The sequence below is a fragment of the Euphorbia lathyris genome, chromosome 6 (assembly GCF_963576675.1).
Source record: "Euphorbia lathyris chromosome 6, ddEupLath1.1, whole genome shotgun sequence".
Taxonomy (NCBI): Eukaryota; Viridiplantae; Streptophyta; class Magnoliopsida; order Malpighiales; family Euphorbiaceae; genus Euphorbia; species Euphorbia lathyris.
The window spans coordinates 90286807-90358895 of record NC_088915.1 but is presented as its reverse complement, the minus strand read 5'-3'; the positions used below and the strand labels follow the sequence as shown (position 1 = coordinate 90358895).

Sequence of the window (72089 nt, the reverse complement as noted above, 5' to 3'; positions counted from 1 at the left end):
TGACTTCGGAAATGACTAAATTACCTTTTACTATTTACCTTCAAACTTTAGAAGAGAAAATCCAATTTAAAAGAAGAAGCTATTTGTATGGAGAACAAGAAAAAAAAAGGGTAATTAATTTATTAGTCCCTATATTTTGACAAAACACACTGTTTAGTCCCTGTATTTTCAAAAACACATGATAAAATCCCTAACCTTTTTCACGATGAACTGTTTAGTCCCTAACGTTTTTCTTGGTGAACTGTTTAGTCCCTGTCGTTAGACTCTCATGAAGATTTTGTTAGTCAATTTAGATTTGCGTTCTTCTTTTCCTTTCCTTTAAACTCTAATGCATCTGAAATCAACTTTCAGTGTTCTTCTTTTTTATTTTCTTCTTAATCGTTCAAATTCGTAAGCATTGGGTCTTTTTTTTTTCTTGTTCTCCATACAAATAGCTTCTTCTTTTAAATTGGATTTTCTCTTCTAAAGTTTGAAGGTAAATAGTAAAAGGTAATTTAGTCATTTCCGAAGTCATAAACGGTAAAAAAAATCTAACAAATAGAAGGAAGGACTAAAGAGTTCATTGAAAAAAAGGTTAGGGACCTTACCATGTGTTTATGAAAATACAGGGACTAAACAATGTGTTTTGTCAAAATATAGGGACTAATAAATTAATTACCCTTAAAAAAATGAAGGTTGTACACCAAAGTGTGAAACATATTAAAAGTTGTACGCACTTATCTAATTTACTTATCAATTTAGTCAAAATCATGTTCATTTGCCCTCTGAACTTTCAAAGTGTATTGATAGCCCCCTGAACTTGCATAAAATGTCTAGTTAGTACCCTGAACTTGCGCAAAATATAATCAATTGATCCTTTGTTTGTAAAAACTATAAGTTAAATGCGGAAGATGTATTGCACGCATCTTAGAATGTTATTACATAATTCAAAAATAGAGTAAAAATGAAGTTATTACTTGTTCAACTATAAAACTTATCTTCGCTAATATTAAAGTCGTACACTCCTGATCTTGGTCGTTTTGCTTTTTTTAAGACGCGTGCAATACATTTTTCGTATTTAATTTACTATTTTGCAACCGATGGATCAATTGATTACATTTTGCGCAAGTTTAGGAGGCTAATTGAACGAAACGAACTCGGAAGGAATGCGTTAAATTTTTCAAAAAATGTTAAGGTATGTATATCGAGATTGTTAAGGTATGTATATTATTATTAAATGTTAAGGTATGTATATACATACCTTAACATTTAATAATAATATACATACCTTAACAATCTCGATATACATACCTTAACATTTTTTGAAAAATTTAACGCATTAAATTTAATATAAATGTTAAATTTGATAATAATATTTTATTTTCTCTCAAATGTATGTATATCGCAAAAGTGCAAGCTCCAAAACTCTCAATGCAAAATAAATAAGCAAACAATCATTGCTTATATACGTTTAAAATTATAATCATGTTCTTAGTAGAATTCATTTAAGACGAAGTTTTTAATTCATGTTCTAATTAGGAAAACCAAATTAAATAGAATTTTAGATATACCAAATTAAAGAATTCTAAATATTAAAAAATTACAACAAGTCAATTCGCTTGGTTCCATTCCTCCATAATCTGCTCCAGATCAGTCCTAACTGGTGGAGCCTGCTCAATCCTAACTAAAATTAACAAAATAAAAATTTAATTAAACTAAATTAAACAAAATAAAAATTTAACTAAAGTTAACTATAATTAAACAAATAAAATTTACAACATAAAAATTAACAAAAATAAAAAATAATAATCTTCATCCCCATCTTCATTTAGGTTTCAGGGAAAAAATATATCACGTTCCCATTCCCACTTATTTTAGATATTCCCCGTCCCCATCAGTTCGGATACCTGTGGTTTTCAGATAATCGTCTTCCTATTGCCACCCTACATAGACAATTTTATCTAATTAAATATAGTTTAGTTCTGCATCCAATCAACCGGGTTTTGACAAGCAAAATTAACTTTAGGCCCAATTCTGTCATGCTAAAAAGCTCATCTATATCTAGGATTAGAGATGATAATTATTTGGTTCGTATTGTGTCAATTTCGGAGTAATGTTAAAATAAGTCAATCCTAACCCAATTTATATATTTTAGAATCAAAATCGTGGTAATCTAATCATGATTAATAACGATTTCATATCGTGCTTTAATTATAATAAATGAATTTTTTAAAGATCAATTTGGGAGAAAAAAATTGAGTTTTGGTTGTAGGAGTTGATTGGGGTTGATTGGGAGTTGTTTGATATTTGGAATGAAGATTTGAGGTCCCAATTATAGCTAAAATCTTCAACTTTCATGCAAATATGACTAAATTAAATATGATTAAGCTTACCATAAAAATTGTATGGCTATATTAAATATATTTGGCCTAACATAAAGATTGAGTTGAAAATGACATATTGGGAGGGTAATATTCAAAATAAATTACTAATTACTATATTCAAAATTAACAACTTTCTATCTCTATATAAGGACTAGAGCTTTCTTGTTAGGTTTCATATCTTCTCCGTCTGCATTTCATAGACATCTCTTTTTTGCAATTCATTCAAGAAAACTATATAGTAGCTCCATAGATACTGAAATGATTGATGCATATATGATTGATGTGGATATGGTTGAAGCTGACATGGATGACACTGTTATGATTGACATCGCCATGGATGACACTGTTATGGATGACACTGTTATGATTGATAATCCATGGCGATATTAATCATAACAGTGTCATCCATGGCGATATCAATCATAACAGTGTCATCCATGGCGATGTCAATCATAACAGTGTCATCCATGTCAACTTCAACCATATCCACATCAATCATATATGCATCAATCATTTCAGTATCTATGGAGCTACTATATAGTTTGCTTGAACGAATTGCAAAAAAGAAATGTCTATAAAATGCAGATGGAGAAGATATGAAACCTAACAAGAAAGCTCGAGTCCTTATATAGAGATAGAAAGTTGTTAATTTTGAATATTAGTAATTAGTAATTTATTTTGAATATTAGCCTCCCAATATGTGATTTTCAACTCAATCTTTATGTTAGGTCAAATATATTTAATATAGCCATACAATTTTTATGGTAAGCTTAATCATATTAAATTTAGTCATATTTGCATGAAGGTTGAAGATTTTAGCTATAATTGGGACCTCAAATCTCCATTCCAAATGTCAATCAACTCTCAATCAACCCCAATCAACTCCTACAATCAAAACTCAAATTTTTCTCCAAAATTGATCTTTAAAAAATTCATTTGTTATAGTTAAAGCACGATATGAAATCGATATTAATCGTGATTAGATTACCACAATTTTGATTCTAAATTTTTTAAATTGGATTACAATTGACTTATTTTAACATTACTCCGAAATTGACACAATACGAACCAAATAATTATCATCTCTAATCCTAGATATAGATGAGCTTTTTAGCATGACAGAATTGAGCCTAAAGTTAATTTTGCTTGTCAAAACCCGATTGTGCCAGATATTCGACCTGGTTCCAGAATCTCCAACACCTTAATATTATGAATTTTAAAATCTCCATAATTGTATCTAATTAAGTCAATGGTACAATTTGGTTTGGGTCTAAACAAAAAAATCAACGATTCAATCCGATTTTGCATATTTTCTTCTAGATTTTCGGCTCGACTCTAGAATCTCCAACATATGTACTCAATAATATTAAGAATTTGAAAATGTTCATAATTGTACCTAATTAAGCCAATGGTACAATTCGGTTCAGTCATAGAGAAAAAGTCAACGGTTCAATCCAATTCTATATCTTTTTTCAGATATTCGATCTGGTTCAAAAATCTCCAAAATCCACACCCAATTCTAAATATTGATGTGAGAGGTCAGATAGCTTCTTCGTATCAACTCATACAGCGGATGAGCAGGTTGGAGCACAAAAGTTCATGCTGAAAACTCATTAGATTGAGATTACATTGGTGCAGTTTTGTAAAAGTTAAGCTTAAATTGGTGCTATTTTGTACGTGGAATCTAAATTAAGATTCTCATAAACCTTAGGGCTATTTTGGTACCTTATTGAACATGGCATGTTAAAATCAGGACGTGACGTTAAGTTGGCAGAACCTAACGGATGGCATGTCATGTTCCATTAGTGAGAATTAAATTGGTACTATTTTACAAACATTAAGTTTATAATGCTACTATTTTTTGACACTTCCTTAAATTTTTTAGGGTAATTAATTTATTAGTCCCTATATTTTGACAAAACATACTGTTTAGTCCCTATATTTTCAAAAACACATGATAAAGTCCCTAACCTTTTTCACGATGAACTGTTTAGTCCCTAACGTTTTTCTTGGTGAACTGTTTAGTCCCTGTCGTTAGACTCTCATGAAGATTTTGTTAGTCAATTTAGATTTGCGTTCTTCTTTTCCTTTCCTTTAAACTCTAATGCATCTGAAATCAACTTTCAGTGTTCTTCTTTTTTATTTTCTTCTTAATCGTTCAAATTCGTAAGCATTGGATCTTTTTTTTTTTCTTGTTCTCCATACAAATAGCTTCTTCTTTTAAATTGGATTTTTTCTTCTAAAGTTTGAAGGTAAATAGTAAAAGGTAATTTAGTCATTTCCGAAGTCATAAACGGTAAAAAAATCTAACAAATAGAAGGAAGGACTAAACAGTTCATTGAAAAAAAGGTTAGGGACCTTACCATGTGTTTATGAAAATACAGGGACTAAACAGTGTGTTTTGTCAAAATATAGGGACTAATAAATTAATTACCCAAAAAAAAGACTCAATGCTTACGAATTTGAACGATTAAGAAGAAAATAAAAAAGAAGAACACTGAAAGTTGATTTCAGATGCATTAGAGTTTAAAGGAAAGGAAAAGAAGAACGCAAATCTAAATTGACTAACAAAATCTTCATGAGAGTCTAACGACAGGGACTAAACAGTTCACCAAGAAAAACGTTAGAGACTAAACAGTTCATCGTGAAAAAGGTTAGGGACTTTATCATATGTTTTTGAAAATACAGGGACTAAACAGTGTGTTTTGTCAAAATATAGGGACTAATAAATTAATTACACTTTTTGTGTGACCGTACAATCGAAAATTATGACCTGTCAACACGAGACAATCTGTAACATGAGTAATTTTTAATTCATCCTTGAAAAAAGTGGGACACAATCCATTTTTTCAACCTTATATTTTCATCATTATTGTATGTTAAACATCTTTTCTCTATCTCAAATCATTTTATCAATTCATCAAATTCTTATTTCTTTTTTAATTCCTACAATCAGCATGCTCAATTCAATGTCACAAATCCTCCATTAATGTTAGTCAGTTTCCTTATTAAAAACAAATTAAAAAGTAGATAATTTGTTATGGTGTCTCTCCAAATCTCATCATAGAATAATTTGAGCGCTAAACTTTGATTTCGATTAAATTTAGAGAAGCTAAAATTACCCCGTAAAATATGGTGCTTTTAAAGATCACATGTCAAAGTCGCTCCCTTGTGCGGAAAATTTGGAATAGCGAAAGATTCTAATACAAGATTGTTATGTTTTTTTTGTAATCATTCAAATGGTTATGTCATCCACTAGTTTAATTGTGAAATCTGACCCTAAATTTAATCGAAATCTAAATTTACTCCTTAAATTATTCCATACTGAAATATGGAGAGAAAGGCAAAAACAAATTATCTCCTCTGTAATTTGTCTTAAATAAGAAAACTGATCAAAATTAATAGAGAATTAATGGTGTTGAACTGGGGTTGTTGATGGGAGGAATCAAAGAAGAATTTAGAATAAATGAGTTAATAAAATGATTTGAGAGAGGCGGAGATGATTGAAAAAAATAGAAAAGAGAGTAAATAATGATGAAAATAAAAGGTTGGTGTGCCTCACTTTTTATAAAAGGCTGAGTTAAAAGTTATTAATGTGACCTGTTAGATTCATGTTAATCGGTGATAATTCCTGAATGTAATTATAAAACAAAAATTATACACCAAAATATAAAACAACTAGAGATTGCACACGTATTTAATTCACTCCTAAATTGATCATGTGAGACAACTTCAATATTCAATGGCTAAATTAATTATTAATACGTTAAAACTTAAAATTTAGTTTTTCTAATTTCAAAACCAATCCCAATTGATCAAAAGTAAATCTGAAAACTTAATTCACTAAAGTATTTCCTTTAGATCATATTAATTCATAATTTTAACTCTTAATTCGTAAAAATTTACTTTTTTCACTAAATTGACAATCCAAACTGAACCACAACGAAACTGTAATTCAACTCAGTTATATTAAAAATCAACCAATTTATAGATTTTTAAATTTTTATATTAGCTTTGATGGATGGGTAAGACCCAAATCCTAAACCTAAAAACTAAATTCAACCCAGCAATTGTGGAGATAAAAGTTTTCCCATCTCACACACCATTAACACGTATCAAATAATTATAATCATATTATAAACATGCAATTTTGGACTAATTTGATTCTAAATAGCAAATTATTATCCCAACATGATTTTGACTAAATCGATCCGAAGTAAATTGATGATTATGATCATAATTCGTTAAAATGTAAAATTTGTAATTCGTTAAAACGTAAAATCTAGTCTTTCTAATAAAATCAGCAATCCAAAACATCTGTATACATATGTTCAGAATACATCTGATTTTGGATTTTGAAAAGTCTCAAAAGCTAAACTTGAAACCTTAATTCCCTAAAAAAATTCCCAAATCATGACCAAAAGTAAATCAGAAAACTTAATTGACTATAATGTTTCCCTATGATCACTGAATCAGGATAGTTTTCCATTGCATCAAAATAAACAAAGAAAATAAACTTAGCAATCTAAATAGGTTCTGAATATGATTTGATTTTGGATTTTGAAAAATCCCAAAACTAAATCGGAATCCACTAAAAAAAATTCCTAAATAATAATAAAAACTAAATCAGAAACTTTAATTCAATAAAATGTTTCCCTATGATCATCTACAAGCATGACTAATGCTTTTACTTTCCAAGTCATGATTGCGAATGATCCAAAGGAAACAGATCAGTGAATCAAGATCGCTTTCCACTGGAAATTGAAGAACAACAAAAATTCCCAAAACTAAATTGATTTCTCATGATTGAGAGTTATCTAAAGGGAAATAGATCAGTGAATCAACAACGGTTTCCATTGGATCAGTGAATAAACAACTTTAAAAAAATTGAAGAACAACAATATATAAATTGTAATCACCGATTAGATGCAGCAAATTGATGAGAGCAATAAACTGATCAATCGTATGCGGCTGCCGCGGAAACCTCAGCTCTTAATCGCTTTGATGGATGGCTCTTAAACTAAAAAAAAAAATGAGATAACACTCTCTATTTGGAGATCTCACCCATTTTTATAGAACTAACCCTTATGTGTTTCCTTGTTTGGTTATCTATCAATAGTTAATGAATTAAGGGGGTAAATTACTTTCTCACAAAAATAAAAATAATAATAATAATAAATTACCAAAATAGGTGTATAATTTTTTGGGAAGTATTAATTTAGGGATAAGGTGTAAAAATACCTCTAACGTTTTGTGTCGGAAGCAATTTTACCCATAACGTTAATAATTTGGTTCAGTTTAAGAAATAATTCATCAAACTACCTGCTCGGTCATGAATCTTGACCTCTACACTTCACATGTGCGTCATTTTATCAGTAACAAATCACAAACATATGTTGGGATGTGAAAGAAAATAAAAAATATATTGTCTTTCGTACGAATTAGATAAAAAAATTCAAAAAATTCACCGAATTTATAAATATTAATATCCAATTCTATTATTAAATTATAAAAAACATGAAATCCTTTTTTAGAACGAATTGATATGCACTTGGTGCAAAATAAGGAACAAAAATATCTGTATTTTATAATAGTGTCTGAAATTGATCCAAATTATCAACGTTAGGGATAAAATTGCTCTTGGCTACAAAGCTTAGGGGTAAAATTGTAACATTTTAGACGTTAGAGGTAAAATTGCTCTTGATCCAAAATGTTAAGGGTATTTTTGCACATTAACGCATTAATTTAGGCTTCACGTATAAAATAACACAATTATAGGCTCAACGTTTAAAAAAGGATACACATCTAGGCATTGATAACGGAATGTGACACATCATTCATATTAATCCGTTAAGTTATGTCAATTGTATGGAGAGAGAAATCAGAATTTAACGAATTAATATGAATGATGTGCCACGTTCCGTTACCAAAGCCTATTGATACCTTTTTAAACGTTAAACCTATATTGGTGCTATTTTGTACGTAAATCCTACTTCCCAAAAAGCATAGACCTATTTTGATATCTTATCCGAAAAAAATAAAAAAAATAAAGGGTAAATTACACCCATAGCCACTGAATTTTACAAATTTCATGTTATGGCTAGTAAACTTTAGAAGTTATGGCTATTAAACTTTAGAACGTAATATAAAAACAACTTAACTTTTACAATTTCTAATATTATGGACACTAAACTTCAATTAATGTTTTACAATTACCTTTGATGACCTCAAAATACAAAATTACAAGAATTGATGATATTTTAAGAAACTCTAATTCTTCAAAATTTTCATTTTTAGGTTATTTAGATATTGTTTGGTTAGGTGCGAAAAAGTGAATTTTTAGAGAGAGAAACTTGTGATTTTGGAAAATAAAATACGTAGGATTTTATGATAAATGGCATTCTAAACAATTTTAATTTTTAAACATTTTTATTTTGAAATCGTCAACAATCATTTTGAGGCGTTAAATAAAGTTTGATGACAATAATGTTAAAAAGCGTTAGATTGGGTAACTTTTATGTTATGTTTTAAAGTTTAATGATTGTACGATAAAAATTAGTAAAGTTCAGTTACCATGGGTGTAATTTACCCATGAGTCAAGGGTGAAAAAAAAAGGCAAAAAAGCATGTTGAGCTCCCTAATTTGATTGTTTTTTTTTTTTTTTTGTGAATTGAGTCATTGATTTTAAGCCCTTGACTATTTATTTTTTATATAGCTTGTCAAATCACTTCAGTTAAAAAGCGTTATTCATCCGTGTTTGAAATTACATCTTATACAGTTCGAAATAAGATTGTTACAGTTTTTCTATAACCACATTATACATATTAAAAATTGTTTCGAACTATTAAAAAAAAAAAAAATTGAACGCATGTGGATAATACTTTGTTAACCGAAGCTGGCTTTTAAGATCATCAGAGAGGCATGTGAATAACACTTTTTTAGTAAAATACTACTACTACTAAATAACTGGTTAAAATATAATTTTACTAAAATGTGTAAAAATTATTTAAACGCGAATTGAAAATATGAGTCCATTATACAGTACAACCTACAATTTTCCTATTATGTTAATATGGTTCGATGGGTAACTTGGAATTGAGCATATTATCGAAACTGCATTGAATTGTTAAAGAATACATGAAACAGTGAAATAAAAGAAGAAAAGAAGAATTCATTTGAGAGAAATAAACGTTTATTTATCCTTACATAAATAAAATAACCTAACAGCTCTGACAATGTTTAGTTATATAAGTGAGCAGGGCCGTTCCTGATCTATTAGAGGTCCGGGGCAAAATCATAAATTTGGGTCCTTCATATATATATTAATTTAATTTTTTTTATTACAAGTTAGAAGTTAGATGAAAAAGAAATAGCCGAATATTCCAACTAGGTTGGTACATCCTAACGAATCTTTCAATACATCTAATTTTGAATTTTATTTAAAACACAAAGAATAAGAACAAAAAGTTAAGAATACAATCCAAAGAGGGACTAACAAAACCGAAATTGCTCTAAACGGTTAAAGCTATACATTCTTAAATTTTAACCACTTAACCGTTAATTAGCTACCACAACGCTCAATTCTCTTCGAAAAATTAATCATACACTAACAAAATCACAACACAAACTAGAACATAAATGATATCATAACACTAACCAACCAAACTATATTAATAGAACATAAACTAACAAACCTTAAATTTTGACAATTAATTTTCTTATTAAACATGAAGCCGTATTAAAGAAACAAAATATGATTTTATACCTTAATTTAAAACATTTAGACCAAAATTTATAAATGGTCCCAATTTAAGATGAATTTCTGTGTAAATTTTCTTATATTTTAGTTATAATTTTATAAATAATTATGATTTTTTTTATACAAAAAGCCTTCATAATAAATGGTCCAATGGTTCAAATTAAAGCATAATGTCAAAATTGAAACAATTGCTCGAATATGGGTCGAAATTTGAGTTTTTAGCAATAAATATTGGGGATAATTACTAATCTAACCCAATCAAGAACCTCAATTTACATATCTAACCCACCTTACTTCCATTTTACCTAATTAGACATTTAAACCTATTTTGGATAAAACTACCCTTATTATCATATAACAACCATCTCCTCTTTCCCTTTCATTTACTTTCACATTCTCACAGCAAAATTCATCAACTCAACCCAAGATCTAAGCACATCCATACCCATTCAAGTTCATGTAAGTATCATTTCTTCATTTTTTCATACACATTACTAGAAATACACAATTGGTATTCGAATGCATTTGCTTGAATCTTGAAATTTTTTGATTCCGCCATTGTCGCTCGATGTGTCGTATTCTGGTGCTCAAATGCGACACAGAGAATCAAATGCGACAAGGTTTCACATATACCTTGTCGCATTCAGAGCCCTGTCGCATTTGCGGTCGCATTTGATGTAGCATGTCGCATTTTGGTGTAGCATGTCGCATTTGAGTCGCATTTTGGTGTAGCATGTCGCATTTGAGCCACATTTTGGTGTAACATGTCGCATTTGAGTCGCATTTACATATGAATTGGCTTTATTATGTTTTGATTACGTGTCAATTTTACTAAATGTAGAAGTATGTCAACCAAAGAGAGGTGTACGTGTTTTTTATCTTGGGACGGACTGTGGACCAAAGAGGGAACTGTGATGACATACGTCGGTGGTAAAGCGAAGTTGTTGGTTTTGCCAACACAGATTGACTTGTAAAAGTTGAAAGAGAAAGTTTATGGTGCACTTCGTGTTGATTCAACCTCGTATGATCTCCAAATGTCCATGCAGGCGACATATGGTCCAAATCAACTGCGCGGTGGGATAGCACATATTGATGACGATGGAGATGTCATGGGATTCATAGAGTATTGCCGAATGAATCCGACCGATTTGATTCCATTGTACGTTACTCTAAACATGCGAACAATACAAGCTTCATCATTGCGACCTAACAATAAGGATGGACATGTTGGTCAAAGCAAACCAACGGAAGCAGTAAGTAATGGTCCCACCGTCGAACTTGATGCTCCTATACATGGTAAGGATGACAACGATGGTGGAAATGGTATCGATTATCAGAACTACAATAATGATGATTATCTGAATAATGATAATCATGATCATTATGATGAGCATTATGATAATGATTATTGTTACGATAATGGTGACAATGTGGAGAATGAAGATATCACTCAGAATGAAATTCCTGTTAAAAGTGTTCATGAAACAGCTAAGCAATCTGAATGCATCCAACGTATCCCATATGAGGATGGTGATGAAGATAGAATGAAAAGGATGACTGATCCATTTCGATGGTGTCCAAAGCCATGTGATGCGCCAATGAATATGATTGCACCTAAGCAATCAAACGGAGGGACTACTTTGAGGGTCAATGATATATTTTCAAACAAAGTTGAATTGCAAGATTCACTTGGAAAATATGCAATTGAAAATTCGTTTGAATGGAAGGTTTACAAATAAAAAAAGTCTTTGTTTGAGGTGAAATGTAACGATGTGGACAAATGTAAATGGAGGGCTAGAGGGATCGTCATTCCAGGTTCCAATTTGTTCAGGATTTCAAGAATGGATGGTATGGACACGCACACTTGTGGGAGAGATCAGATATGTCTGCACCATAGGCAAGCGGGGAAACGTGTTGCAGGGATACTACTCCGAAATAGGTTTGATTTGGAAAATCGGGTGCATCGACCAAAGGATATTGTTTTCGACTTTGAACGAGATTTTTCTGTTAATCTCTCTTATATGCAAGCTTGGAGAGCAAGACACTGGGCATTGGAAGCGCAGAGTGGTTCGCCGGAGGAATCGTTCATGTTGTTACCGGACTACTGTGAGATGTTGAAGAGTACAAATCTGAGAACCGTGACACATATCGAGACAGATGATGATGATCAATTTAGATTTTTCTTTATGGCTATGGGTGCTTCATTGAGAGGTTTTAAACAATATATTCGACCTGTCATAGCCGTCGATGGAACTTTTCTAAAAGGTAAATATCCCGGCATATTATACATTGCAGTTGCCATTGATGGGAACAAAATGATCTTTCCTATTGCATTTGGAGTTGGCCCGAAAGAAAGTAATGAATCGTGGCTTTGGTTTATGAATAAATTGAAAGAGTGTCTGCACGATGTTGAAGATCTAGCCATTATATCAGATCGAAATCAGAGCATTATACATGCAGTTAATCTAGTTTTTCCTAATGTTGTACATGGGGCATGCGCTCGTCATCTGCAACAAAATGTGAAGGCCAAATTTCATGGAATTCGTAAGATAGATGAGGCATTTTGGAAATGTGCAAAATCCTATCGGGTATCTGATTTTGAGGAAAACTTTATGACACTTTGTTTACTACATTCCGGTGCTGCCGACTATTTACTGCAAGCTGGAAAAGAGAAATGGTCACGTGCATTCTTCTGTGGTCGTCGGTATAAAATTATCACCACGAATGTTGCAGAATCATTCAACACGTTAATGGTGGAGGCTAGACGTCTACCAATCACAATGTTGGTTGAGTTCATACGCATGACATTACAGAAATGGTTTTACGAGAGACGTACAGCAGCAGGTTATAAACGTGTCTTTTTTTATTTTATATATAATACATAACTATTTATGAGATTAATATGTTTCTGCAGAAGAACGTGTGGGGTATTTGGCCAAGTTACCGGAAAAAAAGATGATAAAGCGTGTAGACGCAACAATACGTTGTTCGTATTTCCCTGTGGATAATCACACCTATCAAATCGGTGATCGGGTAAAGGGGGGACTTGTTGATTTAAATGCAGGAACATGTACGTGTAGGAAATGGCAACTAGCCCAATTTCCATGTGAACACGTATGCAAAGTTGCTTCCAAACATAGGATGGATAACGCCTATAGGTGGGTGCATCGTTACTACACCAACGAGTCACTTAAGTTGGCATGGGGTGAGTCGATATATCCACTTGGTCACCAATCGGAATGGAAAGTGAACGAGAATCCTATGAAGGTGCTTCCTCCTAAGAAGGAGGGGGGGTCTGCTGGTCGACCAAAAGGTCAGAAAAGAAGGCCATCCGTGGGTGAAGATATAATTCACACAAGGTGTAGCAGATGCGGGAGCATCGGTCATAATCGTTTGAATTGTCCATCCATGCTTCCAAACACTACACGGCTTCCTAGTGTAATCTCAAGTTCAGCGAGTTGTTCTAACACTACTACCTCGAAGCATTTATGATCGAGTTGATTAATATCATTTGTCCTTAACATTGTGCTTGTTTTAAGACTTTATGAGTATATTTGGCAATCATTTGTCCTTAACATTGTGCAATCATTTAGGTAACAAATGCGCTCAAGTTTACATACAGTTAATATGAGCGCATTTGAGCGCATTTAGGTAACAAATGCGACCATATTTACATACAGTTAAAATATGATCGCATTCGAGCACATTCGAGCGCATTTAATCTTCATTAATGGCGGAAACAACAGGGAAGAAGATGATGCATGCTTACCTTATGTTTCGTCCGTCCTTCCTCTTCGTTTGCCGCCGCCGCCTTCCGTTTTCTCGCCATAACCTCCGCGTGCAGTAGATGAAAACGGGCCCGAGCCGAGGTAGGAGATGAAAATAAAAATGAAAATGCAGAGAAGAACGGACCAGATTATATATAGTGATGAATTTAAAACGTAAAATGCAGTTGAAACACACTGAAACTAAAGAAGATGAACCACAATGAAGTTGAATGGGAAATGTCAGGTGAGGAAGTCGAAGTGGAAGCAGCGGGAAGTAGGAAATGAACGTTCAAACGACAAATAAGGGTAATGCAGTCCAAAATGGGTTTAAATGTCTAATTAGGTAAAATGGAAGCAATGTGGGATAGATATGTAAATTGAGGTTCTTGATTGGGTTAGATTAGTAATTATCCCTAAATATTGGTGATTTATATTAATATTGGTTGAAATTTGGAATCTTTAGTGTCACCCTGCATTTTATATTAATATTGGTTGAAATTAGAAAAAAAAAAACTCATTTTTTAAAACAAATTTGGGCCCCTAAGATGATGGGCCCTGGGCCACTGCCGCAGAAATCAACTCCCAGGACCGGTCCTGTAAGTGAGAGAAAAACGTAAATTATGCTTACATAATTTAAATATCTTTATAATCTACTCCCTCTGTTTTATTATATAAATTGTTTTAAAAAGTGGAATTTTTTGTAAAATATAAATCGTTTTGGTTTTCTAAAAATCTGCATTCGAAATCCTCGAATTTTTAAAGTTTGGTCCTTACACCAAGTTTCCCAAACTTGGTGACCAAGATTTGGTTAATTAAGAGTTAACTAACGTTACCAAATTTCAATTTGAGTAGAACCTGGACTCGGAAATGAGCATGGATTTCAATTGTTAGAAATATTAATTAATGAATAAAAACTGGTTTATACTGTATTTCTTTTCCAAAAAAAACGATTTATATTTATTATTATTAATTACTATTACACATAATTTCGACATAATACTCTCATTCCATTCCCATTCTTCCAAAATCACTTCAATCATTTTCTCCCAAAATTGAGAATGAGGTTTAAAGGGATGGCTGCTGTCTTCAACGACGTCGTTCGTATGAGGCTTTGCGATAGCAATGGGAGTGTTCAAATTCATGATTATTGTCCATAAAATCAAATAATAATAATAAAAGTTTAATTTAAAAAAAATAAAAAAATAAAAAAAAATAAAATTGCATGTCAACCGTGTATGGGGTTGACATGATAATAAATGAGCAACCTTATCATTGTTTTGGTTGTAGACAAACATGATAAAGGTTCACAATATTCACATATATGAGTTGAATTTTGTGAAAGATTAAAACAAAAACATTTATTATAAAGGCCTAATACACAAATAATCCCTTGAACTTATCCAAATGTTGCAACTTCACCCCTCAACTTTCAATTGTAACAACTTACCCCTCAAACTTGTCCAATTGTAAAGTATAACCCCTCAAACTTGTCCAATTGTAAAACATAACCCCAAATTGAATTTTTTTTACCCAAGTACTTGAAGCAGCCGTAAAAACGTTTACCCGGATTCGTATCACGCCATGAAATCTTCAATAGAGCTATTTCTCCACATTTTCACCATTATAATATCTCAAAACTTTGAATCAAGAAATCACTAAAAAAACGAATAGGAATAACGAAAAGAAGAAGAAAAAGTTGAAGAATTGAGGATTTGGTTACTTAAATACTGATTTTTTTGGGTCCAAAGATCTGATTATCACATTCCACGAGCGTTTGCAGCTTTTGTATTTCACGTGTTTCTTCAATTACAGTCTGTGTCAACAATTTGGGGTTCTGTTTTATAATTGGACAAGTTTGAGGGGTTATGTTTTACAATTGGACAAGTTTAAGGGGTAAGTTGTTACAATTGAAAGTTGGAGGGGGCAGTTGCAAAATTTGGATAAGTTGAGGGGGTTATTTGTGTATTAGGCCTATTATAAAATAACAAATTTAGTTATATCATTGGTTAGGTAAGTTTTTGACTTTTATTGTATAAATGCATTTGTGTATGGGGGCAATTCATTAAATTGGCCGAAATTGGTATAGTAGTAGATGTTGAATTACTTAAAATGTACTTCTATAAATAGCTATAGCTTCACTTTGTAATCAATTTTAATTCTGAAAAAATAAGCTCAACAAGTATTGTTCTTTCTTTCATTATTCCTGAAAAAGTTTATTTATGTTCTACATGTTTAATTACTTGCTTCCGTTAAACTAGTCGCAATACCTCCAACAGGGAGCGAACACTATTCTTCTGAAGATTCCGATTATCTTTCCGATCTAGTCAACTCTTTTATTGAAGGAGTCAATAATCATGATCCAGAATACGAATCTAACCTTGAAGAATCACCAAATTACTTCTCTGATTCTGAAAGCAACAACAAATTGCAGAATCTTCTTAGTAATGAACATGAAGATGATCAACTCATGAGGAGGATAATTCAACTTGCTTGTGGATTGTAGATGAAAAATCCTCCCAACAAGGCTTTAATAAACGCACATTCATGTCTCATTTACGCCACCACGGCTTTGATGCTGGTTAGTGTAGAACGAGTCAATTCTAATCCAATCCAAAAAAATCATAATTATGTCAACCTAATCGGATTAATGACGATTTCGTGTTGTATTTTCAGTTACCTGTAATGTAATTTTACTATGTATCTGCATATGAATAGTTATATTTAAAAATATAGGGAGAAATGTCACTATTGGATTAACATGTTAACGCTGACCATCTAAATTATGATTTTTTTTTTCCGATCCAGTTACTCCACCACTGCGAACCCGAGTTTGAATCAGACATGTAACTCTTTTTAGTTATTAGGAGAACTGAGTACTCTCTTTCGGATACAGAGTGTAATGTTTTTACAAGTAATTAAAATTACATGTAAAAATATGAGAAGTTTGAATCGTATTTATAATAATTACTGTGATTTTATGAGCATTATTAATTAAGATTACATATTTAATATTTAAGAATATTATACTAATCTTAAATATTTCTGTCATTTTCATGTTAACATGTCAACTATAATTCATCCGAAAAATTTACATGTTAATTTCGCATCAAAACAAAAATAACTCATTATCTATTAAGCTAAACTCAAATATTATAATTATGTGCCGATCTCGTGTCGTAATTGAGTCATATGCAATTTCGCCCCTTTATTTTAAATCCTAACTTTGCCACTCCATGCGTTACAGGTCTTTGCAAATGTCGGTGGAGGAAATCTGAGAAGCATCCGCCAGGAGAATACGAGTTTATAGATGTGAATATTAATGGGAATCGATTTATTATTGAAGTTAATTTAGCAATGGAATTTGAAATTGCTCGTCCTACAACACCTTATACAACATTACTTAATCATTTTCCTAAAATATTCATCGGAAAGCCTGAGAAGCTGAAGGAAATAGTAAGATTAATATGCAGTGAAGTAAGATTGTCGATGAAAAAGATGAAATTGCATGTCCCGTCGTGGAGGAGAAACGGGTACATGGAAGCCAAGTGGTTTGGTCCTTATAAACGCACAATCAATGAAATATCAGCTAAAAACAAAGCGTTCTTTGATGCTGGAAAACGTACAATTGGGTTTGAGGATTTCCAAGTCGAGGGTTACAATTGCCAAGGAAATTATTTCGTTGGTAAAGTTGGCTCTGCACTCGATGGCGGCGAAATGGATCTGAAATCGTTGTTGAATATTTATTAAATTGGTAGAGATTTCTTTTGAATTTTGAAAGGCCAGTAGCTCCCCTTTGTAGGTGGAAATTGTCTAGTTGAACTCTGTAAGTAGTTGTGTTGTAGGAATTGAAAGCAATTAAATGGACATGATTTTTTTTTCCAACATTAGATATCATTTATATTTGTGTTAACATAAGTAGTGGTGTGCATTGGTTCGGTTTAAATTGCATACTGGATTGAACCGATGAAATTCATTTTTCTGTTTGGTTTTTTTGACACTTTGGTTCGGTATTGGTTTTAGTTTTAGATACATTTCGATATTCGGTTCTATTTGGTTTGACAAACAATGTAAGAAAAAAAAACTCAAATCACACCGAATTACACATATTCTACATTATCATATATATTTACATGTCTATTTGATTTTACAAGTTTAATATATATTTTTTTTTATTGTTGTTGAGATAACAAGCAAAATTATATTCTCAAAGTATTTGAATTTTTTTTCTTATTGAAGTAAATTGAATGGGGAAGTATAGTAATTTTGATTTGTTTGTTCTTTTCAACTAGGTTTAGTATGTTCTGGTTAAAATCAAACTGCACCAAATATTTTGGTTCGGTTTTATTTTGGGTTAATATATTATTTGATTCGGTGTTGGTGTCAATTATTTTGATAATTTCAGTATTTGATTTTTTATTCGGTTTCACACTGATGCACACCCCTAAACGTAAAGGTAAAAGGTTTTGATACATGTTTTGTATATTAGGTTTTACTAAAGTATGTTTTATTTTATTGATTAATATAATAAATTTGTGTCATAAAATTACTATGCTTTGTAACCATTAAATCATTGAATCAAATCAACCAAATTAAGTTAATACATAGTTAAAATCTAACCAAATTAAATCATTGAATCAAACTGCACATTTTACCATGCGTTAGAATTTAATCAGCAAATAAGATTGCCAGAATTTGAACCTTCATCAACTTAGCGAGACTCTGATATTATAGCCATGTTTGATAGAGAGTTTTTAGGATAAAATTAGAGGTTTGAGTTATTTTAGAGGTTTTGACTAGTCAAACCTCTAATAATGGTGTTTGATGAAAATAGGTTTGAAAGAGCTTATTGGATTCGAAAAACTAATTTTTGAAAGAACTGGTTTTATGAGTTTTTTCAATTAGATTATTATTTCATCTCTTTTCAAAGATATTTTTACCCCTAATTACTAACATTTAACCCCAAATAAATGTTTTACTATGTCATTATTTGTCATTTTACACAAATAGCTATTAGCAATCAGTTAAGTACTAAACAAGTTTAAACAATCAGCTAGTCAAATCAGCTATAACAATTAATATAATTAGCTGATAGTTAGCAACTATTTACCAAACAGAGCTCATATCATGGAACCAACTTAACGAAAAACTTAAATCAATAGTTAAGACCTAAGAAAATTTCCATTATTATCTCAAACACACACTGCAAGCAAATGTCCTTTGTCCAACTCCAACAAAAGAACATATATTTTTTATTTTATTTTTTAACAATTCGCTTCTAATCATTTGTTTGTGATATGTTAGTGATAAAATGACATACATATGAAGCGTAGATGACAAGATTCATGATCGATATGACAATTTGATGAATAATTTCTCAAATTGACCCAACTTGTGAATGTTAGAGGTAAAATTGCTTTTAGCTGCCAATGTTAGAGGTAAAATTGTATTATTTTAGGGGTAAAATTAATATGAAAATTAACTTCCTAATCCTACCATATAAAAGAAAAAAAATAAAGTATCAAAAAATATATTTAAAATGTTTAGAGAAGTATTAATTTAGGTTCCACATCCAAAATAACATCAATATAGACATAATGTTTATAAAATAATACCAATTTAGTTCGCAATCATGGAACGTGACATGTAGTCCGTTAAGTTCTACCAACTCAGTGTCACGTCAAGATTTTAACATGCCACAAAATGAAGGTTGGCTTATTTTCCGTTGGATATATGTGCATTTCTTCATCTCTTCTTTTGGCCGTAGATTCATTCCCTTTCCTATACACATTAGCTTAAGACATTCGTATGTACGACAATTAATATCAGATGGGATTATTACTGTTGTATATGTTAAGTCTTGTAATAATTTGGCAGATCCTTTCACAAAAGGACTTCCAAGGGACATAGTATATAAAATGTCCAAAAAGATTGGTTTAAGACCTATATGATTACATCAGCAACAACAGAAACCCAACCTATGTATAGTATTATCACTATGTAAAGGTTCAATGTGGTAAAAACAAGTTGTTGATAACTGATTGATATACTAAGTATAATAATAAATTAGATAGTATATGATTATTAGGGTGAGTCTTAGACTCTTAATGAAGCTTCATGTGTTGTATTTGAACTTCACCTATATGGACATAAGGAGTGGTGCCGCTCCTAATGAAAGTGAGGTCTACTTTTATAATTGTCCATGAAGTCTAGGATGAGCGCATGGCCATAATAGTGCTACCATTTCTATGAACGTACATTTATATAGAAGTTATATGTGTGATACTTCCGGTATAACAAAAGGGATTATAGCTCAAAAGCGGCAAGCCGCCATTAATTTCGTTTTTCCTTGAAGTGTTACACTAAGTGGAGGTCCAAATCGCAAGATACCGACATTTATGCATAACTCTAATGAGATTTGTTTAAACACCAATACATAAAGCCTAAGTGGGGGATTGTTAGATATTAGTCTTTAATATTGGTGTTGTGGAAATTTCACATGGAAAGAATAAGAATGAAATCTGTATTTTATATTGTCTAAGAGACATCTGTATTGTCTAGAGACATCTGTATGTCTAGAGACATATGTATGTCTGGAGAAATCTGTATTTTGGATAAAGATAAAACAGTTTTATAACTGTTTTGACAACCAGCTTTTTGGTTATAAATATCCTCAATCTTTCATACCTTTTTACTTACTGTTTTAATTATTCAAATACGTTCATAGGGAAATTAGTGAAATTGCTATCATTAATTTTATGTTAGGGAAATCCTAGAAGAAACTTAGTCAGAAACCCAATAGCAATTGATAGTGGGGGTTAATATTTCCTTAAGCACAGTGATTAATCACGTTCCTATTTTATGTTTGTGATTCCATATTTCTAACATTTAGTATCTAATTTTTTTATTATTTACCCTATATAATATCATTTAGTAACATTTCTTTCTTGGAGTATTTTTATAGATGACATTTAATTCATTAAGGATGGAAAACTAATTCATTATGGGTCAAATGTGGACATAATTTATTGTAATTTTTTTTATTTATAAATTTATCTCTTACAAATACAATAAATATCATGTAATTTTTTGTAATTTTTTTTATTTATAAACATTTGGTTTGGATCTTCAGTTCGATTCGAGAAAAGGATTCAATGAAGGAACGTAGACAGAGGAAATGTTGAATGAAGCTGGCCTCTCTTCGTCAATTTTCCACGTCCAGATATCAACTAAATTGGGTTTTCAATCATTAACAATCTTTACTACTAAATTTGGACCAAATATATTTCTGTAATATTAGCAGTACTCTCTTATTATATTTCTCAGTTCATTTAATTAACAGATGGAATATAAATGTGCACACCAAATGTTCTCATATTTTATCTATTTTATTACTAGTATTATAATGATAAGTACTTTCCACATAATATTGTTATCCTTATGTGGATATATATCTGCCTAATTACTAGTTTTGACTTCTCTTCTTTCTTTTTATATATAAATTATAATCACTACCAGAAATTCCAATCGTTTTCTCCTAAATTTCAGAGAATGAGGTTCAAAGGGGATGGCTGCTGTCTTCAAGGACGTTGTTCGGATGAGACTTTGTGGGAGCATGTACCAATGGTGGAGCCTGAAATTTAAACTTGAGGGACTAATTTTACTCGTGCGGTTGAGGGTAAATTTTCAACGGGTTGGACAAAAACTTTTTAGCCTCTAACGCGTTAAAATTGTAAAAATATTATCATTTTTTAGAAACTAGCTTTGAACTAATAGAAAATTAAATATGTTTACTTTTTTATTTTAAATGAAAAAGACATATAAAAATAAATTCAAAAATGTTATCAAAATAAAGAGTTTATGTAAATTAATTAATAATTAGTTGCGTAAGATCAAAAATAATTAGTTACGTTTTTCTTGACTTTCCTAAACTTTTCTCCTCCCCCTTCTTTTTGTTTGTTCTCCTTCCTATTCTTTTGTTCAACACTCATTTTTCGTTTTTTAATCTATTGCGGGTTTGTTAGTTCTTGGGCCACGGGTGCTCACCCCGCCCAAGTTCTGTCTCGTCCCAATTTCTATAAAAAAAAACATGTTTTTATAGTTATTTAAAAATAAAGTAAAAATAAATAAAAACTTTTTTAAAAAAATGAGTTTGGAGGGACTTGAACATAGAACCTCTTAAATAGGAATATGTATCCTTAACCATCTCATGTTCCTTTAAACATTAAAATAATACTACATAAAGTCAATATATACTAATTTTAGGGAGGGCTGAATGGGAAAAATCGATCCTTACTCAAGGGCGGAGACGGTGGCCGGGGGGCTCCGGCCCCCCGAGCCCTGGGCTGGCTCCACCCCTGGCGAGCACTATTCTTCTGAAGATTCCGACGATCTTTCCGACCTAGTCAACTCTTTTATCGAAGGAATCAATCAATATGATCCAGAAACCGAATCTAACCTTGAACAATCACTTACTGCTCTGATTCTGAAATCAACAACAAATTGCAGAACTTGCTCAGTAATGAAGACGAAGATGATAAAATCAAAAGGATAATTCAACTTGCTTGTCAGATCATTGATGAAAAATCATCCCAACAAGGCTTTAATAAACGCACACTTATGTCTCATTTACGCCATCATGGCTTTGATGCTGGTTAGTTTCTTTTTTCCTCATAATTCTCAGAATTCCATATACATATTCATAATTGCCTAAATTGTCAATTTCTGAGTGCGAACTTGAATATAAATTAGTATGTTTGGGGCTCATATTATACATATTCATGTGTTACAGGTCTTTACAAATCCTGATGGGGAAAATTCAGGAAGAATCCGCCAAGAGAATATGAGTATATAGATGTGAATGTTGATGGAAATCGCTATATTATTGAAGTTAATTTAGCAACTGAATTCAAAATTGCTTATCCTACGACAGCTTACACAACATTACTAAGTGGTTTGGTCCTTAGAAACGCACAATTAATGAAATATCATCTAAAAACAAAGCATTATTTGATGTTGGAAAACGTACAATTGGGTTCGAGGATTTCTCAATCGAAGGTTACAATTGTCGAGGAAATTATTTCGTTGCTAAAGTTGGCTTGAAAGTTGGGTATTTGACTGCTGCAGTCAATTGCGATGAAATAGATCTGAAATCGTAGTTAAATATTTTATTAAATTGGTAAAAAAAAATTTGGATTTTGAAAGGCCTATATCTCTCCTTTGTAGGTGGAAGGTGTCTAGTAGAGTTGTATTCTAGGAATTGAAAGCAATTAAATATATTGTTTTGCAATATTAGATATCATTTATATTTATATGTATGGTTCGGTTTAAACTGCATATCGAATAGAACCGTTTCAATTCATTTTTTGGTTTCATTTTTTTGATATTTCGGTTTTTTATTTGGTTCTAGTTTTAGATGCATTTCAGTATTCAGTTGTATTCAGTTTGATTTGACAAAAAAATATAAAAAAAAACCAAACCACACAGAACTACACATTTTATAATATATATTTGCACGTACATATGATTTTACAACTTTAATTTTTTTTATTGTTGTTAAGATCATAAGTAGTATTATATTATGAAAGTAATTTAATTTTTTTATTGTTGAAGTAAATTGAATGAGGAAATATAATAATTTTTATATTCCAAAGCCAGTTACTAATAATAGTAAAGAAAGTAGAATATCGTAATAAAAAAGAAAGAAAAAATAGATATTACTCAATTAAAGGTTGTGAGATATATGAAAGTGTTGTTTTGCTACTGGACTGGGTAATGGGGCAGTTCTTGCCATGCGAATCATGTGGGATTTTTTCTATCACTGGGCCTCTTTTCGTTGGATGAGCCTTCGAAAATGAATTAGACCTCTACTTAGTTATAGAGAAACTTTTCCCATTTATCAACAGTAAATCATAAAGGTTACATTTGATTGGCGTTTGAGTCCCAAAATAAAAAAACATTTTCCTCTTCACTATTTCAAATTTCTTTTTTTCCTTTTGATATTTTACTTATTTTCATTATATTTTTTTTAAGTTCACCTACCCAATCATCCCTATTTAGAGCCTTTAGACTTTGTTCCTCTTTTTTATGAGATGCCCAAACTTTTTTACTCTCTAGATATTTCTTGGACTTGTGATTTCAGAGAAGGATGAAAGAATCATTCTGATGACAAAAGAAATTATGAGAAATTATGGGTCACAGTCCCACGCTGAAAGTTATCCCTTCAAACCATAGTCAAGTATACAAAGAATGCTTTATTTCTTGAGTTTAGTTTGATTTGAGCAACCATCCAAAGAAGTCCAAAGGTAATTATGGTCTGAAACAAAGCCATAGGATATTCTTAGCGGTAGATTCGAGCACTTTAAAAATATTCTCCCTTATTAACAAAGTCGTTATCGTATTATGCTTTGATAATTATTATACCAAATTGGATAGGTTTATACATTTGAGGCTCCTGGGCTTGAGATTCGGGCGAATAGTGGTACACCCATCAATGCCTTCATTCTCCATGAGGCACACCTTACTTATAAATTTTGAGTTCCTTTGTTGTCATTGATCTAAGAATTTCTCTGATATCACTATATAGCTTCGAGCCAGTTAACACCAATCACATGGTCCCAACTTGTACAATTATAAAGTTGTAAGCAACATATATACAAGTTGAGATCAAGTGATTGGTGTTAATTGGCTTGAAGCTATACTGAGATATCTGAGAAATTCTTAGAAGAACGATAAAAGAGGAACTCGAAATTTACAAGTGAGGTGTGCCTAATAGAGAATAAAGGTGTTGATGGGTGTTCTAGTATTTGCTCAAATCTATGGTCTAAGAGCTTTCAATGTATAGGTCCATCCAACTCAATACAATTACTGTCAAGGCCACATCTTTAAGAATTAATATGTCAGTGACTTCATTAGAATTGAAAGATAAAGGCTTGTTGAGGATATTAACTTTTTATTTAGCTGATTTGACCAACTATTTGTATAAACATGTTTGGTAAAAAATTAGATGATTACTAATAGTTGCTTGTATAAAATGACAAATAAGAACATTGAGTTTTTTAGGGTAAATAATTATAAGGTCCCTGAGTTTTTACTTAATACACTAGTCAGTCCTTCTGTTTTTAAAAATAATTATATAGTCCCTCAGTTTTTATGTTCATCAACTCCTTAGTCCTTATGTTTGAGTCAATGGTCAAATTATACCAAATAAATTTCAAAATACAAAAATTGCCCTTTACTCTATGATTTAATAATAAAACATCTATTTTTCCTATTTTATGTTTTTTCTTCTTTTTTCCTACATAATCTCTACAATATTGAGTAATTAATTTATTGAATTTTATATAATTATAGAACTTTAATTTACTGGTCTAAAAAATTATTGACTAAAAAATGAATGGAAAATATTTCAAAAATTATTAAAATATGAGCAAAACTATATAAATTTTGTAAAAAATAATTTTTATTTATCTTTAATAAATTTTATAAATGAAGAAAAAAATATGATTTTAAATTTTTTATTAGTATTTAATGTTAGTTTAAAGACATTATATTAAAAAATAAAAATTTAAGAGAATAAAAATATATTTTTAATGATTAGTATATGTAATTATATAAATTTTGGTGCATACATACTTTATAAACTTTATTAAAACTATTTAGATTATGGTTGGCTGGGTTTACCCATAACTTAGGTACGGGCTCCTCCTTTACTGCAGAGCTCTGGGGGATCTTGTCTGGCATTAAACTCGTCATTCGCATGGGTGTTAAAAGACTTTCGGTGGAATCTGACAATTTGGAGGCTATCAACAGGATTTCGGATAGACAGGCTGTTTGTCTTAAGAGTCAGAATCTCATTAAAGCCATCTTGAGGCTTCGTCCTGCCTTCGATTCTCTTACCTTCTCCCATATTTATAGGGAGCAAAACCGCGTGGCGGATCGCTTGGCAGCTGCTGGGCATGGGGGGATGTTAGGTGTTTCTACCCTTTTCGTTCCTCCTTCTTTTCTGTTACCTTCTCTTCTTGAGGATAGGATTGGGGTCAGTCTTCCTAGACTGATCCCGGGTTAGGTTTTTGTTTGTTTGTTTTTTTTTCTTCCCTTCTTACCAAAAAAAAAAAAAACTATTTAGATTAAATTTTGGCATTAAAAGATAAGTTTTTTTTATGTAAATAACTAGGGGTAATTTGGACTTTCATCTACAAAAACAGATGGAAAGACTAAAGAGTTGATTAAAATAAAACTTAAGCACCTTATAATAATATGATGGACCTACTAGTATGTTAAGCAAAAACATAAGGACTTTATAATTATTTACCCATTTTTTTATAACTATTATTTTATTCGTTGATAAATCATTTCTATATAGTCAGGTGTTAATTCATAAAATATAATTTTATACAAATTATAAATTTTTATGTATCTCTCAAGTTCTGTACTTGTAGATTTATAATTTTGTGTATTGGTAAGATTAGCTATTGGTTAATAAATATGGTCATGACCAGGTCTGCTTATATAGTTGTAGGTTATATTCAGTGTGTACATGTTATTTATACAGAGATTGTGAAGTATTGAACTATAAAATGATAGAAACATTAGTAGAGAAGATAAATTAAATGAAAAGAAGAGAAATAGAGAAGGAATCAAAGAGTGAAATGAACTGGGAAAAAGGTTGAAAAAGAGTTACCAAGTGAAATGGATAAGTTTGGAGATTCGGGCTTTATAATTACAGAAAAAATTGGAAAAAATCCAATTATAACAAAAAAATCAAACACAAAATATCATCTCTTTTGAGATTATATAGTCTAAATCTTCAAACATATCCACTTCATGTTGTATTTCATTTTCAACATATGATCTCAAGTTTACTTTACTCTTTGTTTTCCACCCAACCCATGAACCTCAGTTCACTTTACTCTTTGTTTCCCACCCTATTTCTTTTTTTTTCATCCCATTCACATTCATTACTAACATTTCTATCATTTTATGGTTTAATACTTCAAAATCCCTATATGTATAAAGAACATGTACAAACTAAACACAATCTACAACTACAAAATCAAACGTAAACATGTTTGTTAATCAATTACTAATTAGTACTCACTTTGACCCTGAATAAAAGAAATGAATTTAGTAATTCACCATTAGATTTAGGGTTATTAGAATTTTAGATTTAATAAAGCTAGATCTAACGGTAAATGACTAAATTTATTTGACCAATCAGGATCAAGATAAGCACTTCTGCCAATCACTTACAAGTGACAGAACTTCAGAGATGTAGGTTAACAACTTTAAATTTAAAAATATAATTAACCAATTACTAATCACTAGTTCACATGTTCAATTATTTAGCTAATTAATTGCATAAGAGAATTCTGAGTGTTTAACAAAAATTGCATTGATTTAAATCTTTTAGCTTTTAAAGATCTCAAATTATTTAGCGTTTTTAGCAGCATTTGTAAGTAGTGAGAAAAAAATTATTATGTAAAAATTTGAATAAAAGATCAAAATAACCCTTAAACTTGGCAAGATCAATTTAGGTCAAATCAAAATTTAAATATTAACGAAGTCCTCAAAATTGACAAATTGACCAAAACTCTATAAATGTTTTATTAAAACTCATTTGTCAACTTTCCAACTCAGCTCGATACATAATTTTCAAATTGAGTTAAATTGATCTCAACAATCAACTTTAAAGACAATTTTGACTCCTAATTCGTAAAAATTTACTCCTTTCACTAAATTGGCAATTTAAATTATAAATCGATTTAATTAAGTTAAAAATCAAACAACTTGTAGATTTTCCTTAAAAGACCAAATTAATATCTGAAGATGATTTTGACTAAATTGATGAGTATATTACATAACCATCCTTTTGTCTATTTCATAATTTAGTGTACAACATTCATTTTTTCACATAAAAGTACTTCAATTTTTGGATAACCTCTCACTAAAATGTAGAGCCGAAAATTATGACCGGTCAATACTAGTCAATCTCCAACATCAATAATTTTTAATTTATCCTTTAAAAAAATGGAACACAATCCATTTTTTTCAATCTTATATTTCCATCATTATTTTCTATTAAGTATTTTCTCTCTCTAATCATTTTGTCAACTCATCAATTCTAAATTCTCGTTAATTCCTACAATCAACAATCTCAATTCAACGCCACAAATCCTCCATTAATCTTAGTCTGTTTCCTTATTGAAAACAAATTAAAAAATAGATAATTTGTTCTGATCTCTCTCCAAATCTTAGCATAGAATAATTTGAACGCTAAACTTAGGTTTCAATTAAAAAAAGCTAAAACTACCCCATCAAATATTACGCTTTTACATATCACATGTCACAACTCACTCCCTTGCCCCTAAAAATTTGAAATCAATCATCCATCTGTTTACTTGTGACGTCAGGTCCTAAATTTAATCGAAATCTAAATTTAGCCCTCAAATTCTTCAATGCTGAAATGTGGAGAGCAAGGCAATAAGAAATTATCTACTCTATAATTTGTTTTGAATAAGAAAACCGACCAAGATTAATGGAAAATTTGTGAATTTGAATTGAGGTTGATGAAATGAATAAAGAAGAATTTAGAATAAATGAGTTAATAAAATGATTTGAGAGAAGGAGAAGATGATTGAAAAAAATATACAAAAGAGAGTAAATAATGATGAAAATATAAGGTTAGTGTGTCCAAGAGTTAAAAATTACTAATGTGACATGTTAGACTCGCGCTGATTGGTCATAATCCCCGATTGTACATTATAAAACAAAAATTGTACACTAAAATAGAAAACAACTAAAGATTGCACACGTATTTAATTCACTCCTAAATTGATAATATGAGACAAGTTCAATATTCAATCGTTAAAACTTAAAATTTAATCTTTCTAATCTCAAAACTAATTAATTCACTAAAATGTTTCCCTTAGATCATAAAAATTCGTAAAAACTTAATTCACAATTTTAACTCTTAATTCGTAAAAATTTGCTTTTTTCACTAAATTGGCAATTCAAACTGAACCGAATCAAACCAAACTGCAATTCGACTCAGTTATGTTACAAATCAACCATTTTATATATTTTTTAAATTTTTAAATTTTTATATTAGCTTTGATAGATGGGTAAGAACCAAATCCTAAACCTAAAAACTAAATTTAATTAACCAACCAATGATGGAGATAAAAGTTTTCCCCATTTAGAATATAGAATTCTGAAACAGAAATAGAATATCTCCGATTGGTCGGGAGCAAAGATGGAAAATGTAATTTCCGCCCCCATCTCACACACCATTAACACGTATCAAATAATTATTAATCATATAATACACATGTACAATTTTAAACTAATTTGATTCTAAATAGCAAATTATTATCCCAATATGATTTTGACTAAATTGATCCGGCACAACTTTAATTGAATAAATGGATCATTATGATCAATAATTCATTAAAACGTAAAATTTAGTCATTCTAATAAAATCGGCAATCCAAAACATTCTATACATATTGTTCTGAATTATATCATGTGTTCTGAATATAATATTCTGAATATATTCTGAAAATTCTCAAAACAAAATCTTAAGCCTTAAATCACTAGAAATATTCCCCAATCATGATCAAAACTATATTCAAGCCTTAATTTACTAAAATATGGCAATCCAAACCGTCAAATGTATACATATGTTCTAAATATAATCTGATTAATCTGATTTTGAATTCTGAAAAATCTTAAAGCCTTAGTTCACTTAGAAATTTTTTGCAGTCATGATCAAAACTATATCCGAAGCCTTAATTCACTAAAATATTTCTCTGTGATCATCTACAATCATGACTAAAAAGGGAAACAGACTGGTAAATCAAGATTGGTTTCCACTGGATCAAAAAAAAAAAAAAATTAATAAACTACTTCTAAAATTTGAAAAAACAGCGATAAATTGTAATTACCGATTAGACTGAAACTACCGGCAAAAGAGGGCAGAAACGCCTGAAAGATTATCGGCAAAGACTTAATGTAAGAGAATGATCTTATAAAATGGCTAATTAAATATCTATTCAGTTCTACAATAAAACCAGAACAAAAAAAGAAAGAATATAAGAAGATCGGCAAGCAGATATGTCGACGGCAGATCCGAAATACATCTGAAACAACAACCGGCTAGTAAACCTCTCTAAATCGATAAAGCTACAGCGGCTTGGCAACAATGAAAACAACTATTTTAATGTCTTCTCTTGGTATGCGGCTGAAAAAAAAAACCATAAATACGATCCTGCAACTGGAAAAAAAAAAAAAATTGATCCACCATATGCGGCGGTGGAGAGCTCTAAGTCGCTTAATCTATAAAATGAGATACGACTCTCATTGTTCACCCTAATGACTGTTCTATGACTCAATTTAAGAGAATGATCTTATAAATTGGCTAATTAAATCTCTATTCTATTTCTCTACAGCCTTCTCCTTATCATCAAACTACAACAAAATCAGAACAAAAAAAAAAAAAAAAATTCGGTAAACAGATATGACGACAGCAGATCCGAGATAAATCTGAAACAAGAACGGATATAGCTACGGCCGTTTTTGGCAACAAAAAGAAGGCAACCAAGTTTAATGTCTTCTCTTGGTACATATAGCTATCAAATCAAAACCATAAATATAAATATGAACACTGGAAACTGAAAAGACAAAATCGAACCACATATGCGGCGGTGGAAAGCACTAGATAGCTTAACCTATAAAATGAGATGCGAGAATACTCTCCTTGTTGACCCTAATGGGTGCGTTATATAGGTCTCACTAAACATGGGCTTTATTTGGGAAATCTCAGCCCATTTTGTAGAGCGTAACGTTGATGTCTTTCCTTTTTTTGTTTATCTATCAATAGTTAATGAATGGCAAAAAGCATCCCGAGACCCTTGATCTTTCATTGTTTGGTGCATTAAGCCTTCGATTTTTCATTTAGACACATTAAGCCCCTGATCTTTCATTATTTGGTGCATTAAGCCCCCGATCTTTCATTTAGACACATTGAACCCTTGATCTTTCATATATGAGTGTATTAGGTCCTTCCATATATATGGGTGTATTAAGGACCTGTTTGGTTCAACTGTTGATGTTGTTGGTTCATATATGAGTGTTTCTAATATGAACATGTTTTAAATTAATCTACAAATAAATTATAAAATAAAAAATATATTATACAAATTAATAAAAATAAATTATATAAAGAATAAAAAATAAAAAAATTATTGAACGCAATAAAACTTTGTTTTTCGATAATTTTGTTTTAGAAATAAAAATAATATTAAAAATAAAATACATTTTATGGAAATAAGAAGGATAATTTTGTCAATAATAACGTAACTACAAACAATTGTCAATGAAAAACTCTAAAAAATAGATTTTCATGGAAAACTCCAGTATGCTGCAGTGTCCAGAGAAAATACTAAACACTGTGGTTATATAAACCTAACCAAACGCTATATTTCATGCGGTTTGGAGTGAAACACTAATAATTAAACAAATAATAACAAACAGCTACTACAACCGCAAATAGCTAACAGCTGAACCAAACAGACCCTTAATACACCCATATATGAATTGGTTTACAAAAGGACCTAATACACCCATATATAAAAGATCAAGGTCTCAATGTGTCTAAATGAAAGATCGAGGGTTTAATGGACCAAACAATGAAAGATCAGGGGCTCAATGTGTCTAAATGAAAGATCGAGGGCTTAATACACCAAATAATAAAAGATCAGGGACCTCAGGATACCTTTTGCCTTAATGAATTAAGGGTAAATTACACCCATGGCAACTGTACTTTTTCATTCTCTAACATTATTATCATTAAACTTTGATTAATGTTTCAAAATGATATTTAATAAATTCAAAATTAAAGAATTTAAAAATTAAAAATATTCTAAAAAACTTTAATTTCTTTAAAATAGTCATACTGTAAAGTTTAGTAGTTTAATAGTCAAACTTTTATGTTACGTTTTGAAATTTATTAGTCATGTTGTAAAAATAAGTAAAATTTTGTATCCGTTGATGTAATTTACCCGTGAATTAAGGGTAAAAAAGGTAAAACAAAACGTCTTGAGATCTCTGATTTGTTTTTTTATTTTTTAATGGGTTAAGGTACAAAAATACCCTAACGTTTTGGGCCAGGAGCAATTTTACTCCTAACGTCTAAAATGGTGCAATTTTACCCCTGATGTTGGAAGCCAAGAGCAATTTTACTCATATCGTTAATAAATTGGGTCAATTTGAGAAATAATTCATTAAACTGTCTTCTCGGTCATGAATCTTGTCATCTACACTTCATATGTGTGTTATTTTATCAGTAATAAATCACAAACATACAATGGGATGTGAAAAAAATATATATATATTGTCACACCCGACCCTAAATGACCTCAATCGGCATCGGGCGTGAAATAGAAAGATCATAATCAACACTTAGGAGTCTCCAATCTCGGCTAATTGGTCAGTAACCTTCTCTATGTCCTGTACTTTATCACCTAAAAATATTAAAATATTTAAAAAGGTGAGACAAAAATCTCAGTAAGAAACTATCAGCTATAAAAACCAACTTACTGAACATAGCTACATATATACCTTTAAAAAAGGATTTAATTCAAACCTTATAAAATATATTCAAAACCAAAGTTCATAGTATAGTCAAAGTAGTAAACCAAAAACCAATCTTAACATTGTCTATCCCATATGGTCTTACCCGACACCTCGTTGCCTTATCCAATAGGTCTTTCAAACTGTGTACACAGGTCATGTCCCTCACTGAACATGGTCTTCAAATATGGAACCACCGATCCGGATAGCTCTCGATGGATATAAAATCATAAAATCATAACGTACTCAAATTTGCTTTCACAATCAAATTCCAAACTATTTCATCACCATAAATCATTTGGCTTCAATTAGCCTTTTTGTATCATAAAAATCATATTTGGACTTCAACCCAAAATAATAACAATAATAACCGCAACAGATTTCTCAATCCAAACACAAATCGTAAGAAATCATCAAATTCATTTTGTTCAATATAGATATATATTGAAACCAAAAACATATATGTATATATGTAAATCAACCAAATTAAGCCTTAAATCAACATAATCAAGTAAAATCTGAAATTCATATAGAAGTATAGTCAATAGCTTCATTTGAACCATAATTTCACAATAAAAAGAAAAATCGTGAAAAACCCCAATTTTACAAAATTCCTGCATAGCCTTAAAATATCAATTTCTGAAAATTTTTTGATTATATATATCTCTATATACATAAAACTCCAAAATATAGGTGATAGTTACTTACCTTGGCTAAAATACACCTGTTCAATTCTCCTCTAAATCCTGTCTAAGACGTTTCCCTCCAAACATTGCCGAAACTCAAAAACTCTTCGGTTATAACTTAGATCTATATATAAGGATGCTATGGTTCCAATTTCAAGTGATTCGGACGGTCGAATCTCCGTAAATCAAAGAAACGGTGGAGAAACGGTCGAGAAACGATCAACAACGGATAAAGATGAAAGAAGAAAAAGAAAAAGAAAAGAAAACTAATAAATGCCATCCTCATCTGTAACATTTCCGCCTATATATATCCAAATTTAGTTAATATCCAATTTAATCCTCTATCTTTATATAATCTTTTAAAAATTATTCTAAATTTTTAATTTACACATAAAACCATCAAATTAACTCCAAATTTTTCCTATAACACCAAATAAAAATCACATACCCAATAATTCTAATATATATTAATATCAATGTATAAATTCTAGAAATTTGGACACGGTCGTGACATATATACTGTCTTTTTGTACGAATTAGACAAAAAAAATCAAAAAATCCACTGAATTTATAAATATTAATCTCAAATTCTATTGTTAAATTATAAAAAACATAAAATCATTTTTATAGAACGAATTGTTATGAAATTGGTGAGAAATGCATCAAAATCTTTCAATTTCAAGAACTTAGCCGCTAAAGCCCATTAAGTGAGATGATTTTCAGATTTGATTTTTCATTTTCTTGTTATCATATTTCGTGTCATGAAGAGCATAAAATCTATTAGAACTATTTTATAATCTATTAAATTTGAAAAATTTGAATATAGAAATGCTTATAGACATCATTTTGTATAAGAAATTGAATACTTAATGGAATATAAAATATATTTTTTCATATGAAGTGTTTTTATTGGATTGTTTGTTAAATGTAACAAAAAAAAAAGTCATTTTTAAGTAATATTTTTTTATACAATTGACTTTTCTATTTTATTTCTTACTTGTACTTATTTATTAGGTCCCAATTAGTAACTCGCCCTTAGGCCTCTAAAACCTCAGGATCGGCCCTGCGCCTGCCCAGGGTCTAATTATAATAATATAGAGTACTATTATATTATCGGCTTTTAAATTATACTTAATTAAATTTTAAAAAAATATATTTTGATTAAAACAAAAAAAAATTATCATCAAATTCTTTCCAAATTAAAAATATTGGTATTATTATTATTAAAAAAAAGCTAGCATTAGATTAAATTAAAAAAAATATCTATACTATATATAATTACGGAAGCAGAGAGAAATGAGAAGAAATGTTTTAGAGGTCTTTTTGATGAGTTGTCAACGTAGTAAAAAATCAGATTAAAAATATTTATATATAATTACGGAAGCAGAGAGAAATGAGAAGAAGTGTTTTAGAGGTCTTTTTGATGAGTTGTCAACGTAGTAAAAAATCAGATTAAAAATATTTAATTAATTAAAAATAACAAATTTATATTTATAATATATTAAATAATTACTAGCCTATTAATTAAAATAATAAAAGAAAGTAAGAGTTACGGGAAGATGAAAAAACACAAAGCAAAGGAAATCCAAAAGTCACAAATAAACTTCTATATAAAGCATGATAGATAGTATTCCACCATTATATTCATTGATCACGATAGATAGTATTATATTTCTGAAGGTAAATATTCAATTTTTTCATATATTGTAGTTATTTTGTTTCTCAATTATGTTGTTGTTTTCTTTTTATTAAACAATAGTTGTTATAGTTTCATTTTTCAGAGATGAAATTTCATTTCTGTCGTTACCCAGGTTCCATACCTCTTGCTACCTTATCCATGTTTTCTTTTTTATTTGTCTTTTTTTCTCAAAATGACTAAAATAAAGATTTTGTAAATTTGTATTCTTTTTTAGTATATATTGCTAGGTGTTATCGTTTCGATTGCTAACTCTTAACTAAAATTTAGATTTTCGGCTTTATATGAACTCAATTTTTGTCTTTCTTAATTGTGCTGTTGTTTTATTTTTATTAAACAATTGTTGTTATAGTTTCATCTTTCAGAGATGAAATTCCATTTCTGTCGTTATCCAGATTCCATACCTCTCGCTACCTTATCCATGTTTTCTTATTTATTTATTTATTTTTCAAAATGACTAAAATAAAGATTTTGTATATTTGCATTCTTTTTTAGTATATGTTCCTACGTGTTATCGTTTTGATTGTTAACTCTAACTAAAATTTAGATTTTCGGCTTTTTATGAACTCGATTTTTAGTTTTAATTGAAGTTAGATTAATTTTTCTAATTCGGAACATGTTGAAATCCACTCAATTTTTTAGTTTGAGTTTAGCTAATTGATATGGATTGTATTTTTTTATTTTTATGCATTTTAGTACAAATAGATATAAAGTTTCACACGATAGATGTTCATTGAAGTTTGAGACATATTAAATAAAATATTAAAGAGATATTGGAATATTATACTTACAATGAAGTTTATTTCAATATAAATTATTTTATATTATTATTATTATTATCAAGAAGTTATTTTTTCCCAATTTTCTAGACAAGGAGATTGTAAGCGTCTAATACGCTTGATAAGATTTTTATTCTTGAAGAATGTGGATTATACTAGATACGAATTCAAAATCAAGGTAAATAAAAATAAATTTTGATGCTCAAAATCCTAAAAATGTACATTAATTATGGATATTGAGATAATTGCTTTTGCAACATTGGCTTATATAATTTTTAACTATTATATTATGGTTCGTACAAAATTGTTAGTATTTCAAGAGTTTTTAACAGATGAAAATGAAATATGATCATAGGACAAATTATTGAAAAATATTAATTAAGAAAATATTATTATTTGAATCTCTTCAAATTCTCAAATGTTGAGCATAATGATTCTAATTAATATAATTAATTTCACATATTAATTATAAAACATTTTTTTTTATACTGAGTGGTTACAATTGCGATTTAATTCTATTTAACTAAAATTAATTTATGGACTTAATACTTCATTAAGAAAAAATAAAATGTTTAATTAATGGGAAAAAAATATTTTCACTCTCCTCTTTATACGCTTATGTCTCAATATTCTCTCTTATTAAAAAAAAACCCCTGAGAGGAAGATGGTTCTCTCCTAATTATCTTTTTCGTCCCTTCATTTTTTTTCAATTCTTTTCTTACTTACAAAATTCAATAATATATAATTATTAGAAAATATTAATGAAGTCAAATAAATGATATCTGCGAGTATGGCTGATACTCTATATAGTGAAAGAATGAAGAACAAATTGATCGAATGTCTTGATGAGATATTACGAGATGAAAATAAGAGAAATCATCATCTTAAACTGATTCAATTAGATATATTGGGTTATTGTAGCAGAATGAATAATTGAATTCGAATACTTGGTGATCATGAAATTCCATCAACCAAAATAATTATCATCAAGATGAATTTGTGACTAATTCTTACAAATTTTATTTTTTTATATGTAACATATTGAATTGATAAAGTTTCTTAATATGCAACATTAGAAAAATATTGATTGTAATAGTTTATAGAATAATATATTGATGTTGCTTCCATTTTAACATAGATTGTAATTTTTTTTTGTATCATAGATATAATATTTAATTTTAATTGTAGTTTAATTCAATTTTTGTTTAACCTATATTGTAATTCTTTTGTATCGTAAGTATAATATTTAATTTTAATTATAGTTTAATTCAATTTTTGGTTTTTTATTATATTCTAATATATTTCTTAATTAATCTGCTATTTTATTATTATTGTTTCACATAATATTTGGAATATGAAAATATATTAAAATTCCTAAAAAGTACAAATCATTGAATTTTGTAAAAATAAATAAATCATTCATCTTTAGTTAAAATTCTATAAAAAAGTAGTCAATTATTATATTCTAATATATTTCTTAATTAATCTCCTATTTTATTATTATTGTTTCATAGAATTCCAGTTATAAGAAAATATGAAAATATATTAAAATTACTAAAAAGTATAAATCATTGAATTTTGTAAAAATAAATAAATCATTCAGCTTTAGTTAAAATTCTATAAAAAACATTAATCAATTATTTTCATAATTAATTTGATTTGATTTGAATTATCAATAAAAAATATATATTAATTTCAAATATACATAATATACAAATTTCTCATAGCATGATATAAAATTACTTAAAATAAATATGTCAATTTATTTATTTATCTAAATTATATAAAAGTTTTGTATCCCGTGCAACGCACGAGTTTTCGACTAGTACTTGATTAAAAAGATTGGCATTAGTTACTAAGTAGTGTTGCCAAATTCTCTAATTTACCTTAGATTCTTTCCAAATTTCAAAATAAAAATGTTGGACTTAATACCCTAATTTATCTCATAGTATTTCCATAATTATCTCTACCACCATCAATCGTAACAAAATATCTAATTTATCTCTCCCTTCTTTAATCACACTCCAATCCCAAAGAATATTAAATGATAATATTATCTTTCATCTTCAGTTTATCAGTTATATAATCAATTTTGTTTTCTAATCCCAAATAAACAGTGTGAAACTTCCAATTGCTAATAGCTTTTTTTTTTGTCTTTGAGAAACTCTATCAGATTCTGATTTACTTGGTCTTTAGAAGCAAGTTGGGAGAAACGCATCGAAATCTTTCAATTTTAAGAACTTATCCACTAAAGCCCGTTAACTGAGATGATTTTCAGATTTCGTTTTTCATTTTTCTGTTATTATGCTTTGTGTCCTGAATAGCATAAAATCTATTAAAAACTATTTCATCATTTATTAAATTTGAGAATTTTGTATCTACAAGTGCTCATAGACATTAATTTGTACAAAAAATTGGGTACTCAAAGCAATATAAAATATATTTTTTTTCAAACGAAATGTTTTTATTAGATCGTTAAACGTAACAAAAAAAATATCATTTTTAAGTTATCTTCTTTTATACAATTGACTTTTCTAATTTATTTTTTACTTGTACTTATTTATTAGGACCTCACTTGATAACTCGCTCCAGGACCTCTAAAATCTCAGAATCGGCCCTGCCAACCAATTACACATATTCTACAGTATTTTATTTATATATTGAAGAGAAAATGATTAAATGATTGTAGATAGAGGAAATAATCAATGAACCTAGACGGCCCCTCACTTCGTCAATTTTTCACGTCCAGATATCAAGTAAATTGAGTCTTTACCTACTGTTTGATGTTTGATGTTACGGTTTGCTGTTTGCTGTTGCTGTTTGCTGGTTGCTATTGGAAAAAGCTGCTTTTCCAAAAAGCAGAGATTATCTTCTTTTGTAAAAGGCTGCTTTTCAGGTGTAAAAAGCAAACATGAGGCAGTAACCAAACACTTAATGTTGCTTTTCAACTGTAAAAGGCAAACAGGAGAAGTCTAACCAAACACCTAAAACTCTGCCTTTTAAAATGAAAAGGCAAACAGGAGGTGAAAAGTAGGTAAATAAACACCCCTATATATGCCATAAACAATCTTTACTACTAAATTTGGACCAAATATATTTCTGTAATATTATAATATCGTTTGATTATATTTCTCAGTTCATTTAATAAGGATAAGGTATCCAGGTATCAAATATATTTCTATAATACTATCTTTGAATATATTTCTCAGTCCATTTAACAGATTATATTACATATTTAGCATCGGTTTACTTTACCTGCTGTTTACTGTTGTTGTTTGTTGTTTACTGTTATGGTTTGTTATTTATTGTTAAAAAATAGGTTTAGAGCATTATTTGGCCCATGCTCTATCCAAAATTGTGTCATTTGGCTTCTGACCTATTATTTGGTCACATTTGGCCCTTCACCTATTCCATTTGGTGAAATTTCACTCAATTTATATGAATACTTAACGGAATCGTTATCTCATTGATAAGTAATGATATTTTGACACTTAAACTTGAAACGTGATATTTCTTAAAAAAAAAATTCCACATTATGTGGAAATAATTAATTAGATTAAAAAAAGAAAAAAACAAAAAACAAATCCTAAACTAAAATCTATTGTTGGAGATTTTGGTAAAATGGCTCTTTAGCCTTTGTCTTTTGTGACTTCAAGTATCCCACATGGGAAACTTTTGAGATGGTTGAAGGGTTTATATTGGGTTGGGCCAAAAGAGTTATTAAATTGTGTTTAGTGGGTTTTATAAAATAAACCACACGCGCGCGCTCGCTCGTTCGCGCGACGCCCGCCCGTCCCTGATTTTACTCAACCATTACGTTTTTTTCTCCAAAAACGTTGTCCACTACAACGTTCGTTTTATACCAAAATAAAACACGAACTCTGTGCAGTTCAGAGCTACAGAAACTTTGCGATTACAATTTTTATCTCCATTACGATTTTCTTCTCTGGGCATATAAATATTTTGCTGTTCCAAAGCTTCGCCCTAGAGTGCACTAGTGCGACGCTCGCTGTGTAAACCTTGGTTGACGATCGGACTTCCAGATTGCACCAGAGTCTGCCGTAATCGTTTTCAACGCAGTGGTTCTATCCATAACACAGCTTTTACATTCCAATAAGTTATTTCTATTCCTTCTTTTGTACTTACAAAGTTCAAGTGTCAAAATATCGTTCCTTATCAATGAGATAATGTTTCAGTTAAGTTTGAATCCAAATTGGGTGAAAGTTCACCAATTTGGGATAGATCAGGGGCCAAATATGACCAAATAATATGTTATGGGCCAAATAACAAAATTTTGGATAGATCAGAGACCAAATAGTGCTTTAAGCCTATAAATGTGCACACCAAATCTTATCATATTTGGTCCTTTTTATTATTTAATTATATTAGTATTTATAGTAAAATGTGCAAAAATATTAGTTAAAATGAAGTTGAATGGAAAATATGAGTCCATTATAGTACAGCCTACAATTCCCCAGTTAACTTAAGGGTAATTAATTTATTAGTCCTTATATTTTGATAAAACACACTGTTTAGTCCATATATTTTCAAAACACATGATAAAGTTTCTAACATTTTTCTCGATGAACTGTTTAGTCCCTAACGTTTTTCTCAGTGAATTGTTTAGTCCCTGCCGTTAGACTCTCATGAAGATTTTGTTAGTCAATTTGAATTTACGTTCTTCTTTTCCTTTCCTTTAAACTCTAATGCATCTGAAATCAACTTTGAGTGTTCTTCTTCTTGATTTTCTTCTTAATCGTTCAAATTCGTAAGCATTGGGTCTTTTCTTTTTCATGTTCTCCATACAAATAGCTTTTTCTTCTAAATTGGATTTCCTCTTCTAAAGTTTGAAGGTAAATAGTAAAAGGTAATTTAATCATTTCCGAAGTCATAAACGGTAAAAAAATCTAACAAACAGACGGAAGGACTAAACAGTTCATTGAGAAAAAGGTTAGGGATCTTACCATGTGTTTTTGAAAATACAAGGACTAAACAATGTGTTTTGTCAAAATATAAGAACTAATAAATTAATTACCCTTAACTTAATAGGGTAAATTCAATTAGTAACATAAATGAGTCCATTATAGTACTCATTAGTGAACCTGGACAGGAGATGAGCAAAAGTTCATTCCATAATATATACTCTAATCAAGCCTACATTCATTCGTTGGAAATATAAATTAATGAGCAAAACTGATTTTATCTTTATTATTATCAAGGCTTAATACATCATTTGCGTCGTGAACTTATCCAAAAAGCTTGATTGGCTCTCTGAACTTTTAAAGTGTTCCAATAGCTCCCTGAACTTGTATAAAATATTCAGTTAGCTTTTTGAACTTGCATAAAATGTAATCAATTGATCACTCGGTCGTAAAAATATAACTTAAATGCGGAAGATGTATTCCACGAGTCTTAAAAAAAGTAAAATGACCAAAATCGGAGTATACGATTCTAATATTAGAGAAGACAAGTTGTATAGTTGAGCAAGCAATAACTTCCTTTTTAATCTATTTTTTTAATTATGTAATAACATTCTAAGATGCGTGGAATACATCTTTCACATTTAGGTTATTTTTTTTACGATCGAGTAATCAATTGATTACATTTTACGCAAGTTCAGGGACTAACTGAATATTTTATGTAAGTTCAGGGGGCTATCGAAACAATTTGAAAGTTCAGGGGCCAATCAAGTTTTTTAGACAAGTTCAAACGGCAAATGATGTATTACGCCTATTATTAATTATAAGTAATTTTCACATGATATAGTCATCCTTATGTGGATATATCGCCATTCTTTCTTCATCTCTTCCTAATTAGTTTTGACTTCTCTTCTTTCTTTTTATATATAAATTATAATCATCACTACCAGATATTCCAATCGTTTTCTCCTAAATTTGAGAGAATGAGGTTGAAAGGGATGGCTGTTGTCTTCAACGACGCCGTTCATATGAGGCTTTGCGATAGCAGCAGCGTCAGTGAGCACTATTCCCCTGAAGATTCCGACTATCTTTCCGATCTAGTCAACTCTTTTATCGAAACAGACTTTACTAATCATGATCCAGAAAACGAATCTAACCTTGAAAAATTACCAAATTATTGCTCTGATTCTGAAAAAAACAACAAATTACAGAATCTTCTTAGTAATAAAGACGAAGACGACGAAGTCAGGAGCATAATTCGAGCTCAGACGCAACTTGCTTGTGAGATCATTGGGGAAAAATCTTCCCTTGGCTTTAATAAGCGGGCAATGATGTCTCATTTACGCCACCATGACTTTGATGCTGGTTAGTTTCTTTTTTTCCTCGTAATTCTTAGAATTGCACATACATTGCCAATTATCAGATTAGTGTCGATTTCATGTTATGTAATCAGATCGTGTGTAATATCGCCAATTATCGGTTTCTTTTCTCCTGACAATTCTCAGAATTGCATATACACTGGGTTCATGTCATTTTCGTGTGAATTACCAGGTTCCTGTCATGTTAATTTATGAGTGCTAATTTTAAGATAATTATGCATATTGATGTGTTACAGGTCTTTGCAAATCGCGGTGGGAGAAGTTTGGGAAGCATCTGCCAGGAGAAAATGAGTATATAGATGTGAATATTGATGGTAATCGCTTTATTATTGAAGTTAATTTAGCAGCAGAATTCGAGATTGCTCGTCCTACAACATCTTACACAACATTACTCAATTATTTTCCCAAAGTATTTGTTGGAAAGCCGGAGAAGTTGAAGCAAATAGTGAGATTAATGTGCAGTGAAGTAAGATTATCGATGCAAAAGATGAAACTGCATGTCCCGCCGTGGAGGAGAAATAGGTACATGGAAGCCAAGTGGTTTGGTCCTTACAAATCGCATGATCAATGAAATATCAGCTAAAGATAAAGTATTCTTTGATGCTAAAAAATGTTCAATTGGGTTTGAGGCTTTCTCAAACAAGGTTTACAATTGTCGAGATAATTATTTCGTCGCTAAAGTTGGTTTGAAAGTTGGATATTTGACCGCTGAACTAAATGGCGACAAAGTGGATCGGAAATCGTAGTTAAATATTTATTAAATTGATAGAGGTTTCTTTGGATATTGGTGGCTAATAGCTCTCCTTTGCCATGGCCAAATTTTTGTGTTCTAGGAATTTGAAAGCAATTAATTAAACATGATCATTTTTGCAACTTTTTATATCATTTATTATATATCATTTATAATTTTGTGCTAACACAAGGTTTTGTAAATTAGTGGTTGCTAAAGTATTTTTTTTATAAAATAAAGTGATTAATATAATACGGGCAAAAAATATAATTAAGTTTCTGAATTTTATTGTGATCAATTATTTTTTTACGTTGAGCCATTAATCATTAATTCTGTTATAGATTCGATCCTTATTTAAGTTTTTTCAGTAAAGTGAAAATGTCTACATCAACAAGTCGGATCCCTCAAAAGTTAGTGTCGCTCAAACTCGATGGAAAAATTAAATAAAAGTTGGATCCATAATAAAATTAAAGATTAAGTGCTCAATATGGAATGATAATTTATCAAAAGTTTGATCCATAACCTCTGCAATATTCAGAGGTTTAATTATGTTTTTTTTTTTTTTGCCTATGATAAATTTGTATCTACAAAATCACTAGGATCGAATTCAACAACCTAAACTACCGAAAGGTGTTGTAACTGTTAAATCATGAACCAAATTAACCAAAAACTTAAGTTAATATATAATTAACACTCAATAATAGCTCTTTTGAGGTAAGGTGTATAAATATCCGTAAAGTTGACATTTTAAAATTATACAATTTTATCCATAACGTTTATAAATTTTATAAATAATTCATCAAACTGTCTTTTCGGTCATAAATCGTATTACCTACACTTCACATTAGCCCCGTCCCTGAATCTGGGCAGGAGGAACGCCTGCCCAGAGCCCAAGAAAATAAGGGCCCAAAATATAGCTCTACTTTAGCATTTTACTGTCCCTAAATTTAGACGAAGCTAATATAAAATAATACAAATATATAATAATACCTATCCAAAGATAAACAACTGACCAATTTATTATACTTCAGCCCCCATTATATTGGGATGTCAACTTTTTTTTTTATATAGGCCTTTGATATATTGTTAATTAATTAAAGATAGAATTTACATATTTTATAATTATTAGCATATTTCTAAATAGATGGAATTTTAATAACTAAAATATGTCTGTAGAACATTAAAAATTATAATAACTCGGAAATTAGTCCAAAAAAAACAAACTTAAACACCATTTTGTCTTCAATTTTCAATTACTTATCATCTTTCTCAATAAATCATCCAAATCCCAACAATTTCTAATTTATGACTTTATTAAAAGCTTAATACATCATTTGCCCCCTGAACTTGTTCAAAATGGTTGATTGACCTCCTGGACTTTCAAAGTGTCTCGATAGCCTCTTGAACTTGCATAAAATGTTCAGTTCGCTTCCTGAACTTGCATAAAATGTAATCAATTAATCACTCGATTGTAAAAAAGTAAGTTAAATGTGGAAGATATATTGCACGCATTTTAAAAAAGTAAAACGACCAAGGTCGGTTTATGCGATTATAATATTAGAAAAGAAAATGTTTTATAGTTGAATAAGTAAGAAATTCTTTTTTAACATGTTTTAATCTATTTTGTGAATTATGTAATAACATTATAAGGCACATGTAACATATCTCCCGCATTTGACTTACTTTTTTACAACCGAATGATTAATTGATTATGTTTTACGTAAGTTCAGGGAGCTAACTGAACATTTTATGCAAGTTCATGGGGTTATTGAGACACTTTGAAAGTTTAGGGGGCCAATCAACCATTTTGGACAAGTTCAGGGGGCAAATGATATATTAAGCCTTTATTAAATGAGTTGATGTACATTCTTAAATTTGTGAAAATATGGATTGTTATCTAAATATTTCAATTGCTTTCGAATCGTATTAACTATGATAGTGACCGTTGCATCAGCTAAAAGAAGTTTTTCAAAATTAAAATTATTGAAAAACTATATGAGATCGTCAATGTCATAAAAAAAAGTTAAGTGGTCTAATCATTTTATGTATTGAGAGAAATATGTTACATCATATTGATATAGACACTATTATTACTGATTTTGCATTTAGAAATGCTCGTAGACATCATTTTGTATAACAAATGAAGTAATTTTTTAGGGTTAATTACAAATAACTACCTTGTGGTTTGGCCGATTTGCGATGTGGTACCTGTGGCATTTTTTTTGCAAACACAACCCTATGGTTGCAAAATTTTACATGTTTTTTTACTTTGCCAAATTTGACCGATAACGACTTCGAAATAAAAAATTTCAGGAGCTAAATAATATTTTAAGCAACTTTAATTCTTCAACTTTTAAGCTTTAAGGTCATTTAGGTGTTGTTTTTTATGAGAGAGAAAAGATAATGTTTAGAGATAGAAAATTCCAAAAATGATGATTTTGAAAAATTAAGAATATGGTTCCATAGTAAATATGATACCAAACAAGTTTAATTCTTGAAAATTTTCATCGAAGTCGTTATCGGCCAAATTTGGCAACGTAAAAAAAACATGTAAAATTTTGCAACCATAGGGTTGTGTTTGCAAAAAAAAATACCACAGGTACCACATCGCAAATCGGTCAAACCACAGGGCAGTTATTTGTAATTAACCCTTTTTTTATACAATTGATTTTTTTGCTTTATTTTTTATATGCACTTAAGTTAGGGCCCTTTTGGTTCTTCGCCCTTAGGCCTACAAAATCTCAGGATCGGGCATGCTTCACATTTGCGTCATTTTTTATCACAACCATAAGAATAAACATGATTTTTTTTTGAAAGTATACTCTATTTTGCACGAGTTAGAAAAAAATCCAAATTTTTATCGAATTTAAAAATATTAACCTTCAATTTTATTATTAAATTATAAAAAACATGTTAAACATTTTTCTTAATCCAACTAATAGACAATAAGGAGCAAAATATCTGTGTTTTACAAGCATGTATGAAATTGATCAAACTTGCCAACTTTAAGGGTAAAATTGCTCTTGACTGCCAATGTTAAACGTAAAATTGCACCATTTTTTACATTAGGGGTAAATTTGTTCCCGAGTGTCGACGTTAGGGGTATTTCGCACCTTATCATAGCTTTTATTAGTATCTCTCACATACACCATAACGCAAATATCCTTGGATTTAAAGCATGTACAACACAGATTTATCTTACCATGTGTTAAAATTTAATCGACTAATGAGATTGTCAGAATTCGAACCTTCGTCAACTTTCTGATACAATATAATTGAACCAATTTAACCAAAAGTTTAAGCAAATAAGTAAGCCCCAAGAATGGCTTTTATTATTATCTCTGATACATCCCGCATATGAACGGATAACACAAACTTATCTTACCATGTATTGAATCTAGGTTTGAACCCCTGACTACTTGGCTTAAGAGACTCTGATACCATAATAATAAACTAATTAAACTAAAAGGTTAAGCTAATAGTTAGAGTCCAAAAATAACTTTTACTAGTAATAACCGTGTATACGAACTTGTGACTATCTTGCAGAGTCTTCTGCAGTCAACCTATAAAATAGAACCAAATGTTAGAGAGACGCCGGAGTCCAGCAAACTTATTCTGATGCCTAACTCAGTAAGTTCTTTTGAAGGGTTGAAAAATAAAGACTAATTGTAAGTTTGTAGTGTTAACATGCCATTAGGAATGATAATACCTGTCCTATTTATAAGGTTCTGTTCAAACCTTTTCTTCTTATAGGAATGCTTGTGGCTTTAGGATTCTTTTTTCAATTAGAATTTGGCTTTAGGAGAAGTCCTCGTGACCTAGCCGCTACATGAGGGAATGTCCATGGTAGTACTTGGTGCATCCAAAGGTCCCATTACAATATGTGGAAATTGATTTGAGGGGTTCCTATAATGCCACATGTCTGATTCATTTTATACCATCGATATCAATTAGGTTTTGTTCTTTATCGCTGAAAAAAACTGAATTGAACTGAACTAAACTGAACCGAATGCTATTGAACTGAACTGAACTGAACTGGACTGAACTGAATTGAACTGAACTGAATACTGCTGAATACTGAACTAAATTTAACTGAATGCTACTGAACTTAACTGAATGCTACCGAATTTAACCGAACTTAATAATAATGATGATATTAGACTTTAAAATAATTTTAATGATAATATTGGACATTAATAAACTTATAATAATATTGGACATCAACTGAATGCTAAAACTGAATGCTGAAACTGAATTGAACTGAATGCTAGAACTGAATGCTAAAACTGAATTGAACTGATTGTTACTGAACTGAACTGATTGTTACTGAAATTAAGTGATAAAGAACAGGACCTTAATATCTTACCTATATTCTTCATTTTCTACTGCAAATTCCAAACACTAGTTCTTTAATTAGTGTCTATATATGTATGCCAATATCACACTAAAATTGGAACAAAATCAAATAATTCCGTTCACTTGTCTAAATAAATTATAAGTTTCAGGATTATAAATAATTTGTTATTGTTATATGTTTCTGCTTCCAAAAAGTTATAAAAAAAAATAAAGGCTTTATACATCACTTGTTAAAAAAACTTGATTGGTCTGAATTTTAAAGTGTTTTGATGGCCCCTCAACTTAAATAAAATATTCAGTTAACTTCTGAATTTGCGTAAAATGTAATCGATCAATGACTTGGTTGTAAAAAAATATGTTAAATACGGAAGATATATTACACGTGTCTTAAAAAAAAAGTAAAATGACCAAGGTTGGGATATGTCGTTGTAATATTAGAGAAGACATTTAACAGTTGAGCAAATAAGAACTTCATTTTTAATCTATTATGTGAATTATGTAATAACATGTTAAGCCTCGTGCAACACATCTTCCTCATTCAACTTACTTTTATGCAATTGAGCGATTAATTGATTACATTTTATGCAAGTTCAGGAGCCTAACAGAACATTTTGTACAAATTGACGGAACTATCGGAACACTTTAAAAGTTTAGAAAACCATTTAACCTTTTTTGGATAAATCCACAAGACAAATAATATATTAAAACACTTGCTATGAATCCGTTTGCAGGGCCGTTCCTGACCTTTTAGAGGCCTGGGACGAGATGATAAATTTGGACCTTTCATATATACATTCTATTTTTTTTTAAGTTGGAGACTAGATGATTTTTTATTATAAGGAATATGGTACAAATTTAGTCATATGGTTATTAGGAGAGAGCAATTAGCATTCATGCACAAAATAGTGCAATTTTAAGCCTAACGTTTATCAATTGGTGCAGTTTCAAGCTTATAATTGACGAAAATGAGGTCATTTCTGAATGCTAATTTCTTTTAATATTTAGCATTTTATTTATCAAATCATTTATCAATTGATCCAGTTTCAAACTTATATATGTGATATTTAGCATTTTATTTTTTGAGCTATTTCCATATGTGATATTTAGCATTTTGAATGAAAAATTGAACAAATTTATTAATTTATGAATTTTCACCGCATCATAATCATAATTTTTGATACGTAATATGCACGTGTGAAAATTGTTTTTTTTTTTTTTAAGACAGACATAATATACGGATAATAAGGAATTATTAAGTTTTATTTATCTAGATATTAAATCTACATGAAAAAGTGTAAAAACTCTTCATAACCTAAGAGCTTTTAGAAAATATCTTTCTATTCCGAATGAACAGATTACAGGGAAAGCTGAGCTGAGCAAAGCTGAGCTGAGCTGAGCAGAGCAAAGCTGAGCTGAGCTGAGCTGAGTAAAATTGATTCTATATTTCTAACACCCTCCCCCCTCAAGTTGGAGATGTTATGCGGACCAGTCCCAACTTGGATAAACTTGGCCACATCTGATTAGAATTCAATGGCTTAGTGAGCACATCAGCCAATTGTGATTGTGAAGCCACATGTGGGGTGGTGAGTATTAATATTGTCATCCTTATATGGATATATCGCCATTCTTTCCTAATTCTCATTCTTTTCTTTTTTATATATATTCAATAATTCCAAAATCATTCCATTCTGATTCTTTCACTTCAATCATTTTCTCCCAAAATCGAGAATGAGGTTGAAAGGGATGGCTGCGGTCTTTAACGAGGCTGTTCGGATGAGGCTTTGCGATAGAAATGGGAGCGAGCACTATTCTCCTGAAGATTCCGACTATCTTTCCGATCTAGTCAACTCTTTTATCGAAGGAGTCAATAATCATGATTCACAATCCGAATCTAACATTGAAGAATCACCAAATTACTACTCTAATTCTGAAAACAACAACAAATTGCAGAATCTTCTTAACAATGAAGACGAAGATGATGAATTCAGAAGGATAATTCAACTTGCTTCTGAGATCATTGATCAAAAATCCTCACAAGGCTTTAGTAAACGCACATTGATGTCTCATTTACGCCACCACGGCTTTGATGCTGGTTAATTTCTTTTTTACTCATAATTCTCAGATTTCCATATACTGGTAATTATCGTGTTCGTGTTGTATAAATTACCGAATTAGTGTCAAATGTATCAATTTCTGAGAGCTAATACATTACTATGTTTGGGGCTCATATTATACATATTCATGTCCTACAGGTCTTTGCAAATCGCGTTGGGGCAAATTTGGGAAGCATCCGTCACAAGAATACGAGTATATAGATGTGAATATTAATGATAATCGCTTTATTATTGAAGTTAATTTAGCGATGGAATTTAAAATTGCTCGTCCTACTACAGCTTACATAACATTACTCAATTATTTTCCTAAGATATTTGTCGGAAAGCCTGAGAAGTTGAAACAAATACTGAGATTAATGAGCAGTGCAATAAGATTATCAATGGAAAAGATGAAATTGCATGTTCCACCGTGGAGAGGAAACGGGTACATGGAGGCCTGGTTTGGTCCTTATAAACGCACAATCAATGAAATATCAGCTAAAGATAAAGTATTCTTTGATGTTGGAAAACGTTCAATTGGGTTTGAGGTTTTTCAAGTCGTGGATTACAATTGCCAATGAAATTATTTTGTTGGTAAAGTTGGTTTGAAAATTGGGTCCTTGAATGTTGAACTAAATGGCGATGAAATGACGAAATGAATCTGAAATTGTAGTTAAATATTTATTAAATTGGTAGAGATTTTTCTTTAGATAATAGCTCTCCTTTGCCACATGGCCAGATTTTATTGGGTAAGCAGTTGCGTTCTAAGAATTTGAAAGCAATTAATTAGACCTGAACTTTTTTGCAACATTATATATTATTTATATTTTTTTTGCAAGATTTTGTATATTTGTGGTGTCCATCAAATCGCTATCATCAAATTTAAGACGACAGAAAAGTTAGTGTAACCATTAAATAATGGAACCAAATTAATAAAAAACTTAGGGGTCTTTGGTTGTTGATTTTGTATGTTTTTTTTAATTTTTTCATTTTAAAATGGAGAATTTTAGGTGTTTAACGAGTAACTTTCAGTTTGTCTTTTACGCCTAAAAAACAGCATAGTAGAAAAGCATAGAATTCCTGATTTTTTGAGAAGCAACTTTTTAACAACAAACTGTAGCAACAAACAACAAAAAAAACAACAGCAAATAGTAGGTAAAATAAACGAACACTTAAACTAATAAATAGTTAATATTCAATAATAGCTTTTATTAGTATCTTTAAGGGGGTGTTCGGTTGCTCTTTTTCAGGCTTTTGTTTGCATTTTCACTTTAAAATTGAGAGTTTAAGGTATTTGGTTAATCATCTCATGTTTGCTTTTTACACCTGAGTAGCATTTTACAAAAACAGATAATCTCTGCTTTTGCGTAACAAGGTAGTTGTTCATGTTTTCTGTTGCTGTTAGCTGTTTACTGTTCGTGTTAGGATGTAGATATTAATTATTTTTTCTATAAAAAACACATGTTTCGGAATTTTTAACAAACACGTTGTATCTTCTGTTTAGTATTTAAAAGCAAAAAGCAGTTCCGAAAACAATCCTTTCTTCAATCATTAACTCATACAACCCACAAACAATCTTTATTATTACTAAATTTGGACCTTCTTTGAATATATTTCTTAGTGAATTTAGTGATGTATGCACAATTTTTACAAACGTTCTCAAATGTTTAAAATATTTATTATGATATTACTGTAATTACAATGTACTAAACTGCTTCAGTTTATCATGTCTGACGTGACATTTAAATAACAGTCAAATCAGTTTTGTTAAATTTTCGGCAATATAAGACTAAAATTAATCTTGCTTGAAAATATTATGGTTGAATATACATCATTTCGTACGTTAGGGTTAAATCTTCACTTCTTTAAAAACATTAGAGTCAAATTTGATTCTTAAAAAAATGTTAGCATTGTTCTTTAACAAAAATAAAAATAATAGCATTGTTTTTACAATACTATATTGAAAGATATTTTTTTAACAGATAGAATATACTATGGATTTTGCTATTTACCGTCCCAAATTAGTTATCACCGCTCCCATTTGGACAATTTTGCCATTTGCATAATTTTTTTTCAAAACTGATTTTTTTTTTGAGAGAATCGGCCAAAATTTGGCCTAAACAGGTGCCACATCCGTTCGACCCATGGTGATTGTAACGAATTGGATGGGCTTATACATTGGAGGCTTTTAGGCCTGAGATTCGGGTGAATAATCGAACGCCTATCAACACCTTCATTCTCTACTAGGCACACTTCACTTGCAAATTTCGAGTTCCTCTGCTGTCGTACTTCTAAGAATTTTTTTGACATCTCAATATAGCCCCAAGCTAGTTAGGACCTATCACCTAGTCCCACCTTGTACAATTATAAAGTTGTAGGCAACATACATAAAAGTTGAGATCAAGTGCTAGGTCCTAACTAGCTCGAAGCTATATCGAGATATAAGCGAAATTCTTAGAAGAATGAACTCAAAATTTGCAAGTGAGGTGTGCCTAGTAGAGAATGAAAGCGTTGAAGGGCGTTTGAACATTCGCCTAAATCTGCCCAAAAGCCTTCAATGTATAAGCACATCCAACTAGGTATAATTGCTAGCAAGGCCACATTTTCTAGCATTAATACACAAGCGACTTCGTTAGAATTGAAAGGTAAAGGTTCATTGAGATGATTACCTTTTTATTTAATTGATTTGACCTACTGTTTATATAAACATGTTTTGTAAAAATTAGTTGATTACTAATAGTTGTTCGCATAAAATGACAAATAAAAACATTAGTTTTTTATAACTATTATTTTCTTCATTAATAAGTCATATTTAAATGGTGAGTTGTTAATTAAGAAATATAATTTTGTCCAAAATATAAATTTTTATGTTAATCTGTATCTCTCAAGTTATGTCACTTGTAGGTTTATAATTTTATGTATTGGTCAAATTAGTTATTTAATGAATGTGGTCTGTCGGAGATTAATATAAGATATATGATTGGGCCTTAACTATCAACTCGAGCTTTTAGTTCAATCGGTTCCTTGACATGGTATCAGAGCCTCTAGGATCAAACGGTCGAGGGTTCGAGTCCCGGCAACCTCATTAATTCGTGGAATTTTAATAAAACACATGGCGGGATGAACACATGGCGGGATGGGCCTGTGTTGTGCACGCTGCAAATCCAATGGGCATTTGCGTGTGGGGGTGTGTGTCGGAGATTAATATAAGATATATGATTGAGCCTTAACTATCAACTCGAGCTTTTAGTTCAATCGGTTCCTTGACATGGTCAGGTCTGCTTATATGGTTGTAGGTTATATTAAATGAAATGAAATGTATTGGGGAAGAGGTTGAAAACGAGTCACCATGTGAGATGGTTAAGTTAGAAGATCCAAACTTTATAATTCCATAAGAAATTAGAAAAAATCCAAAATCAAACATAAAATACCATCCAATTCATCAAATTTTCTTTGAACTTTTTCTTTCAACTGTAAGTAAAGTTGGATTTCTAATTCTAAAATCCCTAAAATGGCTGGTCATGCTTATCCAATCTATCCATTTGTTCGAGTCTCCAACGCTGATCACTAGTCAGCGTTCCACTTCGGTTGTGAGAATGGAATTTTCTGATCCTAGTGATGAAAATATAGTTTCCTTTGCTCAGCATGTTGCAGGGAACCTCGTGTCGCCTCGTACAGGATCATGAACTGAATCTCGAATTATTTTATGAACTTTAGAAGTTTTTAGGGCATGACCGATCAACCACAAATCCACATAATTAATTAAATTAACTTCAGGAATAGGGCATGGCCGATCGACCATATCAGATGGTTGATCGGCCACCCATATAGTCGATCAACTATATCATTAGTTATGGGATTTTTCTTGTAACCCCCTGAATTCAGCCCACTCGTTTGACAGTTAAGGAGGAAGAGAGAGAGTGAAGCATAGGTTAGATAAGGGAATTGAGGTTTAGAAGTCAAAGATCACAAATTCAGAGCAAGAAATAAGGCTAAGGTTTTTATAGAGAGTTAGAGAGAGAAAGAAGAGATACATAGGTTTCTAAATGGTCTAATTCTTGCATAAATATTGTTTGATCAGTTGCAATGCCACATATCCTTAAAACCAAATTAATGGTGATCGTTGCTTTCCCAATATTCTTATCTGACTCCGTTAATTCTACAAAATTAATCAAAATTAATTAAGCTAATCAAAGAGCTTGCTACGAAATCTTATGAGTTATTTATATTAATTAAAAAGGAGAAGGGTGGATTAGCTATATTTTTCTCACTCTAAGACATTGATGCAATTTGAATACCATAAGCATTACATCTAATCCAATGAGACTCGTCATTTAATTTACAAAGGAGTAAGAAGAAGAAGAGTCGATTAGCTGTAATGCTTATGGTATTCAAATTGTATCAATGTCTCAGAGTGGGAAAAATATGACAAGTGATGCGAGTGAAAGGCTTGGACGATGGAAATATGATTGATAGCTTTAGCGAGAGATACGAACATAAGTGGAACGATGACTAGTGATCAACATCGGAGACTCAAACAAATTGACGGATTGGAGAATGATGACCAACCATTTTAGGGATTTGAGATGTAGGAGAAAGTCAGATTTAGTTTCGGTTCAAAGAACATTTGAGGAATTGGGGTTTGAGATTTTATATTTATGTGATAATATATTTTTATTATCACTCCCATTCAATTGGATCCTAATGACCAAGTTTCTATTTGGTCATTTAACATTAGATATAATCTTACTATAATCCTACGGTTCTTATCGAGGAATGTTCACATGCACCTTAATGAGCAAGTGAATTTGATCATTCACCGTTAGATCTAGGTTTATTAAATCTAAGCCACATGATGCTTTTAATCTCCACCTTAGGATTCTAATAAGCCTATATCTAACGGTGAATGACCAAATTCTACGTGGTCATTAAGGTGCATGTGATCAAGACTAGGTTCTTATATTACTTAATTAACAAAAAAAAATTAATTAAATTTTTTATTATTTTAATCAATTAATGTAGAGATTAACTCCTACAAACAATCAAACACTTGAGCCAAAACAAAGAGAGAGAGAGAGAAATTCCGTCTGGCTGGAGAAGATACATGAAATCCAAATCGAACAATTGGGATTTTTTTTTTGTCATTCTCTATGCAACAATCTTCTTTATTTTTCTATGTTAAACTCATATCTACCTCATCTTTCTGAGTGTTCTTCTTCTTGTTAACTCAAGCAGGATTTATACACTCCTAATAAACATCTAATTGAAGGAGCAATATTCAAATGATTTATAAGCAAGCAAGAAAAAAGGATGCATATGCAAAGAGGCAAATCATTTGAATCAATATCATTCAGAAAAATCATTGCACTAATTAAGAGTAACTTTTTGGATAAAAGCTTTGATTAACTAAATAAGAACATTTTTTTTACTCTACTCCAGAAATTGTATCAGGAGCCTCTCGTTTTGCTTCCTTCAAACCAGGTTTATAGATATGTCAAAGACTTTAGATATTGAATTTCCATTGGCAAACCAATCCTATAAACATGAAATAGTACAGATTTCATGTTTATAGGATTGGTTTGTCAATGGAAATTCAATGTCTAAAGTCTTTGACATATCTATAAACATGGTTTGAAGGAAGAAAAATGAGAGGCTCCTGATACTAATTTTTGGAGTAGAATAAAAAAAAGTGTTCTTATTTAGTTAATCAAAGCTTTTATCCAAAGTTACTCTTAATTAGTGTAATGATTTTTCTGAATGATATTGATTCAAATGATTTGCGATTTGCCTTTGCAAATGCATCCTTTTTTCCTTGGACCCTTTTTTTCTTGCTTGCTTATAGATCATTTGAATGTTGCTTCTTCAATTAGATATTTATTAGGAGTGTATCGAATCATGCTCGAGTTAACAAGAAGAAGAACACTCGGAGAGATGATGTAGATATGAGCTTAACAGAGAAAAATAAAAAAGATTGTTCCATAGAGAATTGAAAAAAAATCCAATTGTTCGATTTGGATTTCATGTATCTTCTCCGACCAGACGGAATTTCTCTCTCCCTTTGTTTTGACTGAAGTGTTTGATTGTCTGTAGGAGTTAATCTCTGCATTAATTAATTAAAATAATTAAAAAATTATGTTAATTAAGTAATATAAGAACTGCAGGATTATAGTAAAGATTATATCTAACGGTAAATGGCCAAATAGAACTTTGTTATTAGGGTCCAATTGAACGGGATTGATTTTATTATATTATTGATAAGTTTAGGTACTCCCTCATTTTTCATTAAAACAAAGCACTATATGTATAAAAGGAAATAATAATAAAAGGGAGGTAACAAGGAAAATCTAATTTTGTTTATGATGTTATTTTCTTATTTTCCAGATTAAGAATTTATAGGTGATTGTTATAATTTATTTCCTTATTATACAAATTAGAAATTTATGATTGATTGATGTAATGTACGAAATTACTTTTTTCTTATTTATTCCCTTTCATCGTCTCCCTCTTAAAAGGAAGGAAACAATAAAAATCTATTTCCTTTATGGTGTTATTTCCTTATGTTCTAGATTAGGAAATTATGGATGGTTGGTTTAATATAGGAAATTAGGTTTTTCTTATTTCACGTCTTTATGGTTTCCCTCAAGAAAACAAGGAAAATTACAACAATCACCCATAAATTCCTAATCCTTAAAATAAGGAATTAAATGACATCAATCATCTATAAATTCCTAATAAGTAAAATAAGGAAATAACAGGTCAACAATATGTTCTCATTCTTGAACCAATCTGAATCAACCGATTGAACCTAATCATGACCGTAGAGGACCAAAGGGGAAAGTTCAACACTAATCCAAAGTTGAAACGACATAAACACGAACCTAATAATTCTCAACTCTAGTCATGATATGTCGACGGCAGATCCAAAATGGATCTGAAATACAATCAATGTAGCTATAGCCGCTTTGGCAACAAGATGAAGACAACTAAGTTTTATGTCTTCCCTTGATACATGTAGCTACTAAATTAAAACTATAAATAAGAATTTTGCGATTGAAAAATAAAATTGAACCACCATATGCAGCGGCTGATGCCTAAGCTCTTAATCACCTACAAAATGAGATACCACTCTTTTCCATCACCCCAATGGCTGCTTTATATAGACTTTTCATAGCAGATTTAATTAAACTTGGGCTTTATTTGAAGTTCTCAGCCCATTAAACTTAGGCTTTATTGGGAGATTTCAGCCCAACTACCTTATTCAACTATCTTTTATAAGATTATTGAATATATAAATGGCCTAATACACAAATAACCCTTTGAACTTGTCCAAATGTTGCAACTGCTCCCTCCAACTTTCAATCGTAACAACTTACCCCTCAAACTTGTCCAATTGTAACAACTTATCCCTTAAACTTGTCCAATTGTGAAACACAACTCCAAATTGCTGACATGGACTGCAATTGAAGAAACACGTGAAATACAAAATTTGCAACGCTCGTGAAGTATGATAATCAGATCCTTGGCGTGATACGAATTCGGGGAAACTTTTTTACGGTTGCTTTAAATACGGGGTAAAAAAATTCCCAATTTGGAGTTATGTTTTACAATTGGACAAGTTTAAGGAGTAAGTTGTTACAATTGAAAGTTAAAGGGGGTAGTTGCAACATTTGGACAAGTTCAGAGGTTATTTGTATATTAAGCCTATATAAATTAGGGGTTAGAATAGTAAATATATACTAATTGTATTTTATAAAAATATTTAATAATATTAGTTGTGAAATCATCGAATATATAAAACCAATTAACTTTAACTATTGGGCCAACTCAATCGCATTTATAAGCTTTTTTTTTTTTGATATTAATTGTGAACTCATCAAATTGAACTTCATCTTTTCAGATCGTTTTTCAACAAAATCATTCTTGGTTTATTAAAACGGTGACTCACCTGTCAAATATTAATATGAAATGTACATTTAGATTTGAGCTTTTAATTCAAATGGTTCCATGGTCTAGTATCAGAGTGAGTGTGATTAAGTAGTGGACCGTTAACTATCAGCTTCAGCTTTTAGTTCAATTGATTCCATGATATTACCATCCTATTATCGGTAGAAAACATGTGTTTTACGCCTAGACAGTGCTTAATCTCCTTTAGAGATCTGTTGTCCACTCATTAGTTTAGTGTTTATATAAAGGGTTTGTGCCACCTACTTTGGCCGTGACAGTATCTGCGTTAGCCTCGCAGATGAGGCGTTTATATCACATAGGGTTCGTTTGTTTTAACTGATATTTTTTTTATTTTTGTTTGTGGTTCTTTATTACGGTTTGATATTTGCTGTTTGAAAAAGACTGCATTTTCAAAAAGTAGAGATTCTCTACGAGGTGTTTACATCACATAGGGCCCATGTCTAACCAAATACCTAAAACTCTCATTTTTAAAGTGAAAAAAAAAATATGAAGTAAAAAATGAGCAATCAAACACCCTTGTAATCTTCTTTTAGATTTGATTTTCTAAAAAGTTTTATTGATGCTTGACATTTCTAAAGCCGATGAACTCATGATGAAATCTTAGGTCCATGTTTAACTTAGCAATGATAATTTGTGTGATTTTTTTTTATGTATGGGTTTCTAATAGGCCTCATCGTCCCTTTTTTTTTTTTTGCAAAATAGTAAAAAGCAATAGAGGTTAGGATTTTTAGCATATCTCGAGAATTCTCTTAAACCCTCTATTTATAGTCTTCTTAAGACTGTTATGGTTTTAGGTAGGGGTATACATCGGTTCAGTTTAAACCGTGTTACCAACCCGAAGCCGTTGAATTTGTTTTTTCTTTTTTACATTTGCATCAATTTTATTTTTAGATGCATTTTGATATTCGGTTCATATTTCGATTTTAGTGGATTACGAACCAGTCATTATCTCGAGCTGATAGTTAAGGTCCAACCATAGATCTTATATTAATCTCCGACACACCCCCACACGCAAATGCCCCTTGGGCTTGCAGCGTGCACAACACAGGCCCATCCCGCCATGTGTTTTAATTCCACAAATTAATGAGGTTGCCGGGACTCGAACCCTCGACCGTTTGGTCCTAGAGGCTCTGATACCATGTCATGAACCGTTTTAGCTAAAAGCTTGAGCTGATAGTTAAGGTCCAACCATAGATCTTATATTAATCTGCGACACACGTGTCCAAATCTGAATTGGGGGTCCTCCGAGTGACATGGAAGACCTGATGCTTAGTATAAGAACTCCATTGTGAGACGACACTCTCGTCCTCAAATTTCCACGTAGGAGAGCTACTTCAAGTAAGTAAATTGGCTTTTTTTTCCATAATTACATCCCTTTCCAATCATTAACATATATATAGGAGAGCTACTTACTACTAGTAAATTTGGACCAAATGTTATGGAGATTAACAGATAAGATTACATATTTAATTATATTTATATTATTTCTCACTCATTTAATTAACAGATCAGATTATTATTCTATAGAATTAAAGTAGAACATGTAAATCAACAGTAACTCAAAATCAATTTGAATTCTATTTACATTACTAAATTACTCTTCAAGGTTCTCATGGCACTATGAATTGGGTCAGCTTTGTAGTCATTTCATATGACCATTTGCATTTTTTTCAATGGATGCAAAAACATATTCCAAAACGGCATCGTTTGTATGTTCTAAAAGGGAATAAATTACACCCATGGCCACTGAACTTTACTCATTTAATATTATGGTCATTAAATTTCAATTTTTAACAGTATTATACTTTAATTTTTGAAAAATTTCGTTTTGAGATCATGGAGGTGTTGTTTTGTTAGGAGAGAGAGTGGATTTTTAAAGAGAGAAAGTTAAAAAAAAATGATTTTGGAAAATAAAAAATGCGGTTTCATAGTAAATGTCGTTATGAACAATTTTAATTTTTGAATATTTTGAGATCGTTAACGGTCATTTTGAGAAGTTAGTTAAAATCTTGGATAAGTTAAACATCAACTGATTAGATAAGTTAAAAAAATGTGTTAATCTTTTATCCATTCTATTTTATACATTCTCAATCTACTAGATGACTCAATCTGAAAGATTGGATAGCATAACATCCAACGAAAGATTGCATAGCATAATACCTCATGAGTTGCTTCCTTCTCCCGAAGACCTTCTGTGACGAACTTCAAACCCTTATGGCTGCTTCCTGGTGGGGGAGGGTAAGAAGAGAATTTTATTAATGACAAACCCTTATGACGAACTTCAAACCCTTATGGCTGCAAAAAATAATGACAATCTATACTATATATAATTACTGAAGCAGAGAGAAATGAGAAGAAGTATTTTAGAGGTATTTTTGATGAGTTGTCAACATAGTAAAAAATCAGATTAAAAATATTTAATTGATTAAAAATAACAAATTTATATTTATAATATATTAAATAATTATTAGCCTATTAATAATAAAAGAAAGCAAGAGTTACGGGAAGATGAAAAAACACAAAGCAAAGGAAATCCAAAAGTCACAAATAAACTTCTATATAAAGCATGATAGATAGTATTCCACCATTATATTCATTGGTCACGATAGATAGTATTAGATTTCTGAAGGTAAATATTCGATTTTTTTCATATGTTGTAGTTATTTTGTTCTCAATTATGTTGTTGTTTTATTTTTTATTAAACAATAGTTGTTATAGTTTCATCTTTCAGATTCATTTCTGTTGTTACTCAGGCTCTATACCTCTCGCTATGTTATCCATGTTTTCTTTTTTTATTTGTCTTTTTTTCCAAACTGATAGCTTCAATTGAAGAAATCCGACAGAAATAGAAGATGCATGAACAACTAAAACCGGAAAACACAAAAGTGTCAAAAATTACAAGAAATTCTTTTCTCAAGGTAATTATTCGATTTTTTTTCATATGTGTAGTTATTTTTGTTCTCAATTGTGTTGTTGTTTTCTTTTTATTAAACAATAGTTGTTATAGTTTCATTTTTCAGAGATGAAATTCCATTTCAGTCGTTACCCAGGTTCCATACCTCTCGCTACCTTATCCATGTTTTCTTTTTTATTTGTCTTTTTTTTTTCAAAATGACTAAAATAAAGATTTTGTAAATTTGTATTCTTTTTTAGTATATGTTGCTAGGTGTTATCGTTTCGATTGCTAACTCTTAACTAAAATTTAGATTTTCGGCTTTATATGAACTCAATTTTTGGCTTTTTAAATTGTGTTGTTGTTTTATTTTTATTAAACAATTGTTGTTATAGTTTCATCTTTCAGAGATGAAATTCAATTTCTGTCGTTATCCAGATTCCATACCTCTCGCTACCTTATCCATGTTTTCTTTTTTATTTATTTATTTTTCAAAATGACTAAAATAAAGATTTTGTATATTTGCATCCTTTTTTAGTATATGTTCCTAGGTGTTATCGTTTTGACTGTTAAATCTAACTAAAATTTAGATTTTCGGCTTTTTATGAACTCAATTTTTAGTTTTAATTGAAGTTAGATTAATTTTTCTAATTCGGAACATGTTGAAATCCACTCATTTTTTTAGTTTGAGTTTAGCTGATTGATATGGATTGTATTTTTTATTTTTATGCATTTTGGTACAAATAGATATAAAGTTTCACACGATAGTTGTTCATTGAAGTTTGAGACATATTAAATAAAATATTAAAGAGATATTGGAATATTATACTTACAATGAAGTTTATTTCAATATAAATTATGTTATATTATTATTATTATTATTATTATTATTAAGAAGTTATTTTTTCCCAATTTTCTAGACAAGGTGATTGTAATCGTCTAATACGCTTGATAAGATGTTTATTCTTGAAAAATGTGGATTATGCTATACGAACTCAAAATCAAGGTAAATAAAAATAAATTTTGATGCTCAAAATCCTAAAAATGTACATTAATTATGGATATTGAGATAATTGCTTTTGCAACATTGGCTTATATAATTTTTAACTATTATATTATGGTTCGTATAAAATTGTTAGTATTTCAAGAGTTTTTAACAGATGAAAATGAAATATGATCATAGGACAAATTATTGAAAAATATTAATTAAAAAATATTATTATTTGAATTTTGTAAAAATAAATAAATCATCCATCTTTAGTTAAAATTCTATACTGATGGCCTAAAGAAGGGTTTGCTAAGTTGAATACTGATGGCTCCTGCCTTAGCAATGGCAGAATTGCTGCTGGAGGAGTTCTTCAGGATGCTGGTGGCAATTGGATGGTGGGGTTTACCCATAACTTGGGGACGGGCTCCTCCTTTTCAAAGGAGCTCTGGGGTATCTTGTCAGGTATTAAACTCGTCATTCGCATGGGTGTTAAAAAGCTCTCGGTGGAATCTGATAATCTGGAGGCTATTATCAGGATTTCAGATAGCCAGGCTGTTTGTCTGAAGAGCCAGAATCTCATCAAAGCTATTTTGAGGCTTCGTCCTGCCTTTGAGTATCTTAATTTCTCCCATATTTTTAGGGAGCAAAACCGCGTGGCGGATCGCTTAGCAGCTGCTGGGCATGGGAGAATGTTAGGTGTTTCTACCCTATCTGTTCCTCCTTCTTTTCTTTTGCCTTCTCTCCTAGAGGATAGGATTGGAGTCAGCCTTCCTAGACTGATCCCGGTGTAGGTTTTTTGTTGGTTTTGTTTTTTTCCTTTCCTTTCTTACCAAAAAAAAAAAAAAGTTAAAATTCTATAAAAAAAAGTAGTCAATTATTTTTAAAATTAATTTAATTTGAATTATCATTAATATATATATATATATATATATATTAATTTCAAATATACATAATATAAATTTTTTTCATAGCATGATATAAAATTATTTAAAATTAAATATGTCAATTTATTTATTTATCTAAATTATATAAAAGTTTCATACCTCGTGCATCGCACGAGTTTTCGACTAGTTATGATAAATCAGAACATGAGGATATCAATAACAAAATAGAAAAAAATTTCTTAATTTTATTTTCAATTGAATTATTTTATCTCTCAAATTTTCATGAAGCTAAAATTTAAAAATTATAATTAATCTTAAATTATCTTATAGTATAAATAGATATATACTAATTATATTATATAGTAATGAATTTAGTTTGCTAAATTATTCATATATATATATATATATATATAATGATTTTTTTTTTATTTACATGGAAAAAAAAAGCAAACTAAAATGTTATATAAAAAAAAGCACCACCAGTTTTGGTTTGATGGTTGAATAGGAATTACGCTTTACTGTATTTTTTTCTAGAATAGAAATTAACTAAAACTTAAAAAAAATTGGTTGGTAGAATAGAGAGTGGACGAGAGTAGAGAGAATAAAAAAACAAAATAAATATATTATTTGTACCTTGCTTGCTTTTGGCCTTGGTGAATAAAAAAAACAAATAGATTATTTGCAAACTTTGAGCGTGGAAAAGTGTAAAAATTATATAAGCGGTGTATTGGTTTTATAAGCTTAGTGTTTGTCTTTTACTATAATTCAATTAATTGAATAAAAAACTGATCCTACAATAAATAGTATTAAATGCTTAACAGTTACGGACAAGACTCTTTAATAAAATAAAGACTTTGAAACAGAAAAAGATGAGAGAGACGTTGTGCCAATTAATAGAGTTGATGTTAATTTTTTATTTTGTCAGTTAAAGTATTAATATTATAATAAATTTTGAAGCCTCACAATTTTGTGAGGCCCTAGGCCGACACCTAGGGGGCCTCCCCTTAGAGCCGGCGCTGATCTCAGAAAAAAAATAATATTGGAATAATATTTTGACCAAATTCAATTAGTTCGGTTAAAAAAAGTCAAGAGATTAGTCCGATTTTAAATTCTTTTTCTCAGATGTTCGATCTTATATAGAATATTTAAGATCCATGCACAACCGTATGTGCACCTATAGCTGTATCTACTACAGTGGAGGCACGTTATACCATGAAAAGAGAGATTAGTAATCGAGTGTCACTCTCGAGTCAAATGCTAATCAACAACGCAAATGCATCTCGAAGAGGGAAGCGTAACACGAAATTTACTCTCTCGTTCAAAAGAATTGATAAATGGTTAGAATGCAATGAAATTTTCACAAAGGACAAGTATCGGTACACCGGTAAACTTGATAAAAATATTGCAAAGATATTTTACCTTTGCAATACTTTTATCAAGTTTATCGATCTACCGATATTTTTCCTTTGTGAAAATTTCATTGCATTCTAACCATTTATCAATTCTTTTGAACGAGAGAGTAAATTCCGTGTTACGCTTCCTCTTCGAGATGCATTTGCGTTGTTGATTAGCATTTGACTCGATAGTGACACTTGATGACTAATCTCCCTTTTCATGGTATAACGTGCCTCCAATGTAGTAGAGACAGCTATGGGTACATATACGGCTGTGCATGGATCTTAAATATTCTTATATAATATCGAATATCTGAGGAAAAGAATTCAAAGTCGGACCAATCTCTTGACTTTTTTTGACCGAACTAATCGAATTTGGTCAAAATATTATTCCAATATTATTTTTTTTCCTGAGATTAGGGCCGGCTCTAGGGGAGGCCCCCTAGGCGCCGGCCTAGGGCCTCACAAAATTGTGAGGCTTCAAAATTTTATCATAATATTAATACTTTAACTGACAAAATAAAAAATTAACACCAACTCTATTAATTGGCACAACGTCTCTCTCATCTTTTTCTATTTAAAAAAGTTTAAAGGACTTTGGGAATTCATGTACGATATAAATTATGGAAAATCCAGATTTGGACGCATTAGGTTTAATGCATTGGTTGGTGTGTATGTTCTGGACTGTTAATTGAATCCTATGAGCTAATTTTGTTCTGAAATATTGTTAATTGAATCTTATGAGCTAATTTTGAAACTTATTACTTTAAAGGGTAACTACATTTTGTTTTTCACATTCTACTTTCTATAAGTAGAAGTCGTTGGGTTTCTTTTTTTAGATAAAACTTGTGTTATACATGTCACCGTACTTTTGAGGCTCGACGGAGACTAGCTCAATGGAAGGTTAATCCCTCTCGAGAGACCCTGGGATTATGGATCTAGCACGCCATCAACGCTTGTCCCAAATTGGGTGACATTCTTGATTTCTCGGCCTATAATTGGAGATATAAAGGCAATAAACATGTGTTTAGGGAAGATGAAAAGGGGTTACCACTGTAAGTCTTTATTCATAAAGAGGTCCAAAAGGTTCCAACCAGTATAGACATGTAAATTCTTGTTCACTTTTTTTTCCTTATAAATTTGAAAGTTAACTTAATATTATTTGCATGTGTTAACAGAGGTGAGATCAATATACTTTGAAGGGTTTTACTTTCCATTACAACTACGATTGTTCGAATGAAAGTTGTATTGAAGCTTTGATTATAATTTTGAATAATAACGGTCCGTTTGTAGGCTAGTTTGACATGGGGGAAAGTTATCATGACCCTCGTTCAACATACAAAAAAAAAGGTAAAATTCGAACTCGCTCTGATGGAAATAATTATTGTCACGATTTGACTATAACCGGCTACAAAAATAGAGGACTACCCATACTGAAAAGATCAAAGTGTTTTCGGAATTCATGGACAGCTATGGTATAAATTATAGAAGATTCAAATTAGGACACATTAGGTTTGATGCATTGGATGGTGTGTATGTTCCGGATTATTAATTGAATCCTATGAACTAATTTTGTTCCGGAATATTGTTAATTGAATCTTATGAGCAAAAAAAAAAATTATTCTCTAAAAGAATAAGCTTCAAAAATAGCTCCTAACATTCAATTAACATTTCAGAACATACACACCACTCAATGCATCAAAGATTTTCCATAATTTATACTGTAGCTACCCATAAATTCCCAAAATCCTTTAAACTTTTTAGTACGGGTGGTCCTCCATTTTTTTAGCCAGTTATAGTCACAAAATGACGATGATTATTTCTGTCAGAGTGTGTTCAAATTTTACCTTTTTTAATACCGAACTATGGTCATTATGACTTTCCCACACGTCAAATGAGCCTACAAAAGGTCCGTCGTTATTCAAAATTATAATCAAAATCTTTAATACAACTTTCACTCAAACCATTGTAGTTATGATTGAAAATAACACACTTCAAAGTATATCGATCCCACCTTTATTAACATTTAAATAATATTAAGTTAACTTTTAAATTTATAAAGAAAAAAACAAGAATTTACATATTTATATTGGTTGGAACCTTTTGGATATCTCTATAGATAAAGTCTTGTAGTGGTAACTATCTTATTATCTTCCCTAAACACAGAGGTTGATAACCTTTAAAGCACTCATCAAGAATGTCGTCAGTTTTCGGATAAACATCGATCGCTTGTTGGATCGATAATCTCAGCATCTTGCGAGAGGGATCAATCTTCCATTAAGCTAGTCTCCACCGAGGCTCAAAAGTGTTCATGGTGGCATATATAAGTTATATAATATAACACAAGCTCTATCTAGAGAAAAAAAAATAACAAATTTCAACGATTTCATAGAAAGTCATAGAATGTAAAAAGCAAAACGAAATTACTCTCTAAGATAATAATTTTCAAAATTAACTTCTAAAATTTAATAAACAATATTCCATAATAAATTAGCTCCTGAGATTCAATTAATAATCAGGAACATGCACACCATCCAATGAATCAAACTTATTGCGTCCAAATCTAGATCTTTCATAATTTATGATGTATTTGTTCATAAATACCCATTTTTATTCAGACCAATTTTTAAATTTTTATAAATTTTACTCAAAATTTGAACAATTCGTAATTATTCAAAATATACAGTATTAATTTCAAAAAAAAATTATTGATTTTTTTATTAAAAACAAATTATGTTATTAAAACTAATTTCTCAAATTTATTAGAAACCAAGAGGTTGAAGGGCAGATGGGAAAAAAGTAATTTCTAAGAAAATTTAAGTAGAAAATCGTAATGAAAATGCTAAAAAACGAGAAAATGGACGTAAAATACATAAACGCTAATATGCATAATTTATGTTTCATTCAATTCGCTATTCTATTAAGAGTTTCTCTCTGATATCTGAATCTAGGGTGCCCGCTATGGTTACTTTGTTTTTTACAAAGTACCGTTACTTGGTGTGTTTTCACCATTGGATGATGGAGTATAAAATCAATCCAATGGTGAAAACACACAAAGTAATGCTTACTTTGTAAAAAACAAAGTAAGCATAGCCTTCACCCTGAATCTAGAACCAACTTCACAAAAAATTTATATTTGAATTTTTTTTATTTTAGTGGTTTGAGAGTTTTTTTTTTTTTGCAAAATTACAGAATTATCCTTTTATTTGACAGGTAAAAAGGTTAAGGTGTAAAAATACCCGTAACTTTTTTGGATCATGAGAAATTTTATCCGTAATGTTTCAAATAGTGCAATTTTAAACCTAATGTTGATAATTTGGATCAATTTGTGAAATAACTGTCTTCTTCGCTAGGAATCTTATCATATACGCTTCACAATAGTCATTTTTATCAGTAAGAAATCACAAACATATGTTGAGATGTGAAGAAAATAAAAGAACATACCGTCTTTCATCTTTTGTAATATTAATCTCAATTCTATTATTAAATTATAAAAAATGTGAAATCTTTTTTTAGAACTAATTATGTAGAATAAAAAATAAAATATTTGTGTTTCATAACAGCGTAAAATTACACTAATTTAAACGTCAAGAATAAAATTACTCTAGATCCAAATATAGTAGCAGTTTCATAAGCTTCATAGAAGACAAGAGTGATACGTTCATTCCTCAAAGGAAATTCAAAAGAAGAAGACGAAATTAGAATCTTTTCGAATGATGAAAGAAAATAAGAAATTTAATTGATTAGGGAAACCGAGAAAGAAAATGAAAAAATTGTGTTTAGGTTTTGGGAGAATTCTGAATGCAAATAAATATTTCAGGTTCTTTTTTAAAAACAATTAATAAAAAATTATCTAGAAAATTAGGGTCATTCTCATTCAATGGTTAAACACTACACCATAGATTGTCTATTGCCACCTCAATTTATAAATCGTTGCTAAAAAAACATTTTATTAACTAATTTTAGATGATTTTTACTATTTATGTATATGTAATGCAATGATTCTTTGAAAAGTGTTTATTTAGATGTATTCTCAAAGTTTTTTTACAAAAGCAATGGCAACAAATACAACTCATCGTTTCTTTATTTTAGAACTGATGGTTGCTTTAACTTATTTGAAGTAAAATAAAGCAACGATGAAATTGTTACAAACGATTTTTACAAAAAAAAAAAACAAAAATTGAAAGTATGCCGCATTACATCTAGATTAATAGTAAAAACCATCTAAAATTAGACAGTGCATTGTTTTTTAACCGCGATTTCTCAATTATGGTTCCAATAGACAATCTCTAATATATTGTCAACCGGTGAACTGACATTAAATTGGTTAATCGGAATGACTCCAATATAAATAAAAGGTATATGAAATTTTCATTTATATTCAGAATTTTCCCAAAACCAAAATACGATTTATTTTCTTTCTCCTTATCCCTAATCGATTTATTTTCTTTCTCCTTATCCCTAATCACCTAGATTTTTTAATTCATCATTCGGTAACATTCTAATTTCTTCTTTTTCTTCTTTCGAATCTCCTTTGAGAGCTAAACGCATCACTATTATCTTTTATACGACTTAGGGAACTGCTACTATATCTAGAGAAAACAAATGGTGGCCGAGAAGCATACATACCGACGAGAATGGTTTGAGAGATAAAGGAGGAAAAAGTTAACTTGGTGAGTAGAGAGAGGGAGGTGAAATCAAATGAGAAGAGATAGAAAAGAACTTAATTTTTAATTTTTATATGAGATAAACTAGATTTTCATTCCAGACCATCTGATTGAAATTAGATGGATGGTCAAGATTTGATAATCTTCCTAAAAAAGTACCCATTTGCCCCTTTTAATATATGCAAAAGACTGAAAAAGGCAAAACTATACTTCATTAAAAAATTTAAACCATTATATTTATGTGATAATATAATTGTAGGTATTTCCTCCCTTTTCATTAAAACAAAGGGATATGGAAATAATAATAAAAGGGAGGTAATAAGGAAAACCTAATTTTCTTTACGGTATTAATTCCTTATTTTCCAGATTAAAAATTTATAGGTGATTGTTATAATTTATTTCCTTATTATACAAATTAGAAATTTATGATTGATTGATGTAATGTATGAAATTACTTTTTTTCTTATTTATTCTCTCTCACTGTCTCCCTCTTAAAAGGAAGGAAACAATAAAAATCTATTTCCTTTATGCTGTTATTCCTTATATTATATTCTAGATTAGGAAATTATGGATAATTGGTTTAATATAGGAAATTAGGTTTTTCTTATTTCACGTCTTTATGGTTTCCCTTAAGGAAACAAAGAAAATTACAACAATCACCCATAAATTCCTAATCCATAAAATAAGGAATTAAATGCATCAATCACCCATAAATTCCTAGTATGTAAAATAAGGAAATAACAGGTCAACAATATGTTATCATCCTTCAACCGATTGAACCTAATCATGACCGTAGAGGATCAAAGGGGACAGTTCAAGACTAATCCAAAATTGAAATGACATAAACACGAACCTAATAATTCTCCACTCTAGTCATGATATGTCGACGGCAGATCCAAAATGAATCTGAAACACAATTGATCAGTAAACTTATGCCTTCCCTTAATACATGTAGCTACTAAATAATAACTATAAATAAAAACTTTGAGACTGAAAAGAAAATTGAACCACCATCGCAGATGCCTAAGCTCGTAATCGGCTAACCTACAAAATGAAATTGTATCACCCTGATGACTGCTTTATATAGAAATTTCATCGCAGCTCTTATTAATCATGGCCTTTATTTGGAGTTCTCAGCCCATTAAACTCGAGCTTTATTGGGAGATCTCAGTCCAACTATCCTTATTCACCTACCTTTTATAAAATTATTGAATATATAAATTAGAAATAGTAATTATATACTAATTGTATTTTATAAAAATATTTAATAATATTAATTGTGAAGTCATCAAATGTATAAAACCAATTAACTTTAATAACATTTACAGTCAGGAGCAATTTTACCACAACGTTTAAAATTGTGTAATTTTACCCCTAACGTTTTAAGAGCTATTTTACCCATAACGTTGGCAAATTGGGTCAATTTCAGATATTACTATAAAACACAGATATTTTGTTCCTTATTATGAGCAACTGCATATCAGTTCGTTTCAAAAAATATATATTTCATATTTTTTGTGATTTAATAATAGAACTGGAGATTAATATTTATAAATTCGGTGAAATATTTTGAATTATTTTTTTTCCAACTCATGCAATAGATAATATATTTTTTAATTTTTTTCACCTCTAATCATATTTTTATCATTTACTAATGAATGATAAAACGATGTAGATTGAAATCGACTGAGAGTTTTAATCGTAAAATCACAAAGAATACAAATCTTCTCTAGCTAAACTAGAAGGTTGGCTAAACCCAAACAAGGAAAATCCTTGGCTCCATTGGAGGCTATGGTTTTAATTCATTCAAAGTTGTGAAATATTACAAATGAAAGAGCTTATATACCCCAACAAAATAAGAGGGAAAAGACCACAAAGCCCTCAAGTAGGGTTTCTAACATAACACTCTTGATATGGACAAGTTAGGGAAAGAAATAACCAATGGCAATTCAGCAATTAAGTGGAGGGGGCAAAACAGTAAATAAGGGTAGAACAGAAATGGTTCCCAACACAAGAACTTGGTGAAGAAGTATCTTCCAGGCGAGGCACGCCCCGCGTAGTCCTCATCACGCCCCTCGTGGTTGAGCTCCTGAACTTGGTGGTTCTCGCTGAGGGGTTCCACGCGTGGCGTCCCTGGGAGTACGCCACGCGTACTTGACCTCCTGGGCAGGCTTCTCTTTGGACGCCGATTCCACGCTCCGCGCATAGAGAGGCACGCCCCGCGTGCATGATGATGAGAATGGAAATCAGAGTTCAAACTTGGGATCTCATAACACTCAATTAAAGCTTCCCTATAGACCCGTTACGCGAGCAAGAGCCAAGCAGTTCGAAGAGGAGCTTCAATCATATATGGTCCAAGTGATGGACGTCGCGGATAAAAGCGTAGTTTCTGAAATTAATGGTCCATTAATCGGCGTATCTCTTTCAAGTTGCATGGGATGTGAATACGGAGGTCAATTGGAGCATTCAGATTCACATGAGGATATTCATGATTGATTGGCTTTGTTCTCAAGGAGTTAATAACAATTTCAGAAGTTTTCCTAAGACGTGGGCACGGCTTAGACGACTTTGGCTTCTGTTTCTCTATAACAAAAGTGGCATGAGATTGACGTGGGCACGGCTTAACAGATTTTGGCTTCTGTTTCTCTATAACAAAATGGCGTGGGATTGACGTGGGCACGGCTTAACAGATTTTGGCTCCTGGACAAAATTTGGATTGACAGGAATGCAAGGCTTAATTGGCCCACTTTGTGCTTTTATTATTTTAGGTTTTTTGTTTACCTTCCCTACTTTAGTTAAACTTCCATTTTTGCCCTTGGTTTAATGTTTAGTGTTATTTGGTTTGTAAGGGCATATTAAGTCCGATTTAATTTACTAGCTTAGGTATTTATAGTTTTCTCTTTTGTTGTAACTGGGAGACATTGATTATCATTGAAATTAAAGTTCGAAATTTCTTCTATTGAGATTCAAGCAAGGGTTTCTCTTGTGTTCTTTGGAGCACTACAACTGAACAATTTGGAATCGAATCCTTGTTAGTTAGACTAGGGATTGGGTCTTTGCAACTTCGTTTTGCAGGGGTTTTCTTCCGTCTCAATTTATCATTCGGGTTTTATTCTTGGTTGTTGGAGATTGGAATTGGGTCTTTGCAACTCCGTTTTACAAAGGTTCTTTTCTATCCAACCCTGATTCGTTAGCTTTCTTGGGGATCAAATCTAGTTGTTGGGTTTTCGAGACACCGTTCCTCGTGGGTTCGCATCAGTTTGGTATCAGAGCCGAGTTCTAACTTTTCAGGTTTCATCTATCCGTTTTCTTTCTCTCTTTTTTTCAATTAACTATTTTTTTCCCTTCCTTTCTTAGTTTTGGCGAATCAAAAAACAGGTTCTGACCTAATCTAAAATTCAGAAAAAAAAATCTGCTTCAACTAACCAATTCTAGTTTGTTGAAGATATATAAAAAAAGAAAAAAAATCGAACAAAGAAGTTGTAGTGGAATTGAATTAAGATTTCAATTCAAAAAAAATTATGTGCTTACCTAACCAAATCTAGTTGCTGTGGAATTGAATTCAAATTCAATTCAGAAAGAAGACAAAAGAAAGTAAAGCAGCAAAAAAAAATCGAAAAAAAAGGTGACAAAATTTATAATTGCATTTCAAAGGTACAACACAAATTAGGTGCTTTCAAAAACTTTGAACAGTGTCTTCGTATTTGGATTATCATTGTTTTGTGTTATACTTCCATATCGTCACATTATTTTTGGTTATCGACTTGCTATTCTGCGATTCATTCTTGTTTACCGTTTTGCTTCTTAGGTTGTAGGATTTAATTCCGGTTTGAACTTTCGGGGTTTTGAAACTGAATTTATTCTATTGAGTGTTTTAAAGAGCACAATAAGAGAAATCGAGTGGTAAAAGACAAAGAGTGGTGAGCGTATCAGAGTGAAAAGCCAAAGAATTGAGCGAAACACCGAGAGGATTGTGAGCTTGGATTAATTTTCTTGTGTTTGTTCAACGTGATCTGTTTGGTTGTGTTTCCTTTTTTGTGTAGAAAAAAAATGGCGGAAGAACGAGTATTGACCTTGTTAAACCGGTTGATGGAGCGTATGGATGTGATTGAGGAGAATCATAGAGTTGCTTTAGAAGCACGCA

At 30.6% G+C, this 72089-nt stretch overlaps 1 protein-coding gene and 1 non-coding gene across 2 annotated transcripts; one reads left to right on the top strand and one right to left on the bottom strand.

Annotated features, from left to right (window-relative positions):
• Nucleotides 1–29973: 29973 nt before the first annotated feature.
• On the bottom strand, nucleotides 29974–30077 carry LOC136234506 (small nucleolar RNA snoR109). The gene has a single exon (XR_010691386.1). It is a non-coding gene; the product is annotated as a small nucleolar RNA snoR109 (small nucleolar RNA).
• An 11503-nt stretch (nucleotides 30078–41580) lies between these two features.
• Nucleotides 41581–42802, top strand: LOC136234162 (uncharacterized). Its single transcript, XM_066023945.1, has 2 exons — nucleotides 41581–41961; nucleotides 42212–42802. The coding sequence occupies exons 1-2, from the start codon at nucleotides 41595–41597 to the stop codon at nucleotides 42544–42546; spliced, it is 702 nt and encodes a 233-aa protein (XP_065880017.1). The 5' UTR covers nucleotides 41581–41594; the 3' UTR covers nucleotides 42547–42802.
• The last annotated feature ends 29287 nt before the right edge of the window (nucleotides 42803–72089 follow it).

Coding starts and splice junctions, on each gene's coding strand:
- LOC136234162 (XM_066023945.1), top strand. CDS start 41,595: ATGGCTGTTGTCTTCAACGACGCCGTTCATATGAGGCTTTGCGATAGC. Junction 41,962..42,211: donor CCACCATGACTTTGATGCTG/GTTAGTTTCTTT, acceptor GATGTGTTACAG/GTCTTTGCAAATCGCGGTGG.